Source organism: Salvelinus fontinalis, chromosome 42 (assembly GCF_029448725.1).
Source record: "Salvelinus fontinalis isolate EN_2023a chromosome 42, ASM2944872v1, whole genome shotgun sequence".
Classification (NCBI taxonomy): domain Eukaryota; kingdom Metazoa; phylum Chordata; class Actinopteri; order Salmoniformes; family Salmonidae; genus Salvelinus; species Salvelinus fontinalis.
The window spans coordinates 15649828-15721916 of NC_074706.1; the positions used below are offsets into that span (position 1 = coordinate 15649828).

General features: G+C 44.1%; 1 protein-coding gene, 1 long non-coding RNA gene and 1 pseudogene across 2 annotated transcripts; 1 reads left to right on the top strand and 2 right to left on the bottom strand.

The window, feature by feature from the left end:
• Positions 1 to 4281: 4281 nt before the first annotated feature.
• LOC129841295 (G-protein coupled receptor 83-like) lies at positions 4282 to 12271 on the bottom strand. Its single transcript, XM_055909497.1, has 4 exons — positions 11698 to 12271; positions 11066 to 11191; positions 10197 to 10330; positions 4282 to 9869 (listed from the first exon to the last, which is right to left on the bottom strand). The coding sequence occupies exons 1-4, from the start codon at positions 12133 to 12135 to the stop codon at positions 9167 to 9169; spliced, it is 1401 nt and encodes a 466-aa protein (XP_055765472.1). The 5' UTR covers positions 12136 to 12271; the 3' UTR covers positions 4282 to 9166.
• Positions 12272 to 14298: 2027 nt separating this feature from the next.
• Positions 14299 to 36389, bottom strand: LOC129841355 (uncharacterized). Its single transcript, XR_008757309.1, has 6 exons — positions 36068 to 36389; positions 15582 to 15730; positions 15361 to 15466; positions 15075 to 15181; positions 14789 to 14854; positions 14299 to 14617 (listed from the first exon to the last, which is right to left on the bottom strand). It is a non-coding gene; the product is annotated as an uncharacterized LOC129841355 (long non-coding RNA).
• Positions 36390 to 43146: 6757 nt separating this feature from the next.
• On the top strand, positions 43147 to 48401 carry LOC129841082 (ankyrin repeat domain-containing protein 49-like; annotated as a pseudogene).
• The last annotated feature ends 23688 nt before the right edge of the window (positions 48402 to 72089 follow it).

The following is a 72089-nucleotide window of genomic DNA, read 5'->3' on the forward strand; positions in this document are numbered from 1 at the left end:
GCACCCTCAGCACCCACACCCCCGTGGCTACGATGGGACAAGCTAATCACTGGTCTCGCTCTCTCCGTGGCAGTAGATCTTACAGAGCAGCACAACAAAAGTCCCCCAAATCACTATGTTTGTCAATCTTTGTCGCCACATTTCCATTGACATCTTTCAGTGCTGTACATTAATTACATTTCCTGTGCTCAATCATGTATTACTGACCTTGGACCTCTTGCTCACTGGGCAAAATAACTCCCACTCGCATGAATAGTAGCAGAGTGGGAGTTTAGAAAAATAGACTGACACACACAGAGACTTAATGGAGGATGTGCAGAAAACCATATCATCATCTAGGAATCACACCAGCCCATCCTTGTCACATGGCTTTTGAAAAGATAAATAGTTCCAACCATCAATGGGTTGGATAATGAACATATTGACCAATTACTCTATTAACAATCAGCCAGTCGTAAGCCAATACCAACCCACACATACAAGCAGGTGCAAACACACATACACAAGCACACACACTCTCTGGCTAGTGCAGGGCTGACCATATGAAGCTAAAAAACATGTACACTATGAGAGAGAGAGAGAGACCGAGAGAGAGACCGAGAAAGAGAGAGACCAAGAGACAGAGAGACAGAGAGACAGAGAGACAGAGAGAGAGACAATAATTTTATCAATGCCCCAGGCGGATCCCACATCAAATTAACATCACAAAACCGTAATATTACAGATGGTCATGCCTGATGTTACCATCAACTCACAGTAAACCAAAGCGTCAACATTTAAAACATTCATCAGGTATAAACCCCCATTATTATCATCTTTACAAATGTGGCCATCATGTTACAGGTGCTCACATTCTTCATCCAATCCGCTCAACAATCAAATCAATAAAGAACTCAACATTAACACAAACATGTAAAAATCAGTTGTTAAAATGACACTCTTAGATAGAACGGTTCCAAAAGAGTCCTTCGGCAGTCCCCATAGGAGAACCCTTTTCGGTTCCATGCCGTTAAAACCCTTTTTGGTTCCAGGTAGAACCATTCTGGGTTGCACGTAGAACCCTCTGTGGAAAGGGTTCTACATGGAACACAAAACGGTTCTACTTGGAACCAAAATGGTTCTAGCTGGAACCAAGAGTTATTCAAATGGTTCTCCTAATGGGACAGCTAAAGAATCCTTTTAGGTTCTAGGTAGCACCTTTTTTTCTAAGAGTGTACCATCAGATCTGAGTCAAAGCAGTACTTGTTTTTTCCCCAAATAGTATAGGTGCACTTGATTTCAATAGAACCAGTAGAACCGCCCCATATTTACAAACCCCTCCCCCCTGGCACGCCGGGTAAGCTAAATCAAACGGATAAAGTATTTTAAAGAAAACAAATACAATTATATCCAGGTCTGGTTACCAGTACCATCAACAGTATCAGAACCCTTTGACTCTGAGTGTGTAATGGTCCTGTGTGTAGCTGTGGTAGAGAGTCAGGCGCAGGACAGCAGATGAGTAATCAACGTACTTTACTCAAAATATACAAAGCAATATAGCGAGCCCACAAATACGGACCGATGTACAACCAACAATCACTCACAAACAAACATGGGGAACAGAGGGTTAAATAATAAACAAGTAGTTGGGTGAGTGAAGCCAGGCGTGTAAGACAAAGACAAAACAAATGGAAAATGAAAAGTGGATCGGCGGTGGCTAGAAGGCCGGTGACGGTGACGTCGACCGCCGAACGCCGCCCGAACAAGGAGAGGGACCGACTTCAGCGGAAGTCGTGACAGAGTGCCTCATCTTGACCACCAGCCGGCTCTCTCTGTAATTTAGTCTGATGACAAGAGGTTACTGAGTGCTTAATTTCCAACAAGCTAATGCATAATGTAGCATGTAATGAGTAGCCTCATCAAATTTTCCCAAACAGCTCCCTATTCCCCTTTCGTGCACTATTTTTGACCAGGTCTATAGGGTACCTTCCATCCAGTATAGTTTACCACTTTCTTTTTTCCCATGGACTTGAACTCAATCAGTTCTTAACAGTTCTGTCTGTTACTTTTGTTAACATTCAATGTTTAGAAATGGTGCCCCTGCACTCAAATGCCATCTTTCACAATAACAAATGCCCAAATGGACAAAACAAAGCAACAAATCAAGGGGTAAGAAGAAGTGGTTTGATCTTTGACCAGTCACATACACACACCACAGCACAGTACAGCAACCAAATGAATGTTTGAGATTGTATTTGGAGAAGCAGCTGAACATGTCCGTGTGTGATCTCTACAAATTTAAGATCTCTACAAATTTGATGCAGACACTGCATGGTGTTAATGTGCCGGGATCATGATATTCTTCTACTAGACAACATTATGTCCAACCTGAGGTACATAAACCTCACACTTGAATTGCAATTAAACTGCAGCATAAATAGAGGTGAGAAGTCTGTCAAGAAAAAAACTAATCTATACATGATGTAAGGGAGAGAAAAATGATATTCTCTGGCTGAGAAGTTTTGGAAAGGCAGAAAAGGTGTTGTAATTCTTTTGACCTTTCATGAAATACAGTTGCTTGCGAAAGTATTTTTATACCACTTTCACAGTCTCCACAAAAAGGGATTGAATTAGAATTATTTTCCAAGCGATCTTCATAACCTACTCCACATTTTGAAAGTGATGTCATTTTTTGGGAACATTTTCCAATTTACTAAGAAATGCAAAATGAGGATGCATTGATTGAGAATGTCTTCACACCCCAGAGTTAATACTTGCTGAAAGCACCCTCGGCTGCGATTGCAGCTGTCAATCATTTTGAATATGATACTACCAACCTTACACAAATTTTAGGGCAACATATATTCATCATTTTTGTCAAAATTGCTCAAGCTCAGTAAATTTGGTTGGGAATCATTGATGTACACTACAGCAATATTCAATATTTTTTTCTTGCATATTTAGGTCAGGATGGAGACTGGACTATTCAGGAACACTCAACACCTCCTGGAGAGCCATTCTGGCGTGTCTTTGGAATTAACGTTTATGTAATTGTCCCACAGAAAAATGATTATATCCCAGGGTAAGATTTTCAGAAGACTGAGGCGGGTTTTCCTCTAAAGTTTAACCGGGCTCTGCGACAAAGTTTTATTATTGCTGTCCATCAATGATTCCCAAGCAAATTTACTGAGCCTGAACAATTTTGTAAAAAATAAATTGACATATGTTGCCCTACGAATTGTGCAATGTTGGTAGAATATTATTCAAAATGATTCACAGTGCTTCCGCAATGGCAACCAAATGTGCTTCCACACTCTGGGGTGTGAAGACATGCAATCAACACATCAACACAATGGCAACCAAATGTGCTTCCACACTCTGGGGTGTGAAGACATGCAATCAACACATCTTAGTTATTTCTTTCACCTTAAATATGTGGAGTAGGTTGTGTAAAAAAAACTAAGCAATGTAATCCCTTTTAGATTTTTTTTTTTTTAAGGCAACAAAATGTGAACACTGTGCAAGGTGTTTGTAGACTTTCACTACCCAGCTAGTACCCTATGGGACTCCCAATCACAGCCGTTTGTGATACAGCCTGTAATCAAACCAGGGTCTGTAGTGATGCCTCGAGCACTGAGATGCAGTGCCTTAGACCGCTGCTCCACTCAGGAGCACTGTAACTGCATTTCTATGAGGACTTGTTCAGAATACAAGTCAAACAGAAACTGAAATTGACTCCCACAACCACAATGTGTGAATCCAAAATTGGAAAAGATTGTGTATAGCTGCCTAGCAGGCATTGTAAATGTCAACACACTTGTTCGTCACGGCAGGACTGAAATTGAATTTTTCGTAAATACCTCTGTATCTTGAAAGTGTACTTTGATTACAAAGGGGCAGAGAAGGTTAAATCAACATTCATTTGCTTGAGGTCATCAGACAGATGTCACCCAATTTGTGCTTCTTCGATGCTACATTTCCATCTTTCAGGGGTTTCGTGTGCCGTACATGAAATGCCCTGCACTCATTTATGTAACTGACCTTGGACCTCACGTTCCCTCGACAGAATCACTCCCACTCTCATGAATAGTAACAGAGTGGGAGATCAGAAAGATTGACCACACACACACACACACACACACACACACACACACACACACACACACACACACACACACACACACACACACACACACACACACACACACACACACACACACACCTACCTAATGGAAGAAGATAGGGAGTTCAGAAATGATAGTGCACAAAACCATACCGTTATCTATGAATCACACCAACCCATCGTTGTCACATGGCATACTTTAATGGCTTTTGTAAAGAGAAAAAGTTCAAACCAACAAGGGGGTTGGATAATGAACATATTGACCAATTGCTCCGCCAGTCATAATCCACTACTAAAGAGCTAGACCAGAACAGAAACTTTATTCAAACCCTTTGGCAATACCGACCCACACATGCAAGCATCTACACACACACACTCACGCACGCAGAAGCATGCGCACACACACACACACACGCACACAATCTGGCTGGTGCAGGGCTGACCATGTAAAGCAAAAATATACATTTTACACCTTGAGTCACTTATATGTAATATTACAAACACAGACACATCTATAACACAATCATTGGTGGATCATCATAATTCATTAACAAATTGATAATAATATCTCAAAGGGAAAGTGTAGTGTTATGAGAAAGGCATGTACACAACAAAAAGAAACTCAGCAAAAAAAGAAACGTCTCTTTTTCAGGACCCTGTCTTTCAAAGATAATTCGTAAAAATCCCAAAACTTCACAGATCTTCATTGTAAAGGGTTTAAACACTGTTTCCCATGCTTTCCATTAGAACCAAAAACAATTAATGGACACGCACCTGTGGAACGGTCGTTAAGACACTAACAGCTTACAGACGGTAGACAATTAAGGTCACATTTATGAAAACTTAAGACACTAAAGAGGCCTTTCTACTGACTCTGAAAAACACAAAAGAAAGATGGCCAGGGTCCCTGCTCATCTGCGTGAACGTGCCTTAGGCATGCTGCAAGGTGGCATGAGGACAGCAGATGTGGCCAGGGCAATAAATTGCAATGTCCGTGCCGTGAGACGCTTAAGACAGCGCTACAGGGAGACAGGATGGACAGCTGATCGTCCTCGCAGTGGCAGACAACGTGTAACACCGTGTAACACCTGCACAGGATCGGTGCATCCGAACATCACACCTGTGAGACAGGTACAGGATGGCAACAACAACTGGCCGAGTTACACCAGGAACACACAATCCCTCCATCAGTGCTAGCTGTCTGCAATAGGCTGAGAGATGCTGGACTGAGGGCTTATAGGCCTGCTGTAAGGAAGGTCCTTACCAGACATCACCAGCATCAACGTCGCCTATGGGCACAAACCCACCGTCGCTGGACCAGACAGGACTGGCAAAAAGTGCTCTTCACTGACGAGTCGCGGTTTTGTCTCACCAGGGGTGATGGTCGGATTCGCGTTTATCATCGAAAGAATGAGCATAACACCGAGGCCTGTAATCTGGAGCGGGATCAATTTGGAGGTGGAGGGTCCGTCATGGTCTGGGGTGGTGTGTCACAGCATCATCGGACTGAGCTTGTTGTCATTGCAGGTATTCTCAATACTGTGCGTTACAGGGAATATATCCTCCTCCCTCATGTGGTACCCTTCCTGCTGGCTCATTCTGACATGACCCTCCCGCATGACAATGCCACCAGCCATACTGCTCGTTCTGTGCGTGATTTCCTGCAAGACAGGAATGTCAGTGTTCTGTCATGGCCAGCGAAGAGCCCGGATCTCAATCCCATTGAGCACGTCTGGGACCTGTTGGATCAGAGGGTGAGGGCTAGGGCCATTCCCCCCAGGAATGTCCGGGAACTTGCAGGTGCCTTGGTGGAAGAGTGGTGTAACATCTCACAGCAAGAACTGGCAAATCTGGTGCAGTCTATGAGGAGATGCACTGCAATACTTAATGCAGCTGTTGGCCACACCAGATACTGACCCGCCCTTTGTTCAGGGACACATTATTCCATTTCTGTTAGTCACATGTCTGTGGAACTTGTTCAGTTTATGTCTCAGTTGTTGAATCTTGTTATGTTCATACAAATATTGACACATGTTAAGTTGGCTGAAAATAAACGCGGTTGACAGTGAGAGGACGTTTCTTTTTTTGCTGAGTCGATGTGCACTATGAGTTAAGGCAATGCATCTCAGAAAGCACAGATAGAGTGAGAGGGAGAATTCACAGTTAAGATCCCACATCACATTTACATCACATAACCATAATATTACAGATGCTCATGCCTGTTGTTACCACCATCTGACATTTGACCCTGGCATCAACATTCAAAACATTCAAAACAAGAACAACTTTAATGAAACCAAGCATAAACACAAGCATGTTCAAATGTCAGGTTTAAACCACCATCATTATCGTCTGTACAGGTGAACATTAGGTCACAGATACTCACACTCGTCACCTGGTCCGCTCACCAGTCAAATGAATTAAGAGGAAAACATTAACACACACAGACATGTACAAATCTGTCGTTCAAATCACCATCAGGTCTTGGTGAAAGAGGAACTTGTTTAATTTCACATACTTTAAGTGCGCTTGATTTAGCTTGCCCTACAATAGAATAGTCCCAAAGGTGCAAACCCCACCCACCTGGCGCTCTTGGTCAGCTAAATAAAATGGATATAAAGTGTTTGAAAGAAAACAAATAAAATTGTATCCAAGGTCTGGTTAACAGTACCACCAACAGCAGAACAGAACCCGTTGACTCTGAGTGCCTCATCTTGTCCACCAGCCGGCTCACTCTGTAATTGTGCCTGCGGGCGAGGTTACCGAGGTTACTGAGTGCCTAATTTCCAACACGCTAATGCATAACGTAGCATTCAAGCAGTAGCCTTCTCATTATAGGAAGTATCCCAAATGGCACCCTATTCCCCTTTCGTGCACTATTTTTGACCAGGCCTATAGGATTCCTTCCGTCAAGTATAGTGTACCACTTTCTTATTTCACCCAGTCCTGAACTCAATCAGTTCTTAAAAGGTCTGGTCTGGTACTTTAATTTATTTATCCAACTGAAAGCATATTTATGCTCTGGAACTTTGGCAACTAGTATTTTTAAGTATTTTTTTAACCTCCCGCTTTGGGCTGGATGTGTCAATATGTATATATACAGTACATAAATAATCTATGAGCAGAATTACTATTTTATGTCAATTAGCCACAAAATCCCGAGGTTGAAAGGGACTGTTTTCAGGAAGCTGTGCAAGCGGCATTCGCCTTACATTTACCCCCACGTGGGCCAGCCCCCTAGCAATTAGAGTTTTAGCCAATGAGCTTCAGCCCCTCGCCATTTGAGTGACAGCTAGCAAGAATCACACACAGCAGAGCGAGAGACCGCAATGACGTGGCACACATTTTCGGGGACCACAAAAGTACCGGAGAATATCTTTAATAGCCATCACCACGTGTGTAGTCAGGTGTCCATGTTTCAACCTGTATCTTATACAGAGACTGCCAGCAGATGTAGGGAGGAAACATCTGGAGCAAAAAATCTTCACCCCACCTCCATAACATTCTTCTTTCCCATGGACCTGAACTAAATCAGTTCTTAAAGATTCAATCTACTTCTTTCATTTACAGTTAGCGGTTAAAAATGTTTCCCCCCGCACTTGTTTGTAAACTTTAGGAGTGGATCTTGGCAAATGTACAGAACCTGCTACAGAGTTACTTCAATTCTGTGGGTAACCGTCAGTTACATTTGCCAAGCGAGACCCGCCCCCACAGTATACAAGAGTGCAGGGATAGCACATTCGACTGGAAGTGAAAGTCACAGATTGTTCCTTCAAACTCTAGCTCCATCAGCGCCCCTCTCCTTCCTGCAACTCCCCGGCAGCAGCAGTGAAACTCAGGGAGCAGAATACCGCGCTCACAGTCAAGATTTCCCACTGGCTAGAAAGTTCTGTCTTCAACAAAAACTCACTAGAAAGCTGGCATGGATCCACAACACATAACAATTTGTGTGCAGTGGGCGAGACATGGTCAATCAGTGGGAATGAAGACAATATTACTTTTTTTGTAGGAACGGGATATGGAATAAACCGCGACTGTTGAAACGGCAAAACTCCACGTTGGCCGTCTCTGCCTTTTTAAGTCCAATGATGGCTATAATTCTCTGTGAATGATTTGAAAAGCGAGACAGAAGAACTGGCCAGAGACAGAACAAACAGATGTCTTGCAACGCGGTCCCGAGGAAAAGTAGAACTATCTATGCCGCGACAATACCGTTCTGCTAATATACACCGAGTGTACAATACATTAAGGACACCTGCTCTTTCCATGGCATAGACTGACCGGCTGAATCCAGGTGAGGGCTACGATGCCTTATTGATGTCACTTCGTTAAATCCACTTCAATCGGTGTAGATGAAGGGGAGGAGACAGGTTAAAGAAGGATTTTTATGCCTTGAGACAATTGAGACATGGATTGTGTATGTGTGCAATTCAGAGGGTATATGGGCAAGACAAAAGACAAGTGCCTTTGAACGGGGTATGTGGCAGGCGCACCGGTTTGTATCAAGAACTGCAATGATGCTGGGTTTTTCATGCTCAATAGTTTCCCGCCTGTATCAAGAATGTTCCACCACAGAAAGGACATACAGCCAACTTGACAGCCAACTTGACACAACTGTGGGAAGCGTTAGAGTCAACATGGGCCAGTATCCCTGTGGAATGCTTTCGACACCTTGTAGAGTCCATGCCCTGACAAATTGAGGCTGTTCTGAGGGCAAAAAGGGGAGATGCAACTCAATATTAGGAAGGTGTCCTTAATGTTTTGTACACTCAGTGTATACAATATGTGCTAACAGAGTAGTTGTTCGTTTGGATGTTGCATTTGTTGCCAGACCTCACCACACCCTGTTCCCATCCATGTGAGACCTTTCTTCCCGAAGGTGGCGCTGTCATGAAAGTTAAAAGATGATACATTTCCTGTTCTAGAGCCCCAGCTGTCTTTGGCTAACAACGTAGTCCTTCAACAGGACTCACCACCAAATGCAGCAACTTTACATGTCTTTAATTGTCAAATAAACTCAATCATTCACTCAATCCCAACCCAAGTGCATTCTGGTAGTTGTAGTTAACTGACAGCTACTATAGGCTCCACTGATAGGATGTCTGTTTTTTTGGCATGTCTAGCAGAGAAAAAGACATGCCTGTCTTTAGGAGGCTGGTGAGAGGACGAGGAGTGGCTTGGCCGAGAGGAGGCGCGGCCTGGGTGTGAAGAGGCGTGAAGAGGCCGAGAACAGGTGCGGCTCTCTGGCCAGGCGGCTCTGTGGCAGAGTGCGCAGGAGGGTGGAGCCACCAGCACCGGCCCCAACCCTCCACGCCCCCTCCTCCGGCACATGCCCAATAGCAGCCTTAGCTCCTGGCGGAAGGCGGGGTTCAGACAACAGTAGATGAAGGGATTGTAACACGTCGAGCTCATCGCCAGCCAATGAAAACAGAAATACAAGGCATTGGATGACTGAATGGCCTGGCTGGAGAGAAGCACCACGTAGCAGTTCAGAGGGAACCAGCATACCGCGAACACCCCAACAACCGCCAGCAACATAGCCAGGGTGCGCCGCCGCTTCCGCCGCTGCACGGCGAACTGCGCAGTGGTGGTGTCCCCGATAGCGTTACGGCGCCACAGGCGGCGTGCCACGGTTGAGTAGGCGGCGGTGATGATGAGGAGGGGTAGGACGTAGAGGAGGATGAAGGTGAGGAGGTCAATGCACTGCCAGTAGACGTCAGAGGGCTCGGGGAAGTCGGGGACACAAAGGCTGCGCACCTTCTCCTTACTGAGAGAGAAAATGGAGAGGGAGTGAGAAGGAGGGGAAGATAGGGGAGAGTGAGAAGGAGATTGGAGGACGATAGAGAGAGCACATAACCAGCTATGAGTATAGCACAGAGAAGAATACAGTCATGAAAAGTCAACAAGAGAAACAGCAACAACATTCGAAACCCCTAAACAAAACATCTAATGATAAATGTAGGGAGAGGGAGAGGGAGAGAGACTGGAGGGAAGAGAGAACTGTGAGAAAAGAACAACTGGTGGTTATTGTGTACACAAATGTGAAGTGTTTGTTCTATCAATTTCAATCAATTTATTGTGTGTGTGTGGGTACCTGTACACGAAGGTTAGGAGCTTCTGGTAGATGGCATGAGGCAAGGAGAAGCAGCTGGCCATGACCCAGATAAGAATCACACACACAACACCGCGAGCCGGGGACATGCGAGGCCTCAGAGGGTGGAGAATAACCTGTGCACACACACACACACACACGCACACACAGTGTTTTTATCAGGCCACATTATACACACCAGGCCGCACACATTCTCCATGACACACACTCCATTACACACACCTGCTGCTGTTCTCTGTTCCACACTCCTCCCTTACAAACCACACTTTTAGTTTGAGATAAAAATGGGTACTCAAACTCAGCTTGAGCTCTGTAGCACATAAATACAAAGTAGAATGATATCCACTCATATCCATGACAACTCTATGAAAATCAACTGAATGTGAAAACCGTCAAATATTATTTCTATTGAAAGGGTAGACTACAGCAGATGCCAGAAAATAAAATACTTGTCCCTATAGCTTGGAAGCTGCCTTGTCCCTCAAACTGTGGCAATAAACCAATAATTGACTGTCACGCTCCATTGAAATAGACCTATACCCAAAAATATATTTCTAAGAGGACAAAATAGCAGAATAGTTGCTTTTGTTGCCTGTATCAAACTGTCAGCCTGGTGATTGGTGATTCACTGGTTACAAGCTGACAATTTGCGAGTCTATTTGAGAAACCTCTTGAGCTAAGGCACCTTCAGCACTGCCGCTTGGACAGCTCCCCCTCGCGCTTTCGAGTGCTGACGCTTTCCTTACAGCTTTTATTTTACTAGGCCAAGCAAACTGCAACCCTTTAATTAGAAGAAGCGCACACACCACATTCACGATATTCACCGATTTCATGCATGACCGTTAGCCTACCTGGCGTCTGTCCAGCGCGATTGCCGTGAGCGTGAGTGTGGATACGTGCAGGGAGCAATACTGGACGAACCGGCTGATGTGGCACATTCCCTTCCCGAACCACCAGCTGCTATTCACAAAACGGATCTGAGGGAGACCACACAGGCATGTTGACAAGGCTGTTTTCTACTGGCATGATTGCGTGATGAAAAGCTGGAGCCTTCCTATCCATACGCGCTTAATAGATCGATTTAACACAGACATACCCCCCTCACTGCAAGGACTCTCATCATTCAAACCACCTGTGGAAAATTGGTTCAAATTGATTTAAAATCCCACACGTTCTTCCACTTTCCGGAGATAATCACTGATCTACCATGATGAAAAATGTAAAAATAATAGATATCATTTCTATACCGCAAGAATTTCAAAGACGCTCTTGTGTGTGTGTGTGTGTGTGTGTGTGTGTGTGTGTGTGTGTGTGTGTGTGTGTGTGTGTGTGTGTGTGTGTGTGTGTGTGTGTGTGTGTGTGTGTGTGTGTGTGTGTGTGTGTGTGTGTGTGTGTGTGTGTGGTCATTTGTGTACAGTGATATTTGTGGTGCCTATGCCCATAGACAGTAGCGAGGTTGTCATGTCCCCGGTCCGTATCGCACCAAAGTAAAGGGCATGTTGAGCAGCGTGATGAGAATGTCTGCCACCGCGAGGTTAATGATGAACAGGCTCGTGGCGGAGTGCATCCGCTTGTTCTGGATCACCACGTGGCACACCAGCGTGTTTCCGAACAGCGAGATGACAATGATGAACGAGTAAGCCAGGACCAGCAGGGATTTCACTGTCCGGTCATGGGACTCTCCACCGTAGCAATTTTTAACTGCCATGGAGCGCCAGTCCGCGAGCGTGCCCTCGTCCAGGTCAAGCGAGAAGACATTTGTCCGGTTGGGCGTGTACGGGTCTGACACGTTCAGCAGCCCTTCTGCATCCACAAAGAGACCCCCGCCGAAAATGGTTGTGTTGTTGTATTCCCGTGCCCCCAACCCGTCGAGGCTGGTGGCCAAATAGGTGAGGGAGAGCCACAGACACGCAACTCGCATGTCTGCTGGGGACGGTTATAAAGATAAACACCGGACGTCCAATCATCAGTCTCCCTCTCGCGTATCAGTGGCGGCGTGAGCAGAGGGGGACATTGCTTTCTCTGCGCAGACACTTGAGAAGATGTGATGCGCACGATGTGTTGGCAGCACTTTTAAACCCATGCGTGCATGCGCGCGCAGTGTGTGTGTGTCTGTCAGATATTGGCGGCTCAATGCTTATTTGTTCACGCTGAGAGAGAAGAGGAGCGAAGCATGGAGATAGAGAGAGGTGGAGGGAAGTGGGACAGAAGGGAGAGAGAGAAATCAAAGTATGAATTTTTAAATGTTTACTTTTACAATGATCAATGAGGTACAGCAAGCAGTATGTGAAACTCTTTGTTGTATATAGCTGTTGATTTGAGGGTTACTGTATCTTATTTGTAGCCTACCATAAATGGCATTAATCGTATTTGTATTGTATGCACGGTCATTTATGGCGCTACCCCTTGGTGCAGAGACCCTTTGCATCTTTCGTTAATTAAATCTCAATGGGACACATGGAAAGGATGACGAGAGTAAGACAGACAGACATGAAACCGGTATCTAATATAACCAACAGAGAGAAAGACGGACGGTGAGAGAGAAAGAGAGATATCCATGCATTTAAGACTGAGATAGTCAGCTCATTATACAATGTTTATTTGCCCATGCATACAGTATTTTGAAACGATACGGCAAGAGGGACTTGCGCCATCAAATGATGGATCTGATTATGGAAATTCAGGGACAGTTTGTTCTTTAATTCCCAAATTTGCAAGTAAACGTGTACTCCATCAAGTTTGATTAATATTTATGAGAGTGCACGCACGCACACACACACACACACGCACACACACACACACACACACACGCACACACGCGTGCGCGCGCACGCACACGCACACACACGCACACGCACACACACACACGCACACACACACACACGCACACACACACACACTCAAAATAGAACATGAAGCACACTGCCAGATAATTCCCATGTGTGTTTGTTTTAGAAATGTTTCGCATTATAGGATATTGCACTGAGTGGAACCTTCTGTTTTGATTGTGAATATTTTTGACACTTTGATTTGCCTATGTTTTAGCCTGACATCTAATTACATTCGCTTACAGTTTCACTTTGATGTATTGAATAAAAGCTATCTCGTCCAAGGCTGTTATATAACTGAGATATGGTATATCACTTACTTAGATGTCTGAAATAACTGAGGTATCTGATATAACTAACTGAAGTATGTGATATAACGGAACTGTGATAGCTAACTGATCTGGTACAATAAGGGAAGTGTCTGATACAACTAGCTGCTCATGAAAAGCCCAGCCATTTGACTCAACCCTTAGTCTGTCACTGAGCCATTAACACTTACATCACACCAACACATGCATGCACACGCTGAAGCAGTTTGAGAAGTGCGGGAACTTGTACCACATGAGACCCATACAGACACATTGTTTGGACCAGGTGTACTGTCTCGCTCTAAATCTCTCTCCCACACAACTGGATCAGGTGTTGTGCCGAAAAGCTCCCCCCTGCCAGAACCCCCCTCCCCTCCCCCACCACCACACCCCTTCGCGTGAACGCGCACGCACTCAATTCTTCATTGCTGCGACTTGCTTGCTGGTTGAGATTTCTGTTAACATTCGGCTGCGTTTCATTTTATTTCTTATGTCGGTTTCATCGTGGGGGAGGCACTAGTAATGTCTGCAGTTTTCGGTTTGGCTATTTGTTTCAAGTGTATTAGTCTATAAAAAAATCTGCCGAAATTCGTCATCTTCCCCATTCGACTCGTAGTTGTTCTGAAATGTTTTTTGCTTGCCTAGATTTTACTCCCTCTGTTTAATATAACACACATATATTAATTATTAATTTCGGTTGCCTATGCTGAAGTGAAGTTTGTTCTATAGAAAATATTTCGGGCAAGGCTATTTTCTTGCCTGAAGAAATTCTCCCCCTTGTATCTTGGGACTGCAAGTCCTTGCACACTTCAGAATCATTAGTAGCTCATGTTGACCAGTAGAGTGTGCCACAGAAAGCAACATTAGAGTATAAAGAAATAAACTTTTATTTGAGAAACATTTTGTAATGTTTAAGAAAATGATAATACACAAATATTATCACCCAACACAAAAACATCACAGAAAGTTCAGTTTGTTAACAAACATGAAATAAGAAATACACCTTTCGATCTTTGCATAATAAGATGTAAAATGACAATAAATCAAATATAAAAAGACAATATATAACATAAACAAATATTGGAAAGCTGCAACAGCTCGACTGAACATTTAGTCCACTTTTTATGGGAAGTTTTCCAGGTGATACCGTTGCCTGGAACTCAAGCCTAACCTAGTCCGGACAGGCAGCGCAGACATAATCCTCCAATGATGGGATGGATTTCATACAGGTCTGGTTGAACCATCGTGGGCAGCGGTCACAACCAATCTGAAATGTATGATGAAAAACGTTAATATATTTAAAACATGAAATACATTTTCTTGAATTACAATTATTTCATTATCAGACAAAGCAGATGATACTACCTCTAGAAATATTACTGCTTATACAAGTTCGTACTCCTAAAAAATGTGCCTTTAGAAGTGAACAAGCAATTACCCCAATTAGTGTCTTCCTCATTATTGTCCACCTCCCCACAGAAGTGGCACAGTCGGCTCAGGTCATCTAGCAAAACATAATTTTAAGTAGTCTATACATCTTTACATATATTTTTCTGCGCAAACAGGGAACAAGGGAATAGTATAGGATTCTTATAACATAATTATTTAAATACATGTGTTTTAGTAGCCATCTAGTCAGAAGTTGGATCAAAGATAACCTTGAAAGATCAATATAAATGTTTTTTTTTTTATCTACAATTTATGAAATTAGAAATTGAACATACCAGTGTTTTTGGAGGAGAGTGACTGCTATTTCTTCTCTCATGATGTTAACATCTTTGTCCGTATTTGAAAAGACAATCGACTCCTCCTTCAGAACACATTCAGCAAACTGGGGAAAAAATATGATGGGCATTTCAGTTTTCCCCAACCAAATGATGTTACACTTAAGATTCTAATTTGCAAGTATACAACGACACAGCTGTAATATAATTGTACAGTTCTGTTTTGCCTTTTAGTCAGTATACTTTCAGTGGGTTAATTGTACATTACTTATACTCTCATACTTACTTTCAAGGCAAAGACCCCACAAGAAGTAACATCTTGTTGGCATGGCTGAGGAAGGGTACCACACGCCCATCTGGAGATACTACACCCCTTCTCTCTCAGGAATGATCTGAACATGTATGTTAATAAAAGTACAGCATTTTAAAAAACTTTATTGATCACAATGTAGAGATGAATAACAGAGGGGAATCTGAGAATGCAGGGATTCCAGCAAGTAGTCAAACCTGGAGCTGACACGGGCTGGAATGTAAATGACATGTGATCGTCTCGTATTATCTAACATCTGAGAACGGGCAGGCGTTTCCTCGGATGAAGAGCATCTCCGTCTTGCTGATTATATGCCGTCATCCAGGTGGAAACGTCACCTGCACATCTGATGTAGGAAAATAGATAAGAGATACGCTGAGTGTCCTGTGAATATGTGAACATGTATGTGTATATATATATATATATATATATATATATCTTGGTTAATATATTTTTTTTACATTTCTATTATCATTATTGTGTTTTGTGGTTTAGGGGTGGGGAGAGGTTGATGGGGATGGTGGAGGTGCTGGGGATGTCCTATTGAGGGAGAAGGGGCCTGTTGGGGGGGGGGGGGGGACTCTTCATGGAGACACATTCAGTCATAGTTGTGTTTATTATATTATTATAAAAGAAATATTCTATTGTCTTAACAGTTTACTGTGATTATGGATATGCACTCATGTTGACCTATATATTTGAACTTTCTTTTTCGCCCAGAGTACACATTTTTGTTTTATTACTGTTATTATTACTACTGTACCTACATTCTTAAAAACTAAAACAGAAAAAGTGTTTTAAAAAATGTAGGAAAAGCCATAAGAGGGAAAAGCACGATGGGATGGGGGATTGAGGGAAGGGTAGAGAGAACAGTAGAGGGCTCTGAAAACTATTATTGCTGAAATAACCACTTCCTTTTGTGACTAGAGTCGAATACTTCCTGTGGCACACATCAGAGGGCATGATAGGTAACCATAAATGATTCTGAAGTGTGCCAGGCCTTGCAGTCCCAAGATAGAAGGTGGGGAGAATTTCAGCTAGTCTTGCCAAACCCCCCCCCCCCCCCCCCCCCCCCCCCCCCCTTCTAATTTCCAGATTTCCAAATACTTTCTATAAACAAACTTCAGTCAGCATAGGCAACCAAATTAATAATTAATGTATGTGTGCTATATTAAAACAGAGGAGGGAGTAAAATGTAGCCAAGCAATAAACGTTTCAGAACAAGTACTAGTCGAATAAGCCATGGGAGAGATGACGTATTTTGGCAAAGAGATGTATATATAGACTAATACACTTGAAACAAATAGCCAAACCGAAAACGGCAGACACTACTAGTGCCTCCCCCACGATCAAACCGACATACGAAATAAAATGAAACGCAGCCTAACGTGATCAGAAATCCCAACTAGCAAGCAAGTCGCAGCAATGAAGAATTGAGTGCGTGCGTGTTCACGCGAAGGGAGGGGAGGGGGGGGGGGGGGGTGTTCGGCACAACACCGGCTACAATTTTAGCCTAATGACAATTGCAGAATGCCATTACAATACACATAGGTGTTTGGTAACAGATGTCTCTTTCTATTCATCAAATTGCGGATTCACAGTGCAAAAATGATATTTTGTGAGTGGACGAATGTGCGCGGGTAGCCACAGGAGCGCCTTTGTTAAGTAATTGACAATCAGATGAAAATATCATGACTGGTTGTGTTTATGCCACATTAAAAGGCATAGGCGGCGTGTCCATAAGGCTAGGGGTAGCTTTCAGGAAAGTCATTTTAATTAAAATGCCAAAATGATATTACCTACGATCATCTCTAGGAGACTGAATGCGTCTCCTTGCTGAGCGGTTTGACGGCTGGTGGTCCCATGGTGTTTATACTTGCGTACTATTGTTTGTACAGATGCATGTGGTACCTTCAGGCATTTGGAAATTGCTCCCAAGGGTGAACCAGACTTGTGGAGGTCTACAAATGTTTTTCTGAGGTCTTTGTTGATTTCTTTTGATTTTCCCATGATGTCAAGCAAAGAGGCGTTGAGTTTGAAGGTAGGCCTTGAAGTACATCCACAGGTACACCTCCAATTGACTCAAATTATGTCAATTAGCCTATCAGAAGCTTCTCAAGTCATGACATTTTCTGGAATTTTCCAAACTGTTTAAAGGCACAGTCAACTTAATGTATGTGAACTTCTGACCCACTGGAATTGTGATACAGTGAATTATAAGTGAAACACTCTGTCTGTAAACAATTGTTGGAAAAATGACTTGTGTCATGCACAAAGTAGATATCTGACCACTTCTGTATTGAGTGAGTCACGGGTACTTCCTGATTTAGTTTTTGCTGGTAAGCAGGAATCAAGAAGATATAATTATGGTCAGACGGGCGGCTCAGGCGGCGCTGGACAGACGCCATATCAGGCCAAACACATAGAAATAGACAAACTAGACATACAACATAGAATGCCCACTCAGATTACAGGTGGTCTAGATTTTTTTATAACCTTTGGTTGCACATGTGAAATGCTGGTAGAAATTAGGTCAAACAGATTTAAGTTTGCCTGCATTAAAGTCCCCGGGCCACCAGTGGTGGAAAAAGTACTCAATTGTCATACTTGAGTAAAAGTAAAGATACCTTAATTAATAGAAAATGCCTCAAGTAAAAGTGAAAGTCAACCAGTAAAATACTACTTGAGTAAAAGTCTAAAAGTATTTGGTTTTAAATATACTTCATTATCAAAAGTAAACACAATTGCTAAAATGTACTTAAGTATTAAAAGTTCCAAATTCCTTATATTAAGCAAACCAGACGCCACAAATTTCTGATGGATACCCAGGGCACACTCAAACACTCAGACATAATTTACAAAATAAGTATTTGTGTTTAGTGAGTTCGCCAGATCAGAGGCAGTAGGGATGACCAAGTGTGTGAATCGGACCATTTTCCTGTCAAAATGTAACGAGTACTTTTGGGTGTCAGGCAAAACGTGTGGAGTAAAGAGTACATTATTTTCTTTCGGAATGTTGTGAAGTAAAAGTTGGCAAAAATAGTAAAGTAATGGACAGATACCCCCAAAAACCACTTAAGTAGTACTTTCAAGTATTTTTACTTAAGTACTTTACACCATTGCTAGCCACTAGGTGTCGTTTCTGGATGAGTATTTTCTTGTTTGCTTATGGCCTTTTACAGCACGTTGAGTGCAGTCTTAGTGCCAGCATCGGTTTGTGGTGGTAAATAGACAGCTACGAATAATATAGATGTAAACTCTCTTGGTAGATAGTGTGGTCTACAACTTATCATGAGGCATTCTATCTCAGGCGGCCATACCTTGAGACTTCTTTAATATTAGACATTGCGCACCAGCAGTTATTGAGAAACAGACAAATACCCTTGCCCCGCGTCTTACCAGATGTAGCTGCTCGGTCCTGCCGAAAAACTGAGAAGCCAGCCAGCTCTATATAATTACATTTACATTTAAGTCATTTAGCAGACGCTCTTATCCAGAGCGACTTATAATCCGTGTCGTCATTCAGCCAAGTCTCGGTGAAAGACAATATTACAGTTTTTAATGTCCCGTTGGTAGGATATTCTTAATCGTACATTGTCCAATTTGTTTTCCAATGATTGCACGTTGGCAAATAATACAGAGGGTAGTGGTGGTTTACTCACTCGCCGACAAATTCTCACAAGGCACTCAGACCTCCGCCCCATGTATTTCCGTATTTTCTTCACGAGAATGACTGGGATTTGGGCCTGGTCTCCGGGAAGCAGTATATTCGTCGCCTCGGACTCATTAAAGTAAAAATATTCATCCAGTTCGAGGTGAGTACTCACTGTCCTAGAATTTATCTTCGGTCATAAGAGACGGTAGCAGCAACATTGTGTACAAAATTAGTTATAAAAAATGTGCAAAGACAAACAAAATAGCAGAGTTGGGTAGTAGCCAGTAAAACGGCAGCCACTCCCTCCGGCGCCATTATTAATATGTCATGACATGGTTATGACCATGTCATAACGTGTTATGACGCTGGGTGTCAAGTAAAGTGTTACCGGAAACAGGATAGAGCCTATATGTAATTTGGGAGCCTATACTGAATGGTCTGAGCTATAACATGAATGGTCTGAGCTATACTGATGATGGCAGTTTAAAGCTATGTCAGCCTATCTAGAGTGTCATGCTTCATTGCCCCGGGTACGCTCTTCCCTAGCATTATCCTGCCATGACTCAAGCCCACTGTCACTTTACTTCCTGTCTTGTGATAAGTAGACTGATATGCTCTCTATCTCTCTTTTCTTTCTCTTTTTGATGTTCTTCTTCGCAGTTGTACGCCTCCTAAAGACTTTGGGGCGAAAATGGCAGTTGGTTCCCAATCATTTGAACAGGTTCTACTGGTGAGTCATACACTTGTCTTCTTTCATCATCCTTCGCTTCCTCTCGTCCTCTGTTGTCCTTATCTTTTAATTTGTTCACTCAGACTCTCATCAAAAACTGTTTTGGAGCATCACAAGCAGTGTGTGGAACAACGTGTTGTTTGCTTCCTGCAACGCAAGAGTGTGTGAAGGATATTAATAATATGCTTCAACAAGCTATCTGAAAGACTAGTGATGCTGGTGGGAAATTCTATGTACCATTCTGCTCATTTCCAATGTTGACATGATTGAACTGAGATAAATCTACATGGTGCACCCCATACTGAATTGTCAAAAGCCACACACCCTACCCTCATTTTCCAGTTGAGCACACACACAGCATTGCTACCTCATTAATAATATATCTACTCACAAGGGCTTCTGGTTTTCTTTTATATTACAGTATATAGTGACTGTCCCGGTCAGGAAAGTTAAAATTCAAAATTGTATCCATCACCTTTGTTGGTGGCGTATGTAATTAGCACAACAAGCTTTGGCATGCCAAATGTGTGCTCAATGTGTCTGCTTTGGTTCCATCATTACATCAATGTGGGAAGAAAATGTTTTGCCAAAATGACTTCCACCAATCCCTGTGTCCCAGAGAATTATAGTATCTATGGAGATCAAAGTTGCCAAGTGAGGGTACATTAGGACAGTACAACCACGTCAATACTAGGTTTTATTCCTGTCAATGTCCACCCATGCAATCTAAATAAGCAATCGGGCTATAAGAGTCCAAGAAGCTGAACATCAAATAAAATAATAAATACTAATTTGATTAGTCAAATGCACCAGGTACAACAACCTTACAGTGAAATGCTTACTTATGAGCCCCTAACCAACAATACAGTTAAAAAAAATATGAATAAGAATAAGGAATAAAAGGAACAAGTAATGAAAGAACAGCAGTAAAATAAGAATAGCGAGACTATATATAGGGGGTACCGGTACAGAGTCAATGTGCGGGGGCACCGGTTAGTCGAGGTAATTGAGGTAATATGTACATGTAGGTAGAGTTATTAAAGTGACTATGCATAGATAATAACAGAGAGTAGCAGTGGTTTAAAATAGTGGGGGGGGGGGAATGCAAATAGTCTGGGTAGCCATTTGATTAGATGTTCAGGAGTCTTATGGCTTGGGGGTAGAAGCTGTTTAGAGGCCTTTTGGACCTAGACTTGGCGCTCCGGAGAACAGTCTATGACTAGGGTGGCTGTAGTCTTTGACAATTTTTAGGGCCTTCCTCTGACATCGCCTGTTATAGAGGTCCTGGATGGCAGGAAGCTTGGCCCCAGTTATGTACTGTAGTTGCCATACCAGGCAGTGATGCAACCCATCAGGATGCTCTCGATGGTGCAGCTGTAGAACCTTTTGAGGATCTGAGGACCCATGCCAAATATTTTAAGTCTCTTCAGGGGGAATAGGTTTTGTCGTGCCCTCTTCACGACTGTCTTGGTGTGCTTGGACCATGTTAGTTTGTTGGTGATGTGGACACCAAGAAACTTGAAGCGCTCAACCTGTTCCACTACAGCCCCATCGATGAGAATTGGGACATGCTCTGTCCTCCTTTTCCTGTAGTCCACAATCATCTCCTTTGTCTTGATCCCGTTGAGGGAGAGATTGTTGTCCTGGCACCACACGGTTGAAAATGTCCGTGAAGACACTTGCCAGTTGGTCAGCGCATGCTCGAAGTACACGTCCTGGTAATCCGTCTGGCCCTGCGGCCTTGTGAATGTTGACCTGTTTAAAGGTCTTACTCACATCGGGTGCGGAGAGCGTGATCACACAGTCATCCAGAACAGCTGGGGCTCTCATGCATGTTTCAGTGTCATTTGCCTCGAAACGGGTATAGAAGTAGTTTAGCGCGTCTGGTAGGCTCGTGTCACTGGGCAGCTCTCGGCTATGCTTCCCTTTGTCCTCAAGCTGTGTCCTCTGATGCCTGCAAATCGAAGGCAGTTCCGGAATGCCTTGGCTGTGAACAGCATTGCTGAGGATGTGGAGTGATATGGAAGAGCACTGAAGAAGTTTTACATAAAAATTTAATGAAAATTATACTTTTTAGCATTTTATCAATTGTCGCTAAATGTCATTTGTGTCCTCTCATGAATATGAAAAAATAAAAAAATATATACAAATAATTTAATTTGCATCTCATGGTCATTTTCTATATTTAGTATTACCCTATGTCAATCTTCAAGATATGTAATCATTTAATGTCCTTCGAACAATAGCAGTGCTGCTTTTCACATTTATTCTTATAACAAGACATGGGCTACTTGTAAAACACAGTATGTACTGTGACTGACCAGAACCTACATCTCTATGTAAATGCAACTGGTATCTTAGTGGAAGACATAAAAGGTGGCAGTTTCAACTCTGTTACACTGTCAGTAATTACACTGCTCTTGTATTAGTAGCATAAATGAGAAGTATAATAAACTACCAAATGAAAATGGCAGATTCTGCTCTTTCTTTGCTATTACCCTGCAATTTGTAACATATCATGCCAAGAAAGAAGGCAGTAACAGCCGTTTAAGGGTCAAAGGTCATGTCAGAGGTAGGGTCAACATGAATAAAATAATTACTCATAGTAAGACAACAGATCAGTACATCTCCAATGATCTCCCTTGAATTCATATTTTTCCCAGTTCCACGCTATGAGTAGTTACTGCCTCTTTGCTTGGTGGGTCAGAATAGTTCAGAGGCTGCAGGCGATTTTGTGAGAAGGCCGATTTTCGGATGTCTCGAGGGTCTGACAAAACAAGCTCAAGCTCTGTCACCTTTCACCACAGTTGCGGAAGTGTGGCGGACTGAAAGGCAGTCAATGCAAAAAAGGGGAAAATAAATAAACATAAGTATGGGTTGTATTTACAATGGTGTTTGTTCTTCAATGGTTGGCCTTTTCTCGAGGCAACAGGTCACAAATCTTGCTGCTGCGATGGCACACTGTGGTATTTCACCCAATATACACTGCTCAAAAAAATAAAGGGAACACTTAAACAACACAATGTAACTCCAAGTCAATCACACTTCTGTGAAATCAAACTGTCCACTTAGGAAGCAACACTGATTGAAAATAAATTGCACATGCTGTTGTGCAAATGGAATAGACAAAAGGTGGAAATTATAGGCAATTAGCAAGACACCCCCAATAAAGGAGTGATTCTGCAGGTGGTGACCACAGACCACTTCTCAGTTCCTATGCTTCCTGGCTGATGTTTTGGTCACTTTTGAATGCTGGCGGTGCTCTCTCTTTAGTGGTAGCATGAGATGGAGTCTACAACCCACACAAGTGGCACATGATGGCACATCAATGCGAGCTGTGGCAAGAAGGTTTGCTGTGTCTGTCAGCGTAGTGTCCAGAGCATGGAGGCGCTACCAGGAGACAGGCCAGTACATCAGGAGATGTGGAGGAGGCCGTAGGAGGGCAACAACCCAGCAGCAGGACCGCTACCTCCGCCATTGTGCAAGGAGTAGCACTGCCTGAGCCCTGCAAAATGACCCCCAGCGGGCCACAAGCAGGGCACCGCCAGCATTCAAAAGTGACCAAAACATCAGCCAGGAAGCATAGGAACTGAGAAGTGGTCTGTGGTCACCACCTGCAGAATCACTCCTTTATTGGGGGTGTCTTGCTAATTGCCTATAATTTCCACCTTTTGTCTATTCCATTTGCACAACAGCATGTGCAATTTATTGTCAATCAGTGTTGCTTCCTAAGTGGACAGTTTGATTTCACAGAAGTGTGATTGACTTGGAGTTACATTGTGTTGTTAAAGTGTTCCCTTTATTTTTTTGAGCAGTGTATATGGGAGTTTATCAACATTTGACTTGTTTTAAAATTCTTTGTGGGTCTGTGTAATCTGAGGGAAATGTGTCTCTAATATGGTCATACATTTGGCAGGAGGTTGGAAGTCCAGCTCAGTTTCCACCTCTCTCTCTCGCTCGTTAGAAAGATTCTGAATTATTCAAATGCTATTTCATAAAAATTCAAAGATAGTCTCCACCCCTTGGCAGAGGACTTGATAGCTAATCACAATTAAATCTGCAAGATGAATTGGCCACCCATGTATTATGATTGAGACAGCCCACCCACAGACACACGTCAAGTGTTAAATACAGTCTGTCAGAGAGACGGATTCTATTGGGTGAAATACCACAGTGTGCCATTGCAGATGAACAATCCTTCTTTAACCTGTCTCCTCCCCTTCATCTACACTGATTGAAGTGGATTCAACAAGTGACTTCAATGAGGGATCATAGCTTTCACCTGGATTCACCCGGTCAGTCTGATTTGCTGGTGTTTTTAGTCTTTTATGTCCAAAAAAAGGTTCATCATAACTTGTTTATCTGCCCGTAAACTCTGCATGCTTTCTCAAGTCTTGGTGGTAGAAAAACTTTATTAAATCGGGTGACTTCAGGTTAAGTCTACTTCGACATGTTAGTTATTATATCAATATTTGCACATAAATGTATTTCCACTTCAATTGTTGCATAATCTGTTTCACCAACCAGGTTTCCATCCAACCTTTTTAGGCAAGTTAAGTAAATGTCGGATAAAAACTGTCACGACGGGCCTGATGGAAACAGAACATTAAACTTTTCAAATGTCAACAAAACAAAATATGCTAGACAAGGTGGGATCTTTTTGTGTTGCGAAATGTCGTTGGAAACACTTTTATTTGCAAATATTGATATAATAACCATCATATCGAAGTACATTTTGGAGTCACGTGATGACATGTTGTGTGGCCCTCCCACTACGACGTGTCAGGAAAGCATGCAGTTTATTAGTCTACAGATGAAATCAATTAGGATGAACTTCACAGGGTGTTGAAAATGCACGGGATGAGCTTGATGCTCCTTTCCAAAAATATTGAGGGACGTATTCTGGTGACATGATCATCGATGCTTGGCTGCCGTTTGACACGTAAAAATAATCTCACTCTTTAGTCCATAATAATCTCATCATGTAGACCAGGGGTAGAACTACTCAACTCCTACACTAGGTCCGGAACTTGCTGGTTTTCTGTTCTACCTGATAATTAATTGCACACACCTGGTGTCCCTGGTCTAAATCAGCCCCTAATTTGAAGGGAACAATGAAAAATGCAGTGGCATTTTTGCGCTCTAGCCAATAGCACTCTATCTGCACGCTGTTAGCTAGAACGCAAGTGCCAATACCGGAGAGGGCACACTTGCTGAATAACACCCCGAAAAATTGTGAGAAAAGCATTAGTAGAGTTGCAAATATGATGGAAACCCAATTAACTACTTAAAAAGAAAAATAATTACATGGGAATTTAAATACAACATTTCTTTTTATGTGCATGGTCTTTTATCTGTGCACATAAAAAATGATGGTGGGAAAATACAAATATTGTTATTTATGTGGATTTTAGAATATTCGCATGAATATCTGTCGCCATTTTGGATGGAAACCTAGCTACCAACACATTTCCCCCCCCCCCACATTAGCACACTCACAAATACAGTGCAGGTATAGCCTACGTCAGGGATGGGCAACTGGTGGCTCCCCTTTTGAAGTGCCATTTGGGACGTACATATTGACATTAATCAGGGTAAAGGGTAAACACTGTGGAAAATGTCACATAATGTGGGAAAAAGCGGAGGATTTATTAAAACGCCTTCCAAGTATTTGAAAACATGGGAAAAGTAGGCTATGCGAAGGTCTGACACACGACTGCACAGTATCCAAATTACGCTCAGAAAAGCAAAGGCTCAATTAGACCTATAATAAATGTTAACCTAATTTTGTAAATTATACGACCGACAGCAGAAGTCATAATAAGTGTGTGTGTGTGTGTGTGCGTGCGTGCGTGCCTGCGTTCGTTCGTATGCATGTGCGCTAAGAGAGAGTATGTGTGTGTGTGTAAAAGTGTGTGTTTGTTTATCGAGGGGACTGAGGTGAACTGCTTCACTTGCAATTTTCTCCTGCTCTGAGGAATGTAATTTCAGCCAGGGATACTTAATTAGAGGATCAGAGATAAACATAGTAACCACAGCAGGACAGGGTAAATTAAGCCGCCCGGGGGCGGACTCAGACAAACATTCAGCCCTGGCATTTCAGCCACACCAGCATTTTACCAGGTACTGGAGGAATGTGTACCTGGGAGGCAAGGGAGGCTGTGCACTTCAGTTGTGGGTTGAATATGATTTGTTGTGCTTGTTTTGGCTAGCCCGACGTGCTATTTTTTGGACTACTCAGTTTGTTGCATTACACCAGGCGGTCTAAGATAAGGTCGACAAATGTATTTAGAAGAAAGCAAAAACTACTTTCACCCAGGTCTGAGGCACATAGGGACATGATATGGGCCAGAAAATCAACCAGTGATTCCTGTACTTCCTATGTTATTTTTCATTTGTGCAATTGCAGTCTTTTGGCCTCTTGGCCAGGCTAAGAATGGTAAGGGAGAGTTATGCCATGTTTTACATTCAGCATCACTCCATCATAGAGTTTTCTTTCAAAAAATATATATCTACATATATTTCGGGATGTTGTGTATCCCTGGAAATAATCAGAATTCATGTAAACTCTGCAGTTTTGAAAACATAGCTTGTCCTAAGAAAGTGGTCTCTTGGGGTAAGTTGAGCCGCAGCAGTACAGTGTAAGATACTCCGGGCGGACTGGGACAAAAATTCAGCCCTGGCATTTCAATCACACCAGCCTTTTGTCTACCAATGGCATGCCCTACCAATGGCATGCCCATCTTTTTGTGAGAAAGTACACTGGTGACTCAAAACACAAGTGGGAGTAATGATTAATCATTTATACATGTCTTATAAAATGTTTTTTAAGGACCCTTAAAATAAAGTGTTACTCATCCTAGTTGTGAATGAATGAACATATATATATTAAACAAATAAGAAAATTACTGAATAAATGCCTTAAGGTATTATATAAGCCAATGGTAATCTATAACAGTCTAACTACATATTTAAAATAAGTTCATGTCAAGTGTTCCCCCCCCTTGTCCACTTAGCTAAGTGTTTAAATATTAGGCTATTTATAATTCAATAGAAGAAAACAGTGAGAGAGAAGTAGAGAGAGAGACTGCCAGTTCCTTAATGTTTGAGTTACATTAAGGAACTGGCACACTCTCTCTCCCTCTCTCTGTTTTCTTCTATTGAATTCAATATATTTATTTATTTACCGTTATTTTACCAGGTAAGTTGACTGAGAACACGTTCTCATTTGCAGCAACGACCTGGGGAATAGTTACAGGGGAGAGGAGGGGGATGAATGAGCCAATTGTAAACTGGGGATTATTAGGTGACCATGATGGTTTGAGGGTCAGATTGGGAATTTAGCCAGGACACCGGGGTTAACACCCCTACTCTTACGATAAGTGCCATGGGATCTTTAATGACCTCAGAGAGTCAGGACACCCGTTTAACGTCCCATCCGAAAGACGGCACCCTACACAGGGCAGTGTCCCCAATCACTGCCCTGGGGCATTGGGATATTTTTTTAGACCAGAGGAAAGAGTGCCTCCTACTGGCCCTCCAACACCACTTCCAGCAGCATCTGGTCTCCCATCCAGGGACTGACCAGGACCAACCCTGCTTAGCTTTAGAAGCAAGCCAGCAGTGGTATGCAGGCTGGTATGCTGGCTTGCTGTACAACCTTCTGTGTTTGCCAAAGAACGGTGCCAGGACTAGTTTATGTAGATCGGGATAGATTTCCAGCGTAGTGCTTCATTTGACAATGGCACGCATTTCAGCAAATTAAATAAGAGTGAGATAGGTGGGACTTTCCGCCTTCAGTGCTGTGGCTATGTAATGTAATCCGAGTCACTTGTTACTTCAGCTCATAAACACACTCGCTGGGCTAAAGAGACTGATATTCAGAAGCGAATAAACATTGATAAAACAATTAAAATACACAGTGTCCCCGAATTTACCTGTATTATAATACATTCGACTCATCTGTCGTCACAAACGATAGACCTGTATCCTTTCTCTCTTTTCTCTCCAAAACACTTGAGTGCGCTGTCTCTGATCAACTCTCCAGTTATCGCGCTCAGAATGATCTTCTTCACCCTAACCAATCAGGCTTCAAGATGGGTCACTCAACCGAGACTGCTCTTCTGTCACGGAGGCTCTCCTCACTGCCAAAGCTGACTCTCTCTCCTCTGTTCTCCTCTTCCTAGATCTTTCCACTGCCTTTGACACCGTGAACCATCAGATCCTCCTCTCCATCCTCTCAGGGCTGGTGTCTCAGGCTCTGCACACTCTTGGATTGCATCCTACCTGCCAGGCCGCTCCTACCAGGTGACATGGAGAGGATCTGTGTCTGCACCACGTACTCTCACTACTTGGTTCTAGGCCCTCTTCTCTTCTCGCTATACACCAAGTCACTCAGCTCTATCATATCCTCACATGGTCTCTCCTATCATTGCTATGCGGATGACACTCAACAACTTTTCTCCTTCTCCCCTTCTGACACCCTGTTGGCGACACGCAGGATGGATTTCGGCCCACCATCTCAAGTTTAACCTCAACAAGACGGAGCTGCACTTCCTCCCGGGGAAGGCCTGTCCGCTCAAAGACCTCTCCATCACGGTTGACAACTCCACAGTGGCACCACCTTTCCATGACTGACAGAGTCAGAACTGGTCCATCTTGGGAGAGGGGCCTGGCCATTGCCCACTGGTATGGTAAATGCTAAATATAGATGATTATGACAAAGAAAAATAGCACAAAAGTAATTTATTAAACAGGCCCAAGGGCCGCCGGCAGTGTCCATTATTTATATTTATATATATATATATATATATATATAGAGAGAGAAACCCCAATATATATATATATTTTTCTTTTCTTTACCAGCCCACCCAATAATTGCCAGGTTGTCACGCCTTGGCCTTAGTTATCTTTGTTTTCTGTATTATATTAGTTAGGTCAGGGTGTGACATGGGGGATGTTTGTGTGTATTTGTCTCGTCTTGGGTGGTAGTATTGTATAGGGGGTTTTGTAGAGTGTATGGGGTTGTGTTCAGTGTAGGTGTTTAGGTATGTCTATGGTTGCCTGGTTTGGTTCTCAATCAGAGACAGCTGTTTATTGTTGTCTCTGATTGGGAGCCATATTTAAGGCAGCCATAGGCATTAGGCTGTGGTGGGTAATTGTCTATGTCTAAACGTTAGTAGCTTGTGTGTGCACTTTCGTTTTGTAGCTTCACGGTCGTTTGTTGTTTTGTTAGTTTGTAAAGTGTTTCGTTTCGTGTTCATCTTCTTCGTAAATAAAAAGAGGATGTATTCATATCACGCTGCGCCTTGGTCCTCTCTTCCACATCAAGACGATCGTGACACAGGTGGCCAACCTGCCCATGAAGCCGACAACACATTTCTGTAATGAATGAAATGTTACCACTACCTTTTTAAAGCCATGTCTATCTTTATTTCCCAAACACAATTCAACACAATCACAATCGCTTTTTTGTCTTATAATCATTTTACGCATCTTTTTATACACAGGCTTAAAGCCCGCTAGAAAAATCGGTCAATTTAAGCTCAATCCACCACGTCCGCCGTTGTCGCACTTCCACATCTGCAGAGAAAGGTGACAGAGCCAGAGCGGTGTTTGTTCTCCGATTTGCTCTACGAACCCCACAAGCCACATGGGACTCTTATAGAGAAGCTTATACATTTACATTTACATTTAAGTCATTTAGCAGACGCTCTTATCCAGAGCGACTTACAAATTGGTGCATTCACCTTATGACATCCAGTGGAACAGCCACTTTACAATAGTACATCAAGATCTTTTAAGGGGGGGGGGGGGGGGGGGGTCAGAAGGATTGCTTTATCCTATCCTAGGTATTCCTTAAAGAGGTGGGGTTTCAGGTGTCTCCGGAAGGTGGTGATTGACTCCGCTGTCCTGGCGTCGTGAGGGAGTTTGTTCCACCATTGGGGGGCCAGAGCAGCGAACAGTTTTGACTGGGCTGAGCGGGAACTGTACTTCCTCAGTGGTAGGGAGGCGAGCAGGCCAGAGGTGGATGAACGGAGTGCCCTTGTTTGGGTGTAGGGCCTGATCAGAGCCTGGAGGTACTGAGGTGCCGTTCCCCTCACAGCTCCGTAGGCAAGCACCATGGTCTTGTAGCGGATGCGAGCTTCAACTGGAAGCCAGTGGAGAGAGCGGAGGAGCGGGGTGACGTGAGAGAACTTGGGAAGGTTGAACACCAGACGGGCTGCGGCGTTCTGGATGAGTTGTAGGGGTTTAATGGCACAGGCAGGGAGCCCAGCCAACAGCGAGTTGCAGTAATCCAGACGGGAGATGACAAGTGCCTGGATTAGGACCTGCGCCGCTTCCTGTGTGAGGCAGGGTCGTACTCTGCGGATGTTGTAGAGCATGAACCTACAGGAACGGGCCACCGCCTTGATGTTAGTTGAGAACGACAGGGTGTTGTCCAGGATCACGCCAAGGTTCTTAGCGCTCTGGGAGGAGGACACAATGGAGTTGTCAACCGTGATGGCGAGATCATGGAACGGGCAGTCCTTCCCCGGGAGGAAGAGCAGCTCCGTCTTGCTGAGGTTCAGCTTGAGGTGGTGATCCGTCATCCACACTGATATGTCTGCCAGACATGCAGAGATGCGATTCGCCACCTGGTCATCAGAAGGGGGAAAGGAGAAGATTAATTGTGTGTCGTCTGCATAGCAATGATAGGAGAGACCATGTGAGGTTATGACAGAGCCAAGTGACTTGGTGTATAGCGAGAATAGGAGAGGGCCTAGAACAGAGCCCTGGGGGACACCAGTGGTGAGAGCGCGTGGTAGGAGCGACCTGTCAGGTAGGACGCAATCCAAGCGTGGGCCGCGCCGAAGATGCCCAACTCGGAGAGGGTGGAGAGGAGGATCTGATGGTTCACAGTGTCGAAGGCAGCCGATAGGTCTAGAAGGATGAGAGCAGAGGAGAGAGAGTTAGCTTTAGCAGTGCGGAGCGCCTCCGTGAGACAGAGAAGAGCAGTCTCAGTTGAATGACTAGTCTTGAAACCTGACTGATTTGGATCAAGAAGGTCATTCTGAGAGAGATAGCAGGAGAGCTGGCCAAGGACGGCACGTTCAAGAGTTTTGGAGAGAAAAGAAAGAAGGGATACTGGTCTGTAGTTGTTGACATCGGAGGGATCGAGTGTAGGTTTTTTCAGAAGGGGTGCAACTCTCGCTCTCTTGAAGACGGAAGGGACGTAGCCAGCGGTCAGGGATGAGTTGATGAGCGAGGTGAGGTAAGGGAGAAGGTCTCCGGAAATGGTCTGGAGAAGAGAGGAGGGGATAGGGTCAAGCGGGCAGGTTGTTGGGCGGCCGGCCGTCACAAGACGCGAGATTTCATCTGGAGAAAGAGGGGAGAAAGAGGTCAGAGCACAGGGTAGGGCAGTGTGAGCAGAACCAGCGATGTCGTTTGACTTAGCAAACGAGGATCGGATGTCGTCGACCTTCTTTCCAAAATGGTTGACGAAGTCATCTGCAGAGAGGGAGGAGGAGGGGGGAGGGGGAGGAGGATTCAGGAGGGAGGAGAAGGTGGCAAAGAGCTTCCTAGGGTTAGAGGCAGATGCTTGGAATTTAGAGTGGTAGAAAGTGGCTTTAGCAGCAGAGACAGAAGAGGAAAATGTAGAGAGGAGGGAGTGAAAGGATGCCAGGTCCGCAGGGAGGCGAGTTTTCCTCCATTTCCGCTCGGCTGCCCGGAGCCCTGTTCTGTGAGCTCGCAATGAGTCGTCGAGCCACGGAGCGGGAGGGGAGGACCGAGCCGGCCTGGAGGATAGGGGACATAGAGAGTCAAAGGATGCAGAAAGGGAGGAGAGGAGGGTTGAGGAGGCAGAATCAGGAGATAGGTTGGAGAAGGTTTGAGCAGAGGGGAGAGATGATAGGATGGAAGAGGAGAGAGTAGCGGGGGAGAGAGAGCGAAGGTTGGGACGGCGCGATACCATCCGAGTAGGGGCAGTGTGGGAAGTGTTGGATGAGAGCGAGAGGGAAAAGGATACACGGTAGTGGTCGGAGACTTGGAGGGGAGTTGCAATGTGGTTAGTGGAAGAACAGCATCTAGTAAAGATGAGGTCAAGCGTATTGCCTGCCTTGTGAGTAGGGGGGGAAGGTGAGAGGGTGAGGTCAAAAGAGGAGAGGAGTGGAAAGAAGGAGGCAGAGAGGAATGAGTCAAAGGTAGAGTCAAAGGTAGACGTGGGGAGGTTAAAGTCGCCCAGAACTGTGAGAGGTGAGCCGTCCTCAGGAAAGGAGCTTATCATGGCATCAAGCTCATTGATGAACTCTCCGAGGGAACTCTCCGAGGGAACCTGGAGGGCGATAAATGATAAGGATGTTAAGAGACCCCAACTGACCCCAACTGATGCATAGAACAATATTAAAAATGATCTACGTAGGTTTAGATACGTGCATCGTGAAACCTCTGACACAATCAATTCATTTGACTTGGTGGAAAACTGTTTTTTTTGGGACCTAACTTGCTTTACCACTTTGTCCACGTGGTTTCTTCCCTCAAAGACTCCATGAAATGATGACCTCTTCCTAAATATTTGGTCAAATGATTCATTTTGTGTATGGTTTCCTAGAAACAAGGGGCGGCTCAACTTACCCCACTCTCCCCTATAAGAGAAAAGAACAAGACAAAACTATACATATGCACTATGGTGGCAGCTCCTCGTGTCGAGGTGAAGCAGAGGGGTCTGGGCCATTAATTGGAAACTATAGGTGGGAATGGTTGTATAAGGGGACGAGGTTGAGCCAGAACAGCCCTAGTCTTGTAATAAGCGCCTAAGAATTGCTGATGGCTAATGGCAGAGTCAGGCTACATCTGAAGAATGCCAGCCTGACCGCCTTGCCTCCTAGCATCACCATTCTTGCACTCTGTTATTTGAACTATTTGGTTCAATTCATCTTTTGTTTTTATTGTATTGCTGCGTTTTGACCAAGGCTAGCCCCCGTATGAAACCACGGTCACCTATTATCTCTTCCAGCTTGTCCAATTTTTTTATTTTATTTATTTTACCTTTATTTAACCAGGTAGGCAAATTGAGAACACATTCTCATTTACAATTGCGACCTGGCCAAGATAAAGCAAAGCAGTTCGACACATACAACAACACATAGTTACACATGGAGTAAAACAAACATACAGTCAATAATACAGTGAAAAATAAGTCTATATACAATATGAGAAAGTGAGGTGAGATAAGGGAGGTGAAGGCAAACAAAATATATATGTATAAATAAATAAAAATATAAAAAGGCCATGGTGGTGAAGTAAATACAATATAGCAAGTAAAAAAACACTAGAATGGTTGGTTTGCAGTGGAAGAAGGTGCAAAGTAGAGATAGAAATAATGGGGTGCAAAGGAGCAAAATAAATAAATACAGTAGGTAAAGAGGTAGTTGTTTGGGCTAAATTATAGATGGGCTATGTACAGGTGCAGTAATCTATGAGCTGCTCTGACAGCTGGTGCTTAAAGCTAGTGAGGGAGATAAGTGTTTCCAGTTTCAGAGATTTTTGTAGTTCGTTCCAGTCATTGGCAGCAGAGAACTGGAAGGAGAGGCGGCCAAAGGAAGAATTGGTTTTGGGGGTGACCAGAGAGATATACCTGCTGGAGCGCGTGCTACGGGTGGGCGTTGCTATGGTGACCAGCGAGCTGAGATAAGGGGGGACTTTACCTAGCAGGGTCTTGTAGATGACCTGGAGCCAGTGGGTTTGGCGACGAGTGTGAAGCGAGGGCCAGCCAACGAGAGCGTACAGGTCGCAGTGGTGGGTAGTATATGGGGCTTTGGTGACAAAACGGATGGCACTGTGATAGACTGCATCCAATTTATTGCATCCAATTGACACATCTGCCACCTCTACTTCCTGCATCCAATTGACACATCTGCCACCTCTACTTCCTCAAGACTACTATCAATAGGAGCTATTACTAGTGGAACTGGTTCCGAATGGTTCAATGAGTAACGGTTTTAAAGATGAGACAAACTGCAGTACACATAGGCGTACACTCTGGGGCAGCCCCCAAATGATCAGCGGTGTGGGGAAAAGGGGGTGATCCTTTTCTCCAATGTGTAAATTGAAACCAGGATCTCTTTTTGATACTGTAACATACAATATTTGTTCATGGCCACTGACAGTCGGGTTAGCCCTGCGCCCCAATTATCTTCCCTTCAAGGACTTAAAAGGAAAGGACCGGTATAAGAAATAAGGTGGAAACGTGTCTAGCACGTGCTTAGACCACTCTGATGGTTTTAAATACATTGGCACTCTGGGGACAGATTTGAGATTCAGGGATTGCTTCATCTGAAGTATAGGAGGTGTGAAAGGGAGCCCTGTTGCCTTAACCGTGGACAAAATAATTGGTCCAAAATTGATTTATTGACGATATCAATCACAGCCGACTAGTATGCAAATGTTCTGAAAAACAGCTGATTTGAGTGAGGAAGTGAACTTCTGTGCAAAATCCATACTAAGGCTTTGGGTCAGACTGACCTGCTCTGATTTAGTCAGAGCAACGGATTTTAATGGATTTCTTAATCTGGTAAAACGGGCCTAGATCTTGTACAAGGGTATTACCTTTTGGATTTCATTTAACATTGAATTTTTCTGCCTTAAAGGCACAGTCTGGGATCTGGGAATGTGTTCAATGGTCACTTCTTTGTTTACCCATATATTTTTGAACGATTATAACTTCTAAATACCTTGTGAACTTAGCACAACTGTCTTTCTCTATCATAACGCAAAACAAAATGGTTTTATTATTTCATTGTTTTAAAAAATGATTCAAATCATAGCCTACATTGACTCTTTGGGGTTCCCAAAGTCTATCGGGGATGCCATGTTTGCAAGAATGTAGACAAACAATGTATGTCTTCAAAATTGTCTCACTGTATAGGCTACCTTCAAATTATAACACCTGTCCAACTTCACTTGTAATCTTAGGTTGTCATGGCTACTGTGCTTTAAACCTAGGGGGGTAGTGTTTTTTTTGCCTAACATTATTATGTGGAAACGTACATTGATTATATTTTTGTTTTGTGAAGGGGTGATGCAAAACAGCTCCAGACATTCCATGCTTTTCTTAACTCTTGTTCTGAGCACCTGAGATTTACTATGCAATCAGACACACATCAAATCAGTTTCCTTGATCTTTTGATTTAGATTTTTTTTTTTTTTACCTTTATTTAACTAGGCAAGTCAGTTAAGAACAAATTCTTATTTTCAATGATGGCCTAGGAACAGTGGGTTAACTGCCTGTTCAGGGGCAGAACGACAGATTTGTACCTTGTCAGCTCGGGGATTTGAACTTGCAACCTTCCAGTTACTAGTCCAACGCTCTAACCACTAGGCTACGCTGCCGCCCTCATTTTGTGTGAGGATAATGTTCTATATACTGATCTTTACAGGGAACCTACTGATCCTACTGCACCTACTGATCCTAACAGTTTGTTGAGGGCTGATAGCTGTCACTGGCTTCCCTTGAAAAACAGTTTGTCACACAGCCAATTCTGTCGAATTAAACTAGTTGGCAAAAACAATCCGATTTCGACAGAAATATGTTTGAGATGTAAAGAAAATTCAAAGTGAGGGGGTACAAAAATGGTCAGATTAATACAGCCATTAAGAAAATCCTAAACAAATCAAGACGATCTCTTTCAATGACAGTCTCGCAAAAAGAAACATTCTTGTTCAAATTAAGGGATTCGTTCACATTCTAAGATCCGATGACAGGACAGTATCGGTAATGTGTTTTTTCCCTTGGACCCTCCCTTGGTTGCATTCTCGTGGTGCAGAAATCTCAGAGGTCAATTGCTAAACTGATTCACCGCCCTAACCCCCCCCCCCCCATCCCCCCCCCCCCCCCCCCCCTTCGATCTGAAGCCATTCTTATGATTATTGTGATTTTGCTATTCTTTATAAAGGTTTGTAGGCCTATCTAGCCAAATTGTACTTATGTGTCACGCCCTGACCATAGTTTGCTTTGTATGTTTCTATGTTTTGTTTGGTCAGGGTGTGATCTGAGTGGGCATTCTATGTTGTATGTCTAGTTTGTCTATTTCTATGTGTTTGGCCTGATATGGTTCTCAATCAGAGGCAGGTGTTAGTCGTTGTCTCTGATTGGGAACCATATTTAGGTAGCCTGTTTTGTATTGTGGGGTGTGGGTGATTGTTCCTGTTACTGTGTCTTTGTGTATGTAACCATACGGGACTGTTGCGTTTTCGTTCGTTTGTCCGTTTATTGTTTTGTTCTTTGTATTGAAAGTATTCTTATTAAAATGAATACTCACCACGCTGCATCTTGGTCCTCCTCTCTTTCGCCCAACGAAGAACGTGACATCATGATCGTATGTTATCCAGGCATGCTTTTTATATGTTCTATTTATATCTCAAAAACAACCAGTGACATCAAGCCACACCCAGCCATAATTACAGCCACCTGTGTGTCCTTCCAAATTATATAAATGAGTAACCTGCAGTGTTTGTCAATATACCCTGATGAAGACAGCTTGTCTGTCGAAACGTTGGTTATTATTAAATTGTTGCATCTGAGCTCCTAGAGTGTGAGGCTCTCCTTTTCTTTCTCAGGTAGTCATGGTTACCACGAATCTGAAGATGTTCAAGTATGTAAAACATTTGTTCGTCTTCTGACTGTGTGCTGCCTATGCGTGCCCTCATCTGGGGAAAGGGAGTTCAAGTGGAACTGTGTAATTCTATGGGTCGGATGTGAAGTTAGGCTGCAGAACGTTCAGATGGAAATGTGTAGAACAGGCTGTCATGTAGAATAGGGAAAAATGACATTTCTTCCTGTAATATTCTGAACATTTCTCACTGAATACACCCTTTGACTAATAGGTATATCCAGCCTCTGTGCCAGCTTCAGAAGACACGCAGTACAAACACATTGACCCAGCTTTAGCAGATAGACACACAAACCCACCCACGCACTCACATGCAGGCTACTTAGTATTGTTACATGTAATTACTACTTAATATATGAAATATTGCAAAGTATTTTCCATTAAACTGTGAAAATGAATAATGATGTGAAGCATACCACAACAACTTACTCAAAATTAGTCTACATTTCTGATATGCTGATACACTGTTTTGCATTTGGTTGTAGTTTTGTTTTTATGTCGTGTTTTTTTTCATTCATCTCTCGTACATTTAAAAATATTATTACCTATGAATGTCATATTATTGGCGCTTCTCTGAGGCTTTGATAACTTCCGCAGCGCAAATACTCGATAGACGACATGGAACATAACCGCAGTCGTGCTTCTGCTTACTAGCACACGTGCTACGAAGTGGTTATGGGAAACGGGAAATGTAGTTTTATATGTTAAAAATCGTTCTGCACTGCAACGCAAGATGCAACAAATACGGACGACATATCCCAGAGAAACCCGGAAAGCGCTGTTCGAGGAAGGTTTTGTCTGAAGCTATTTAAAAATATATATATTTTATTTAACTAGGCAAGTCAATGAAGAACACGTTTTTATTTACGATGACGGCCTACCAAAAGGCCTTTTGTGGGCTGGGATTAAAAATGTATTAAATTAAAATGTAGGAAGACACACACACATCACGACAAGAGAGACAACACAACACTACATAAAGAGAGACCTAAGACGACAACATAGCAACAACATGGTAGCAACACAACATGGCAGCAACACATGACAACACAGCATGGTAGCAACACAACATGACAACAACATAGCGGCAGCACAACATGGTAGCAGCAGAAAAAAGGGTACAAACATTGTTGGGCACAGACAACAGCACAAAGGGCAAGAAGGTAGAGACAGCAATACATCACGCAAAACAGCCACAACTGTCAGTAAGAGTGTCCATGATTGAGTCTTTGAATGAAGAGATTGAGATAAAACTGTCCAGTTTGAGTGTTTGTTGCAGCTCATTCCAGTCGCTAGCTGCAGCGAACTGAAAAGAGGAGCGACCCAGGGATGTGTGTGCTTTGGGGACCTTTAACAGAATGTGACTGGCAGAACGGGTGTTGTATGTGGAGGATGAGGGCTGCAGGAGATATCTCAGATACGGGGGAGTGACGCCTAAGAGGGTTTTATAAATAACCAACAACCAGTGGGTCTTGCGACAGGTATACAGAGATGACCAGTTTACAAAAAAGTATAGAGTGCAGTGATGTATATGTCCCATAAGGAACATTGGTGGCAAATCTGATGGCCGAATGGAAAAGAACATTGAGCCGCTCGAGAGCACCCTTACCTGCTGATCTATAAATTATGTCTCCGTAATCTAGTATGGGTAGGATGGTCATCTGAATCAGGGATAATTTGGCAGCTGGGGTGAAAGAGAAGCGATTACGATAGAGGAAACCAAGTCTAGATTTAACTTCAGCCTGCAGCTTTGATATGTGCTGCGAGAAGGACAGTGTACCGTCTAGCCATACTCCCAAGTACTTGCATGAGGTGACTGCTTCAAGCTCTAAACCCTCAGAGGTAGTAATCACACCGGTGAGAAGAGGGGCATTCTTCTTACTTGACCACGTAACCTTTGTTTTTAGCGCAGTAAGTCAAGTCGCATGTGTAGGGTATTAAGCCGTATTGTTTTTGCTTTAGAAACTTTACAATATCAGAGTAGTCATCTACAAGATGGCACTGTCCATAGGAGGCTCTAAATGTTGTACCTCTATGTTTCATTGTCATGCTTTCTTCTCGACTGCTAACGTTGACGTTAGTGGTCTTGCTCTCTCTCTCTCTGCCAGTCATTCTATTAGAGACGAATTTCAACTAACAGGGAATGATACTTACTGTTATTATTACGCACATGCATTGAATTAACATCCTAATCATTGGGTGTGTTCGTAAATTCACTCTGGAGTGCCAGAGTGCACTCTGGCTGTTTGTAAATTTAGAGCTTTGTCAGATTGTCCTTTGGAGCGGGCCCACTGGACGCTCTGGCTGAGGAGTAGAGTTGATCCGAGCATTCTGACCTCACAACCTCAGTCAAGCGCCCAAGCTAACTGGCTAACGTTGGCTAGCTTTCTAGCTACAGTACTTCCAGACCCAAATAAGAGAACACCTCACTCTGACCATTTTACTTGACCAAGCAGAGCTGGTTAGGCTGTGTTCATATTATCTAGAGCGTTGGTGGCTGTAACTGTGCTGCTGGCAACAACCGAGTTACGTTTTTTTTGCCGTGTTCGTAAATTCATTAGTTATTCTACGCTCTGGCACACTCAGATGCACTGTTGCCAGGTGTAACTGAAATCTGTAGCGCAATGACTACTCAAAACCCGCCCAAAAGGCGAGATGGCGCTAACAGACATGGCAGCTCTGCTTCTAGCTCCTAAGCAACTTTGCAGTATTTCGTTTTTTTGGGGTGTTATTTCTTACATTATTAACCCAGAATGTTTTTTGTGTTATTACATACAGCCGGAAAACATTTTTGGATATCAGAGCGGCGATAACTCACCAGCATTATGACCAGGAATACAACTTTCCCAAATTGGATCCTTCGTTCGCACCCCCCAGTGCAATTGAACTTATCCCAGAGGCTGCTCCAAGATGCCGCCAGCAGAGAAGAGGTATTCGGAGTGGACTTGTAGTCCAACTCAGGAGGCGTGCACACCATCCACTGCTTCTGAGTATATTACTTGCTAATGTTCAGTCTCTGGATAATAAAGTAGACGAGGTCAGGGCGAGGATCTCCTTCCAGAGAGACATCAGGGACTATAACATACTCTCTCGGGATATACTGTCCCCATCCATACAACCAGCTGGGTTCTCAGTTCATCGCACAGACAGAAATAAAGAACTCTACGGGAAGGTGTGATGTATGTTTCATGATTAACTACTCATGGTGTGATTGTGATAACATACAGAAACTCAAGTCCTTTTGTTCACACGACCTAGAATGCCTCACAATCAAATGCCGACCGTATTACCTCCCAAGAGAATTCTCTTCGGTTATAGTCACAGCCGTGTATATTCCCCCTCAAGCCGATACCAAGACTGCCCTCAAGGAACTACACTGGAATTTATGCAAACTGGAAAACACATATCCTGAGGCTGCATTTATTGTAGCTGGGGATTTTAACAAAGCAAATTTGGGGAAAACAATACCAAAGTGCTATCAACACATTGACTGTAGTACTCGCTCTGGTGAAACATTCAATCACCGCGGACACCGACGTCTTGCTCCCGGACAAGCTAAACACCTTCTTCGCCCACTTTGAAAATAACACAGTGCCACCGATGCGGCCCACTCCCAAGGACTGTGGGCTCTCGTTCTCAGTGGCCGACATGAGTAAGACATTTAAGCATGTTAACCTTCCCACGGCTGTTGGCCCAGACGGCATCCCTACCCACGTCCTCAGAGCACGCGCAGACCAGCTGGCTGGAGTGTTTACGGACATATTCAATCTCTCTGTATCCCAGTCTGCTGTCCCCACTTTCTTCAAGATGTCCATCAAAGGTAATTGAATTAAATGACTATCGCCCCTTAGCACGTCTGTCATCATGAAGTGCTTTGAGAGGCTAGTTAAGGATCACATCACTTCTACCTTACCTGACACCCTAGACCCACTTCAATTAGCTTACCGCCCCAATAGATCCACAGACGATACCATCGCACTGCACACTGCCCTATCACGCACGCCTCCAAATCTATCATCAAGTTGGCAGACAACATAACACTAGTAGTCCTGATTACCAACAATGACGAGACAGCGTACAAGGAGGAGGTGAGGGCCCTGGCGGAGTGGTGCCAGGAAAATAACCTCTCCCTCAACGTCAACAAAACGAAGGAGCTGATCATGGACTTCAGGAAACAGCAGAGGGAGCACACACCTATCCACACCGACAGGACCGCAGTGGAGAAGGTGGAAGGCTTCATGTTCCTCAGGGGGAAAACACATCACTGACAATCTGAAATGGTCCACCCACACAGACAGTGTAGTGAAGAAGGCGCAACAGTGCCTGGTCAACTTCAGGAGGCTGAAGAAATTCGACTTGGCCCCTAAGACCCTCAAACTTTTACAGATGCACAATTGAGAGCATCCTGTTGAGCTGTATCACTTCCTGGTACGGCAAAATGCACCGCTCGCAACTGCAGGGCTCTCCAGAGGGTGGTGAGGTCTGCCCAACGCATCACCAGGGGCACACTGCCTGCCGTCCAGGACACCTACAGCACCCGATGTCACAGGAAGGCCAAAAATATCAAGGACATCAATCATCCGAGCCACGGCCTGTTCACCTTGCTATCATCCAGAAGGCAAGGTCATTACAGGTGCATCAAAAGCTAGGACCGAGAGACTGAAAAACAGCTTCTATCTCAAGGCCATCAGACTGTTAAATAGCCATCACTAGCCGGCTACCACCCGGTTACTCAACCCTGCACGTTAGAGGCCGCTGCCCCATATACATAGGCATGGAACCACTGGACACTTTAATAATGGAACACTAGTAACTTTAATAATGTTTACATACTGCGTTACTCATCTCATATGTATATACTGTATTCTATTCTACTGTATTTTAGTCAATGCCACTCTGACATTGCTCGTCCTAACATTTATATATTTCTTAATTACATTATTTTACTTTTAGATGTGTTATTGTGAATTGATAGATACTAAGTATTTCTCTACACCCGTAATAACATCTGCTAAAAATGTGTATGTGACCAATAAATTTGATTTGATAGGAATGAAAAAAAACTTTTTTTTTTGTGCTCCCAAAGTCTTTATCCAGTGCTTTTTGTCGACATTTCTTGAAGCACATCAGTTCTAGCGTGTTAAAATGTTTTATGGAAAGAAAATAGGTGTTTCCATAATGACAACAGGTAAAAAGTTGTCACGACATGCGCGCATGCTGCTCTGTCTCCTCTCACTCGAGTGACTCAGCCAATAGTGGACTAAGCTGACTGCTGCAGTGCTCTCTCAACACACACACCCCCCTCCGGCCCTCCCCACCACTCACTCACTCAGCAACAGCCTGCCTCACTGCCTGATCGTTAGCAGCAGCAGTTCACAGGGAAATATCTACATATTTAAATAAAAATATACATATTTGAAGAGAAATGCCATATCGGCTGCACTGCATCTTAGACGTAACCCAAAAACCTGCACCCGCCACATCGTTTTCAAAGTAGCCCAAATATGGGATAACCTGGATGTGGCTACCCTGCTCAGATGAGAGTGCTCTGAAAACAGAGTAGATAGCTAGAGTGACTTTACGAACGCACCCAGTATTGTGTGGCTCATCCTTATTGTGGCTAGCTTCGAATGGGAATTCATTAGACACTAAAACAACCTCATCAGACAGGCTTTTTGACATAATGTGCTTTTATTTCCATTTGTGTAGTGCCTTTCATTTGGGTAAAAACGCATATATTAGGCTAGACTACACTGATTATGTAATTGGAACATTTTCATGATAACACCATATTGGGACAAATGGCCCAAATAGGCCAAGGCTATATCTTTAGTGTCTCTCTCAGTAATTAAGTTGTTCATGCTTAGTACAGTCATTATCTTTTCTCTCTGCTTCTCATCTCTCGATGTAACATTTCCATGACTACAGGGGGCCTTTCTCTAACATCAAAAGGGGACAAATTACTTTGAATGAACAGGGCGATTTCACACCAGCATAGTATGAAAATATAATATGTGTCTCAAATTGTTCTGGCAATTCTCACATAGTAACTTCATTAGGAGGATGTTTTTTACATTTGTACCACAAACAACTTTTTGGGGAGAATCATGATGAAAGTGGCCATTTTAGGCCGTTTTTGGACCTATGTCTCCTGTAAGACTCTATGACAGCGCTCCCCAAACTCTGTCCTCGGGACTTCAAGCGGTGCACGTTGTGGTTTTTTAATTAGTTGATTATTTGAAATCAGCTGTGATGTGCTAGGGCAAAAAGCAAAACGTGCGCCTTTTGAGGACCCGAGGACCGAAATGGGAAACCCTGCTACATGATCTGTGAACCATGCACGATACAGACAACATTATGCTGTCAATATACTCCTTATAATGTTCTCTCAAATATGGAGTATCTTGATTTTGAAATACAAATGTTCATCACTTTATTTAGCATTATAAATATTCATATCTTAAAACGACCCTAATTTGATTTAGCTTATTTTTCGACATTATTTGTAATAATATACTCTTCCTTGCCTTCTCTCTTTCTCTCACACACACAGCTTCAGTGATCTTAGTTTAAAATCATCATTATTATGTCAAGCACAGAATTCTCTCTCTAAGTTGTTGTTGCTTCTCTTCTCTGTTTCTCTTTCCTCTCTCTCTTGATCTTTCTGTCTCTCTGCACGCTCTCTACGTTCTCTCTACAGCAGGTATTCCCCAACTGGGGTGCGCACAATGCCGTCGGGGGTAAGCCAAAAATGCATTCGGGGGAACGCCAAAACATTTATATACATATTTTTATAACTATATTTATATATATATATATATATTTTGAAAGTCTTCACATTTTCAAACAGTACATTTATATTTTCCGACGGGGCTATACATTTGGGTGAGGTTTTTGTCTCGCCTGAGTAGCCTCGTTTCACTGCCAAAAATAAAATTAAACCATCCAGTGTTCAGCAAAATAACAACACAATGTCAAATACAGGTAGCCTAGTCAAATAATTAACATCCGACCACATTAACCGTTACTGTCTTGTGGGAAACCTTCACTATTGCGCTGTCATTTATAAATGAAGTATTACAATTTGAAAAATAAGCCACGGGAGTTTTTTGCGCTAGATTAAAGACGACTTTCGAGTAGTAAGACATGTATAAAAGCAGCAGATACCATTAATAAGAAGGGGCTGATATGGTCTGATATGGTGAGCTACCGAGTGGCTAGGACAGGCAAGCCCCATACTATTGTGGAGGACTTAATTCCTCCTGCTGACGCGGATATGGCTGGGACAATGCTGGGGGGAAAGGCCAAAAAAACTATACAGACAATGACTTCATCAAACAACACTGTTTCACGACGCATCAGTGACATGGCAGGAGATGTTTTGAAACAAGCCAGTGAATTATATGCGTTACAGCTGGATGAGTCAACAGACGTGGCGGGCCTGGCACAGCTCCTTGTATATGTCCGTTACGTTTATGGGGGTTCAATTAAGGAAGACATCCTCTTCTGCAAACCACTGTAAACCAGGACAACATGAGAGGATATTTTTAAAGTACTGGACAGCTTTGTGACATCAAATGGACTTTGGTGGTCAAGATGTGTTGGCTTTTGCGCCATCAGTGCAGATATCATAACAGGGAGACATAGTGGAGTGGTAACGTAGGTGTAAGCAGTTGCTCCCGACACCACTTGGGTACACTGCAGAATCCACCTAGAGGCTCTTGCTGCCAAGGGAATGCCTGACAGCTTGAAAGACATTTTGGACACTACAGTGAAATGGTTAACTTTGTTAAAGCAAGGCCCCTGAACTCTCTTGTATTTTCTGCATTATGCAATGATATTGGCAGCGACCATGAAAAGCTTTCACAGCATACAGAAGTGCACTGGTTATCAAGGGGCAAAGTATTGACACGTTTCATTGAATTGAGAGACGAGCTTAAAGTTCCTCACTGACCATACTTTTCACTTGTCTGACCGCTTGCATGATGACAAGTTTCTCACACGACTGTCTATCTGGGTGATATTTCTTCTCGCCTGAATGATCTGAATCTAGGATTTCAGGAACTCTCCACAACTACAATCAATGTGCGGGACAAAATTAAGGCTATGATTAAGAAGTTAGAGCTCTTCTCTGTCTCTATTAACAAGGACAACACACAGGTCTTTCCATCATTGTATGATTTTTTTTGTGTGCAAATGAACTCAAGCTTACGGACAACGTAAAATGTGATATAGTGAAGCAGCTGAGTGAGCTAGGTGCGCAATTACGCAGGTACTTTCCCGAAATGGACTACACAAACACCTGGATTCGTTATCCCATTCATGCCCGGCCTCCAGTCCACTCACCGATATCTGAACAAGAGAGCCTCATCGAAATTGCAACAAGTGGTTCTGTGAAAATTTAATTTAATCAGAAACCACTGCCATATTTCTGGATAGGGAGCGCTCTGAGTTTCTTGCCTTGGCAAATCGCGCTGTTAAGACACTGATGCCCTTTGCAACCACTTACCTATGTGAGAGTGGATTCTCGTCCCTCACTAGCATGAATACTAAATACAGGCACAGACTGTGTGGAAAATTATTTAAGACAGACGCTCTCCAATACAACCCAACATTGCAGAGTTATGTGCATCCTTTCAAGCACACCCTTCTCATTAACCTGTGGTGAGTTATTCACCATTTTTTATGAACAAGTAAGGTTTTATATGTAAGATGGTGAAATAAAGAGCAAAATTATTTATTATTATTTGTGCCCTGGTCCTATACGAGCTCTTTGTCACTTCCCACGAGTCGGGTTGTGACAAACTCACACTCATTCTTATGTTTAATAAATGTATCATATAGTGTGTGTGTGTGTGTGTGGCAAGCTTCAATGATGGCAAAAAAAAAAACATTTGAGAGTGAGCTGACCCCAGTAGTGGAGGAGGTACGCAGCTGGAGGTTGAATGTTTGAAAGGGTAAGGGACTATAAAAAGTTTGGGAACCACTGCTCTACACTTAGTGTAGTCATTAAGCATGAACAACTTGATATCTTTTCTCTGCGCTTCCCAACTCTCAATGCAACATTTCCATGACTACAGGGACCTATCCCTAACATCAAAGGAGGACAAAATACTTTCAATGAATTGGGTGAATTCGTGCAGCAGTGTAGCCTAGTGGTTAGAGCGTTGGACTAGTAACCAAAAGGTTTCAAGATCGAATCCCCGAGCTGACAAGGTACAAATCTGTCGTTCAACCCCTGAACAAGACAGATCCTGACAATTCACTGTTCCTAGGCCGTCATTGAAAATAAGAATTTGTTCGTAACTGACTTGCCTAGTTAAATAACAGGTAAAATAAAAATTACACACCAGCATAGTCCAAAAATATATTTGGTAAGTCATTGTTCTGGCAATTCTCACATAGTAACTTCATTGGCAGGAAGGATGTTTGATATGTTTATTACATTTGTATCACAAATCATTTTGGGGGGAAAATCATGATGGAAAGTGGCAATTTAGGCCCTTTTTAGACCTATACATTCCTCCTCTAAGACCCTATGACCTGTGAACTGTACATGATACAGACAACATTGGTGTCATTATACTTTTGTGTTCTGTCAAATATGGTGAATATCTAGATTCAGAGGTAAAAATGTTCACATTCCTTTACTCAACGTGAAATCTCTGATCTTTTATTTCAGCTCATGAAACAGGGGACCAACACTTTACGTGTTACATTTTATATTTTCGTTCAGAATCGTTTTGATCAGTCAAATTGGATCCCTTACGAAATAGTAGCTGTCGGTCTTTCTCACAGTAGCCTAATTAAGTTGTTGATAAATATTGATGTGTTGCGCTCTCTCGCTCTCTCTCTCTCTCTCTCTCTCTCTCTCTCTACAGTTAATTAAGTAGTTCATAATTAATAAAAATGACCTGTTATCTCCTCTCTATATCAGTTGACTGTGAGTGTGCATGGGCAGTTAGTGCAGTGTGGAGGAGACCCACGGCCACCTGATCGCCCGCGGAGCATGCAGCCTCTGGCTGGGAGACGAAGAAGAGGAGGGGGGGAAAGGAGTGAAGAGTGGTATCAGCAGAAGGAGGAGAAGCTGAAAGACAGACCGGAGGAGCTGAGGCTGTGGGCGGCGGAGAATAGCAGAGAGAGTGTGACACACTAGGGCTGGGAATTGCCAGGGACCTCACGATACAATGTTTTCTCACGATTCTGTGTTGTGATTCGATACTGTGATTTAATTGGGATTTGATGTTCCAAACATATTGCTCGCCATATGTCTGCTGCAGAGGGACAAGAGAGAGCCATGAGAAAACAAGTTTTGATCAGTCATGGAAATAAAAGTGCTGAAAACAAGTATGAATGAATTTTTACTTAATGATTTGCAATTTACCCAGAGAAACTTGTGACCGTGAAAAGCTTTATTAAAGTGCACAACAAATTTTGGCATTGACCCTGCAATCCTGGACCTGGTCATCAGGTGCTCAAAGTTGACCTGTTTTGCATACCACAGCCTACCATGAGACATCCATGTCTTCGTCACTGGAAGAGTTTGATGTCATGGGCCAGTATGTATAGAAAGGTTTGTTCAGATCCAAAATGGTTGCGGTGAATGAGCATGAGCTGTGAGATCACTGCGTAAGATTGGAACAGAACAGCACGGTAAGCCTCTGATTACTGTGTGCGTGTCATGGTGTGTCTCACTGGTATCGCCCACAGCCAGAGAGGTGGTGAGATTTTAACAAATAGAAGGGGGGGGGGGGGGGGGAGAGAAATATAATCCTCTAGAGCTCTTGTTTGTTCCCCCTGTCAAAACTGTGCAGAAATAACTTTAAATCTCCATCTCTCTCAGTGAATCCAGAGGCAAAAACAGGTTTTTGTTGGCGGCTTGATTTTTGCATAGAACAAGCTGAATAATAGTTGTGAGTTGATTGTCATTTGTAGGAAACTGTTGGGTGGTTTCAACTATTTTAAGCTCCGGCCTTGTTTTTCGATTTTTATGAAATGCATCTGCCTTTCGGCTGTTTCATGATATCTTGAAGAGTTCGATAAAGGTCAGTTAAAATGCAAATATTCTCTCTCTCTGTCTCTTTAAGCTGCCGACCCCTTGCTTGCCAGGACCTGGACGGCTATACTTCGTTGCACCATGCGGCCTACGGAGGCCACGCCGCCACGGCCTCTGCCCTGCTGCCAGCGGGCACCGAAGTTAACTCCCGCACTGCCGACGGCTCGACGCCCCCTACAGAGCGCCTGTCGCTGGGGCCAAGTTGCCACCGCATCCCTCATGTTGCGCCAAGGGGCGAAGCTGGACGCCCAGACCAACGGTGGCCTCACAGCGACCCACCTAGCTGCCTCCCACCCTGGACAGGGCTCCGCCCACGCGCTGGAGTTCCTCCTATCGCAGCGGTACATCATGGCAGAGCTTCAGAGCAAAAGCTAGGAGACAGCGAGTGAAATCGCTAGCCGAAGTGGACCGCATGTCTTCCTGTTTGAGATGGCGGAGGACTGTAACAGCGTGCTGTCTCCCCGGTGACCCCACCCCCCTCACACACACACATACATCAGCCCTCCTTTCCCTCTACCCAGAGGACTTTATGGAAGAGAAGACAGTGTTCCAAGAAGTGTCTTATGAACAGTCGTGTACACCACCACATAGTCTTTCTTTGCAGTCCTGGGAGGAAACATCAATTCTCAGTATGATGACAGTTTCTCTTGTGTCCTCTGCACGCTATATTTGTCTGAGTCCCAAATGCCAACATATTCTGTACATAGTGCACTACTTTTGGGCCCTTCCCTGGTCAAAACTAGTGCACTAGGTAAGGGAATAGGGTGCGAAATTGACCCAAGTTCAGTGTCTAGGGGAAACTTCACCCTACTCTTGAGGGTCAACTTTGAGCCTGACAGTTGAACTGTTAATTTAAAAAAATACCATAATAGGCTACCCACAACTTTTAAGCGCAACTGAATATAATAACCAACTTCTCGCGTTGAAAACGGCCTATGTAGCATCAATTTTAGTCAAACATTTATTCCAGCGCCAAAGTTGACTGTAGTGTAAGTAGGATCATTTTGATCATATAAGTCAGTATATTCCAAAACAGACTTTTGTGAGATTTGTGTAACGGAGTTCGTCGTGACTTACATGAGGGTTGGGTTTGGATTACAATCATTCCCACTGACACAAGATGGTAGAATAGTCATGCACAGAGGAACAGCTGCGCTGACTGCGCTCTATCCAATCATAGCAGCCAGAATCTACAGACAATGGGCTTGTTCGACATTGCAGACGACAGTGCAAGCAACTGCCGACGGACTGATCTACAAATCATTTAGCACCGTAAGTAACTACTCATTATTATTTGTAGATCAGTCAGTCACCACAATGCATCATGGATTTGATGCTCTCGAACACGGCTATTGAGACAGACCTGCCCATTACGCAGCGCCACAGACTTGTTTACATAAGACAACACGGTGCCAGTGTTATGTTGTTGAAAGAACACTTGGCCTCTAAGCCCTTTATGGGGTGGCCAATTGCTAATGTTTTTGATAGTGATCACTCGAGTCTGCCACATTTTTGGGCAAAAGGAGAATTGAGAGTCTGCCACAGGTCCACTAGCAAGTGACTTGATAAGCTGATTTAGCTAACATGGCCTGGCTGCTCAATGTGCCTGCTAGCTTTATTGACCAATAAACTGTATGCAGGGCACTGACTAGTTTTTCATGCACATTTTCTTACTTGAGAAATACTGCACCAAACAACTTAGCTAGATGTAAAATTGTGCTATTAAGACCTTGGCAAAAACATCAAAATGAATGACAGATTTCTTGATTTTCCTCTTTTTAGAGGAAGTGAGTGACTGTTGTTGCTACGATGACTCGGGAGGGACAAAACAACAGTAAGTGCAAGGGTACGATATGCGAACATACCACACCCCCAAGACCCAAATCTCGTTTTTTTAATGAGCACCAGAAAAACACGTGCAGAATAGTTGTGTTCAGTCAGTCCCCCTTTAAGCAGCATATCTTAAAACCCAAAACTTTTCCACTGCTCCATCAATGTCTGTGAGACAGGGCTGCTTTTATTTATGCAAATGTAATTGTTGTTCAATCACAAGATAATTGTCCTGTCTAATTTAAAAAGTTTGGTTACTTTGTGCACGGCGTGTGCAATTACAAGTAAATAAGATCTGAGTGACTTCTACCTGTTGTCATGGGAACTGTGAGAGTCTGCTGTTTGGCGGTACATATGTGGGTGCAGCCATGTTAAAATACTCACACTGTACTGTTTCCTCCCACACACACACACACACACACACACACACACACACACACACACACACACACACACACACACACACACACACACACACACACACACACACACACACACACACACACACACACACACACACACACACACACACACACACACACACACACACACACACACACAACCCTAGCCCTTGAGTATTTATGTAAAAAAGGATTGTTTGTACCTACAGTCCATTAGCCTTTCAAATGCCTGGGCACTAAGGGGATAGGGATTGCAAATGGATTTGGGATCGAGCAGCTGCAGTATAATGGGCCCTGGGTCATACTAATTAGGGCACACTGTACCAAAAACGTTTTGCAACGGAAAACGAAAACAACTGTTTCTTATTGGACAAGTTAAGATAGTACATCCCCATTTTTGTCCGTGTTCTTCCATTTTGGGCCTAGTGTATACAACCCTGCTGCTGTTGAGGTAAGGCCTCTCAGATATGACACAAAATGGCTATTTGACCCCTGTTTGTTTCTGTGTGAGAGCAGAGAAGTGGGGTGAAGTTGTCCCTGGATACTGATCTTCTGTCAGTTTTGCATTTCCCCCACTAATGGTTAAGGTTAGGATTGGGGGGGGGGGGGGGCTGATCCAGATGCAACTGATATTAAACCAGTAGAATCCCTGCGACTTCTTCAAGGTGCTCGTTCAGATAGCAACTACTGAATATGCATGTTAAAACGGCACACTTGAAAAGAAAAGAAATCAAGCTTGATTTTTTTATTGTCTGATGAACATTTTGCTGCTCCTTGACAAGTTGTAAACCACGCTCGCTGTGGAAAGACAAATACACATTTGTTCAAATCTCAGTTTTTCAATCTTCACAGTGCAAAATAGTGCATATAAAAATTGGAACAGGCAACACGTTCCACATCAACCTCGTCTGGTTCCTTTTCCGATTGAGACCGGTATGCTTTGACTGTGGGACGCAACAGATATGCCTCTGTTCTCAAAGCAACAGCACATTAAAACGTGACACATTTCTATCCCTAAAATTGCTTTAGTATACAACTTTATTTTTTAAAGTTCTTCCTTCAGGATACTCTTCTAATGTAGCAGATCCCAAAACTACGCTAGGAGAAAGCTTGTCTGTGTGCCAAATGGCAACTAGTTTTCTTTATAGTGCATTACTTTTGACCAGCCATTATGGGGCTCTGCACTAAAAGGGAATATTGCACAAAAAATAGGGTGCAATTTGGGGCGAAACCTTTGTCACGACTAAGCAGTCAAGCTGCGTTCGTGAAGTCGATCGGAAGATTTCCTAAGTATGGGATCAAAATTTGACTAAACCACAGAGCCTATGGAAGGTTGCAGGATACTAATGGGCACTAGCTAGATCTGTTTGGCATAAATCGTGTCTCGAAATCAAACATGAAAACCCTACACACACAGATTCCTAATGTCCTTGGGGTTCTACATGATGCTTGATCACTCGACTTCAAACAGGCAGAGGTTGGCTTTGAAGAGTAATCGTAGGAGAACCACTAACCGCATAGCGACAGCCACAGCCCAGAGTTGCAAAGAAAAAGCCATATCTCAGACTGGCCAATAAAAAGAAAAGATTAAGATGGGCAAAAGAACACAGACACTGGACAGAGGAACTCTGGCTAGAAGGCCAGTTTCCCGGAGTCGCCTCTTCACTGTTGACATTGAGACTGGTGTTTTGCGGGTACTATTTAATGAAGCTGCCAGTTGAGGACTTGTGAGGCGTCTGTTTCTCAAACTAGACAATCTATTGTACTTGTCCTCTTGCTCAGTTGTGCACCCGGACCTCCCAATCCTCTTTCTATTCTGGTTAGAGCCAGTTTATCCTGTTCTGTGAAGGGAGTAGTACACAGCGTTGTACGAGATCTTCAGTTTCTTGCCAATTTCTCGCATGGAATAGCCTTCATTTCTCAGAACAAGAATTGACTGACGAGTTTCAGAATAAAGTTATTTGTTTCTGGCTATTTTGAGCCTGTAATCGAACCTTGGATAAACTTGGATTAGTTTACACAACATGCCTTTGGAACACAGGAGTGATGGCTGCTGATAATGGGCCTCTGTACGCCTATGAAGATATTCCATAAAAAAATCTGCCGTTTCCAGCTACAATAGTCATTTACAATATTAACAATGTCTACACTGTATTTCCAATCAATTTGATGTTATTTTAATGCCAGGTTATTTTATTGCCAGAACAAAAAATGTTATTTTCTTTCAATAACAAAGACATTTCTAAGTGACCCCAAACATTTGAACAGTAGTGTACATGTTTTTATTTTATGGGGGGGGCCTTATTCTAAAACGTGTTATCTAAAACAATCCTTAATCTACACACAATACCCCATAGAAATGTAAGCAAATCTATTTAAAAAAAGGCTTATTTACATAAGCATTCAAGCCCTTTGCTATGAGACTCAAAATTGAGCTCAGGTGCATCCTGTTTCCATTGATCATCCTTGAGATGTTTCTACAACTTGATTGGAGTCCACCTGTGGTAAATTCAATTGATGGCAATGATTTGGAAAGGCACAACCTGTCTATATAAGGTCCCACAGTTGACAGTGCATATCAGAGCAAAAACTAAACCATGAGGTCGAAGGAATTGTCAAGGCACAGATCTGGGGTTAGGGTACCAAAACATTTCCGCAGCATTGAAAGAGCACAAGAACACAGTGGCCTTTATCATTCTTCAATGGAAGAAGTTTGGAACCACCAAGATTCTTCCTAGAGCTGGCCACCCGGCCAAACTGAGCAATCGGGGAAGAAGGGCCTCGGTCGGGGAGGTGACCAAGAACCCGATGGTCACTCTGACAGAGCTGCAGAGTACCTCTGTGTAGATGGGAGAACCTTCCAGAATGACAACCATCTCTGCAGCACTCCATCAATCAGGCCTTTATGGTAGAGTGGCCAGACGGAAGCCACTCCTCAGTAAAAGGCACATGACAGCCCGCTTGGAGTTTGCCAAAAGGCCGCTAAAGACTCTCAGACCATGAGAAACAAGATTCTCTGGTTTGATGAAACCAAAATGGAACTCTTTGGCCTGAAAGCCAAGCGTCACGTCTGGAGGAAACCTGGCACCATCCCTACGGTGAAGCATGGTGGCGGCAGCATCATGCTGTGTGGATGTTTTTCAGCGGCAGGGACTGGGAGACTAGTCATGATAGAGGGAAAGATGAATGGAGCAAAGTACAGAGATCCTTCATGAATACCTGCTCCAGATATTTTTTTTATTCTTTTTTAAAAATAAATTTGCAAACATCTCTAAAAACCTGTTTTTTCTTTGTCATTATGGGGTATTGTGTGTAGATTGATGAAGGGGGGAAAACTATTTGAACAGTCATCCAACTCGGGAATTTAAACATCGGGAACTCGGGCCTCTTTCTAGAGCTCCGATTTTCTGACCTGAAGATCCCTGACGCACCACAAGATGCTGCAGCAGCATCTCTTGCGCTGTCTGACAGATTTTCTGTTTAAAGGCTCTGTATCTGTATGCTGTGCGCGTGTGAAATAAAATTCATAACAAATACATTGTACACACTCGCCAATTTAATTCCACAAAATTTAGCTAATTAATTAATCTATAGACCGACAAGCATGACCAGTCAAATGTATTTCCATCGACTGGTATTTCCAGAATAGGTTAAAAAACATTTTGCACCTCCCAAGTAGCGCAGTGGTCCTAGGCACTGCATCGCAGTGCTTGAGGCGTCACTACAGACCCAGGTTCAATCCCAAGCTCTGTCACAGCCGGCCGTGACCGGGAGACCCATGAGGTGGCGCATAATTGGCCCAGCGTCGTCTGGCTTAGGGGAGAGTTTGGCCGCATGCTGACTTCGTTCGTCAGGTGTATGGTGTTTACTCCAACACATTGGTAAGGCCGTCTTCCGGGTTAAGCGAGCAGTGTGTCAAGAAGCAGTGCGGCTTGGCAGGGTTGTGTTTCGGGGGACGCGTGGCTCTTGACCTTCGCCTCTCCCGAGTCCGTATGGGAGTTACAGCAATGGGACAAGACCGTGACTACCAATTGGGGAGAAAAAGGGGTAAAAGTTTTATAATTTCTTTAAACGGACAAAAAACAGCTATTACCGGTGTGCTTGTTTGAGAGAGAGTTTTTTTTTTGAACATTTCTGTGTACGCGTGCATGAGAACTAGGATTGGGCAGTATGCAAATTGTCATACCTTCATACCGACCTTGTGCCATCCGTTAATACCGGAGCTGGACACGAGGCGCTATTTTCAAACCCAACTGAGCCTCTTTAATCCGAAGGTTAGCAACGCTACATGTACATGTAAGATCCCATAGAGAATGCTAACTAAATGCTAAGGAGCGCATTGCAAACATTTTAATAGTCTCTGACCTAAACTATTTTCAGGACAGACATCCCAGCTCATAAAGTCATACAAGTAACAAAAGAATCCTACACAGTTTGCTACACAAAACAAACATTAGACAGCAAGGATCTTGATCCAGGAGGGAATTCTCTACTGTTACTAAGTAAAGCTCAGTATCGGAAGCTAACCACTTAGCTAGATAGCTAACTAGCTACTAAATTAGCAAACCAAATGCACAACTGCAGAGTATTTAGCACATTTTTAGACAGTTCATTTAATAGTTATAAGATATATAGCTGGTACACATTTATTTATGAGTTCCATACTGTAACTATATAGATCCCTTGGCATGTGCTGCACAACAGTGAGTGAATCACAAGGCTCCAGTATCTCGTCCTTGTGTGCTTGTTAACAAACACCACGTGACTGGGGACTACCAGAAAGCTTCATAATGAAAAATGATGTGACAGGTGAAATGAACACAATCTTCTTTATCTCTTAACATATTGCACAAGTTGACTGCATGTATTTACTTAAAAAGTAGCTTAAAATAATCAAATGTATTAAAAAACGTCAAATAAATCGTTTAAACGGTATTGACCGTATTGAAGAACGATCCTGTGGCTAGTTCCAAATTCCACGGTATACGGTATACCGCCCAAGCCGAGCGAGAACTTGTATTTCAACATGTGTGTGTGTGTGTGTGTGTGTGTGTGTGCGCCCTTCAGTTGCTGTGGTTTGGATAAGGACTTTGAAGGGTGTCAAGGGACACAGTGCACATGGCATTAACATGGAGACAGATCTTATGAAATTAGAGTTGGGAAAGGTAGAACATGATAGGATCAATGTTCCATTGTGGTCCTCTATTGGTAGGCCAGTGGCTGCAGGGCAAAACACGGGACATGGGCACGCTGTGCCATACATTAAATCATGATGGCGCCGACAGAGATGGTCGCCTCAGGTCCTTAGGAAACTATGCAGTATTTTTTTTAAATGTATTATTTCTTAAATTGTTTGCCCAGAAAATCTTAAATGTTATTACATACAGCCGGGAAGAAATACTGGATATAAAAGCGACGTCAACTTACCAACATCACGACCAGGAATACGACTTTCCCGAAGCGGATCCTTTGTTCGGACCTCCACCCTGGACATTGGATCTAATCCCAGAGGCCGACCCAAAACAACGTCATCACCGCAGGAGAGGCAGAGGCAGACGGAGCGGCCTCCTGGTCAGACTTAGAAGGCGAGCACACCACACACCGTTTCCGAGCATATTACTTGCCAATGTGCAATCCCTTGACAACAGGGTGGACGAAATTAGGGCACGAGTTGCCTTCCAGAGAGACATCAGAGATTGTAACATTCTCTTTTTCACGGAAACATGGCTCACTCGGGATATGTTGTCAGAGTCGGTTTAGACACCTGGTTTTTTCACGCGTTGCACCGACAGACACAAACATCTCTCAGACAAATTAAACAACTTCTCTGCTCGCTTTGAAGACAATACAGTGCCAATGACACGGCCCGCTACCAAAGCCTCCTTCACCGTGGCCAACATGAGTAAAACATTTAAATGTGTTACCCCTCGCAGGGCTGCCGGCCCAGACGGCATCCCTAGCCACGTCCTCAGAGCATGCGCAGACCAGCTGGCTGGTGTTGTGCCCACATGCTTCAAGATGGCCACCATTGTTTCTGTTCCTAAGAAAGCGAAGGTAACTGAACTAAATGACTATCGCCCCGTAGCACTCACTTCCATCATCATGAAGTGCTTTGAGAGACTAGTCAAGGATCATATCACCTCCATCCTACCTGATACCCTAGACCCACTCCAATAGGTCCACAGACGATGCAAACGCCATCACACTGCAGACTCCCCTCCCTGTTCATTGATTACAGCTCAGCATTTAACACCATAGTACCCGCCAAACTCGTCATTAAGCTCGAGACCTGGGTCTCGACCCCGCCCTATGCAACTTGGTCTTGGACTTTCTGACGGGCCGCCTCCAGGTGATGAGGGTAGGAAACATCTTCACCCCACTAATCCTCAACACTGGGGCCCCATAAGCGTGCTCTCTCCGCCCTCTCCTGTACTCCCTGTTCACCCATGACTGCGTGGCCACGCACTCCTCCAACTCAATTATCAAGTTTGCAGACGACACTACAGTGGTAGGATTGATTATCAACAACGACGAAACGGCCTACAGGGAGGAGGGCCCTCGGAGTGTGGTGTCAGGAAAATAACCTCACACTCAACGTCAACAAAACAAAGGAGATGATCGTGGACTTCAGGAAACAGCAGAGAGAGCATCCCCCTATCTACATCGACAGGACAGTAGTGGAGAAGGTGGAAAGTTTTAAGTTCCTCGGCGTACACATCACGGACAAACTGAAATGGTCCACCCACACAGCGTGGTGAAGAAGGCGCAACAGCGCAACAGCACCTCTTCAACCTCAGGAGGCTGAAGAAATTGGGCCTGTCACCTAAAACACTCAGACTTTTACAGATGCACAATCGAGAGCATCCTGTTGGGCTGTAACACCGCCTGGTACGGCAACTGCTACGCCCACAACAGCAAGGCTCTCCAGAGGGTGGTGCGGTCTGCACAACGCATCATGCAAACAAGGGGGACCTGATCCAAGATCCGCACTCTTACTCTGAGACGCTATAATATTATGGGCCCTGATATGAATCTCTGCACTTTCAGCAATGCAATGTCAAATCTGACCTGGGGTCATGTTATACTCTTTTGTACGCGTCATTTCAGCTAGCGATGAATGCCTGATTGTAAGACGCATAATGGGATTTAGCGGCGCACTATGAAAGATGCTCTAGTAGTTGATGCCACTCTATTCACATGAATTCAAGAGCCAGTCATTGAAAGAACTATACGTTCGAACACAGCGTAGTGTGATGCTATTAGGAGAGTGAAGTGAACATAAGTTAGCGAGAATGGTGTACATTAACTGCCCAGTGGTATACAATGGCAGTACGTTTCTTATCAATTGCTTAAAAGCAGCAGGGAACAATGTAGGCGATTTATCAAATGGTTGACTCTGGCAGCCTCATTCTCATCTTTTTTTTTTTAATCGGATCAGCTCTTTTGTCAGTAATTGGGGGAAAATCTCAGAATTGGGCTGCCTGTAGTCAATGCATTTTTAAATGACCATTTTTCCCCCCTTTCAAAACAGCATAGGCCTATTTATTTGAAATACATGATACATCAACATGTCTGGACAAAAATGTACCTCTCTCTCTCGACATGGACAGTAATTTGCCTACCCCCTAGAGCGATAATGGCTGCAAGTGACTGCCTATTAAATGTATTTACCAGGAAAAATATAACTTTACTTACAGATTAAACCAAACAGAATTTGAGATTTCTCGGTTAGAGTGCTGTGCTTAACCTCCCCAGCGCTGATGTCCTCTCCTGTCCCCACACAAACACATTTCACATGCTCCACGCACACCTCTCTGCCATACCGTTCATACACCTGATACACACCTCTCTGCCACACCGTTCATACACCTGATACACACCTCTCTGCCATACTGTTCATACACCCGATACACACCTCTCATTCACCTGATACACACCTCTCTGCCATACCGTTCATACACCCGATACACACCTCTCTGCCATACCGTTCATACACCTGATACACACCTCTCTGCCATACCGTTCATACACCTGATACACACCTCTCTGCCACACCGTTCATACACCTGATACACACCTCTCTGCCATACTGTTCATACACACCTCTCTGCCATACTGTTCATACACCCGATACACACCTCTCTGCCATACCGTTCAAACACCTGATACACACCTCTCTGCCATACTGTTCATACACACCTCTCTGCCATACTGTTCATACACCCGATACACACCTCTCTGCCATACCGTTCATACACCTGATACACACCTCTCTGCCATACCGTTCATACACCTGATACACACCTCTCTGCCATACTGTTCATACACCCGATACACACCTCTCATACACCTGATACACACCTCTCTGCCATACCGTTCATACACCCGATACACACCTCTCATACACCTGATACACACCTCTCTGCCATACTGTTCATACACCCGATACACACCGTTCATACACCTGATACACACCTCTCTGCCATACTGTTCATACACCCGATACACACCTCTCTGCCATACCGTTCATACACCTGATACACACCTCTCTGCCATACCGTTCATACACCTGATACACACCTCTCTGCCATACCGTTCATACACCTGATACACACCTCTCTGCCACACCGTTCATACACCTGATACACACCTCTCTGCCATACCGTTCATACACCTGATACACACCTCTCTGCCATATTGTTTATACACCTGATACACACCTCTCTGCCATACCGTTCATACACCTGATACACACCTCTCTGCCATACCGTTCATACACCTGATACACACCTCTCTGCCATACCGTTCATACACCTGATACACACCTCTCTGCCATACCGTTCATACACCTGATACACACCTCTCTGCCATACCGTTCATACACCTGATACACACCTCTCTGCCATACCGTTCATACACCCGATACACACCTCTCTGCCATACCGTTCATACACCTGATACACACCTCTCTGCCATACCGTTCATACACCTGATACACACCTCTCTGCCATACTGTTCATACACCCGATACACACCTCTCTGCCATACCGTTCATACACCTGATACACACCTCTCTGCCACACCGTTCATACACCTGATACACACCTCTCTGCCATACCGTTCATACACCTGATACACACCTCTCTGCCATATTGTTTATACACCTGATACACACCTCTCTGCCATACCGTTCATACACCTGATACACACCTCTCTGCCATACCGTTCATACACCTGATACACACCTCTCTGCCATACCGTTCATACACCTGATACACACCTCTCTGCCATACCGTTCATACACCCGATACACACCTCTCTGCCATACCGTTCATACACCTGATACACACCTCTCTGCCATACCGTTCATACACCTGATACACACCTCTCTGCCATATTGTTTATACACCTGATACACACCTCTCTGCCATACCGTTCATACACCCGATACACACCTCTCTGCCACACCGTTCATACACACCTCTCTGCCATACCGTTCATACACCTGATACACACCTCTCTGCCATACCGTTCATACACCTGATACACACCTCTCTGCCATACCGTTCATACACCTGATACACACCTCTCTGCCATACCGTTCATACACCTGATACACACCTCTCTGCCATACCGTTCATACACCTGATACACACCTCTCTGCCATACCGTTCATACACCTGATACACACCTCTCTGCCATACCGTTCATACACACCTCTCTGCCATAGGTGTTCCGGAGTTCCAAATTAAGCAGCAGCAGCTGAAAAGATGAGCTCCTACAAATATTGAAATTTAAATGTTTTTTTTAGAGTAAAGTACATCGAAAAAAAATCAAAAGAAAACTGCAAACTGAATAGGAGACCAAACAAGCAGCAAACAAAGAAGAAAGGCTTTTGAAAAAGTAACAATTTTTTTCATAAAATTATACCGTTTTCTTAGCTAGCTAAGTTGTTTACCTGTTGCTAGGCAGTTGCTAGGGACATTCCTGGAAGAAGCTAGCTAGCTAACAAGGAGTGTCTAGTTGGCAGAAGAGAAGAAGGGACAAAGAAGGGACATAGTGGGACAAAATAAGGACAGAAGAAAAGGGAAAGGGGGGAAAGGGGACATTAAGGTGAAGCAGTCCTCTAAAGACACAAAAGACAATAATACAAGAAACAACACTTCTATTGCCTCTCCCTCTACGATACGCACTTCCGGGTTGGAGCGAGTAGTTGCATTCCGCTTTGCTCCACAGGTAGTATTACATTTCATTTCATTACAGTACAACAGTTTGATTTGTTTGATCTTAGCTGGCTACATAGCCGTCTTTGTATCCAAGATAATTGTGTAGTCTAGAGTAATTGTCGAGGTTACCTAGCCAGTTAGAGGTTACCTAGCCAGCTACACTTTCAAACAAAGTCAACAACGCAGCCACTGCTAGCTAGCCTATTTCACCAGCCAGCAGTACTATATCATTTTAGTCAATAAGATTTTTTGCAACGTAAGCTTAACTTTCTGAACATTCGAGACGTGTAGTCCACTTGTCATTCCAATCTCCTTTGCATTAGCGTAGCCTCTTCTGTAGCCTGTCAACTATGTGTCTGTCTATCCCTGTTCTCTCCTCTCTGCACAGACCATACAAACGCTTCACACCGCGTGGCCGCTGCTACTCTAACCTGGTGGTCCCAGCGCGCACGATCCACGTGGAGTTCCAGGTCTCGGGCAGCCTCTGGAACTGCCGATCTGCGGCCAACAAGGCAGAGTTCATCTCAGCCTATGCTTCCCTCCAGTCCCTCGACTTCTTGGCACTGACGGAAACATGGATTACCACTGATAACACTGCTACTCCTACTGCTCTCTCCTCGTCTGCCCACGTGTTCTCGCACACCCCGAGAGCTTCTGGTCAGCGGGGTGGTGGCACTGGGATCCTCATCTCTCCCAAGTGGACATTCTCTCTTTCTCCCCTGACCCATCTGTCTATCGCCTCCTTTGAATTCCGTGCTGTCACAGTTACCAGCCCTTTCAAGCTTAACATCCTTATCATTTATCGCCCTCCAGGTTCCCTTGGAGAGTTCATCAATGAGCTTGACGCCCTGATAAGTTCCTTTCCTGAGGATGGCTCACCTCTCACAGTTCTGGGTGACTTTAACCTCCCCACGTCTACCTTTGACTCATTCCTCTCTGCCTCCTTCTTTCCACTCCTCTCCTCTTTTGACCTCACCCTCTCACCTTCCCCCCCTACTCACAAGGCAGGCAATACGCTTGACCTCATCTTTACTAGATGCTGTTCTTCCACTAATCTCATTGCAACTCCCCTCCAAGTCTCTGACCACTACCTTGTATCCTTTTCCCTCTCGCTCTCATCCAACACTTCCCACACTGCCCCTACTCGGATGGTATCGCGCCGTCCCAACCTTCGCTCTCTCTCCCCCGCTACTCTCTCCTCTTCCATCCTATCATCTCTTCCCTCTGCTCAAACCTTCTCCAACCTATCTCCTGATTCTGCCTCCTCAACCCTCCTCTCCTCCCTTTCTGCATCCTTTGACTCTCTATGTCCCCTATCCTCCAGGCCGGCTCGGTCCTCCCCTCCTGCTCCGTGGCTCGACGACTCATTGCGAGCTCACAGAACAGGGCTCCGGGCAGCCGAGCGGAAATGGAGGAAAACTCGCCTCCCTGCGGACCTGGCATCCTTTCACTCCCTCCTCTCTACATTCTCCTCTTCTGTCTCTGCTGCTAAAGCCAATTTCTACCACTCTAAATTCCAAGCATCTGCCTCTAACCCTAGGAAGCTCTTTGCCACCTTCTCCTCCCTCCTGAATCCTCCTCCCCCTCCTCCCCCCTCCTCCCTCTCTGCTGATGACTTCGTCAACCATTTTGAAAAGAAGGTCGACGACATCCGATCCTCGTTTGCTAAGTCAAACGACACCGCTGGTTCTGCTCACACTGCCCTACCCTGTGCTTTGACCTCTTTCTCCCCTCTCTCTCCAGATGAAATCTCGCGTCTTGTGACGGCCGGCCGCCCAACAACCTGCCCGCTTGACCCTATCCCCTCCTCTCTTCTCCAGACCATTTCCGGAGACCTTCTCCCTTACCTCACCTCGCTCATCAACTCATCCTTGACCGCTGGCTACGTCCCTTCCGTCTTCAAGAGAGCGAGAGTTGCACCCCTTCTGAAAAAACCTACACTCGATCCCTCCGATGTCAACAACTACAGACCAGTATCCCTTCTTTCTTTTCTCTCCAAAACTCTTGAACGTGCCGTCCTTGGCCAGCTCTCCTGCTATCTCTCTCAGAATGACCTTCTTGATCCAAATCAGTCAGGTTTCAAGACTAGTCATTCAACTGAGACTGCTCTTCTCTGTGTCACGGAGGCGCTCCGCACTGCTAAAGCTAACTCTCTCTCCTCTGCTCTCATCCTTCTAGACCTATCGGCTGCCTTTGATACTGTGAACCATCAGATCCTCCTCTCCACCCTCTCCGAGCTGGGCATCTCCGGCGCGGCCCACGCTTGGATTGCGTCCTACCTGACAGGTCGCTCCTACCAGGTGGCGTGGCGAGAATCTGTCTCCGCACCACGTGCTCTCACCACTGGTGTCCCCCAGGGCTCTGTTCTAGGCCCTCTCCTATTCTCGCTATACACCAAGTCACTTGGCTCTGTCATATCCTCACATGGTCTCTCCTATCATTGCTATGCAGACGACACACAATTAATCTTCTCCTTTCCCCCCTCTGATAACCAGGTGGTGAATCGCATCTCTGCATGTCTGGCAGACATATCAGTGTGGATGACGGATCACCACCTCAAGCTGAACCTCGGCAAGACGGAGCTGCTCTTCCTCCCGGGGAAGGACTGCCCGTTCCATGATCTCGCCATCACGGTTGACAACTCCATTGTGTCCTCCTCCCAGAGTGCTAAGAACCTTGGCGTGATCCTGGACAACACCCTGTCGTTCTCAACTAACACCAAGGCGGTGACCCGTTCCTGTAGGTTCATGCTCTACAACATTCGCAGAGTACGACCCTGCCTCACGCAGGAAGCGGCGCAGGTCCTAATCCAGGCACTTGTCATCTCCCGTCTGGATTACTGCAACTCGCTGTTGGCTGGGCTCCCTGCCTGTGCCATTAAACCCCTACAACTCATCCAGAACGCCGCAGCCCGTCTGGTGTTCAACTTTCCCAAGTTCTCTCACGTCACCCCGCTCCTCCGCTCTCTCCACTGGCTTCCAGTTGAAGCTCGCATCCGCTACAAGACCATGGTGCTTGCCTACGGAGCTGTGAGGGGAACGGCACCTCCGTACCTTCAGGCTCTGATCAGGCCCTACACCCAAACAAGGGCACTGCGTTCATCCACCTCTGGCCTGCTCGCCTCCCTACCTCTGAGGAAGTACAGTTCCCGCTCAGCCCAGTCAAAACTGTTCGCTGCTCTGGCACCCCAATGGTGGAACAAACTCCCTCACGACGCCAGGTCAGCGGAGTCAATCACCACCTTCCGGAGACACCTGAAACCCCACCTCTTTAAGCAATACCTAGGATAGGATAAAGTAATCCTTCTAACCCCCCCCCCCCCTTAAAAAAGTTAGATGCACTATTGTAAAGTGGTTGTTCCAATGGATATCATAAGGTGAATGCACCAATTTGTAAGTCGCTCTGGATAAGAGCGTCTGCTAAATGACTTAAATGTAAATGTAAATACCGTTCATACACCTGATACACACCTCTCTGCCATATTGTTTATACACCCGATACACACCTCTCTGCCATACCGTTCATACACCTGATACACACCTCTCTGCCATACCGTTCATACACCTGATACACACCTCTCTGCCATATTGTTTATACACCTGATACACACCTCTCTGCCACACCGTTCATACACCTGATACACACCTCTCTGCCACACCGTTCATACACCTGATACACACCTCTCTGCCATACCGTTCATACACCTGATACACACCTCTCTGCCATATTGTTTATACACCTGATACACACCTCTCTGCCACACCGTTCATACACCTGATACACACCTCTCTGCCATACCGTTCATACACCTGATACACACCTCTCTGCCATATTGTTTATACACCTGATACACACCTCTCTGCCACACCGTTCATACACCTGATACACACCTCTATGCCATACCGTTCATACACCTGATACACACCTCTCTGCCATATTGTTTATACACCTGATACACACCTCTCTGCCACACCGTTCATACACCTGATACACACCTCTCTGCCATACCGTTCATACACCTGATACACACCTCTCTGCCATATTGTTTATACACCTGATACACACCTCTCTGCCACACCGTTCATACACCTGATACACACCTCTCTGCCATACCGTTCATACACCTGATACACACCTCTCTGCCATATTGTTTATACACCCGATACACACCTCTCTGCCATACCGTTCATACACACCTCCCTGCCAGACCGTTCACACACCATTCTGCCAGACCGTTCACACACCATTCTGCCAGACTGTTCACACACCCTTCACCCACATACTCCCACTTCACACACACAATTCCCCCTCCCACTCTATTGTATCACACCCTCCGGACCTACACGTTTCCCTCTCCTCACACGTCCTCCTGCTCCTCCCACATAGCAAAGAGACAGACAGTGCTACTCCGTCCTGCCTCTCACCCCCCGCTTTGTCTCAGCTCAGGGAATACTGATGATGGCATTACCGTTAGTCCTGGTTAGGTTTTTACATGACGTTACAAGACTGGCTTTTCCCCAATTTGAAGTGTGTGTGGAGATTGCAAGTGTGTATGTCTTATTCATTCACTCCCACAAATAAAATATCTTTCCACGCACACATAAAGGCATGCGTGCACACACACACGCACACACAGCAGGAGAGTGTGAGGGTGCATCCAAAATTGCACCCCATCCCCTTTTTAGTACAATAATTTTGACCAGAACCCTATGGGCCCTGGTCAATAGTGCACTATATAAGGAGTAGGGATCCATTTCAGACACAAACACACATAAACATCAGGAGAGTGTGAGAAATGTACCTTTCATATTCACATTAATATGGAAGTGGCAGTGTACACCAACAAGAAAGTCAGAGAACGGTTACATGCACACAATAATACGATCATTGGGGATAGTCAGATTAATATAATAAACTCTCCCGCACCCTCTGATCCAACAGGTCCCAGACGTGCTCAATGAGATTGAGATCCGGGCTCTTCGCTGGCCATGGCAGAACACTGACATTCCTGTCTTGCAGGAAATCACGCACAGAACGAGCAGTATGGCTGGTGGCATTTTCATGCTGGAGGGTCATGTCAGGATGAGCCTGCAGGAAGGGTACCACATGAGGGAGGAGGATGTCTTCCCTGTAACGCACAGCGTTGAGATTGCCTGCAATGACAACAAGCTCAGTCCGATGATGCTGTGACACACCGCACCAGACCATGACGGACCCTCCACCTCCAAATCGATCCCGCTCCAGAGTACAGGCCTCGGTGTAACGCTCATTCCTTTGACGATAAACGCGAATGCGACCTTCACCCCTGGTGAGACAAAACCATGACTTGTCAGTGAAATACATTTTTGCCAGTCCTTATGCCCATAGGCGACGTTGTTGCCGGTGATGTCTGGTGAAGATCTGCCTTACAAAAGGCCTACAAGCACTCAGTCCAGCCTCTCTCAGCCTATTGCGGACAGTCTGAGCACTGATGGAGAGATTGTGCGTTCCTGGTGTAACTCGGGCAGTTGTTGTTGCCATCCTGTACCTGTCCCGCAGGTGTGATGTTCGGATGTCCGATCCTGTGCAGGTGTTACACGTGGTCTGCCACTGTGGGGACGATCATCTGTCCATCCTGTCTACCTGTAGCGCTGTCTTAGCTGTCTCACAGTACGGACATTGCAATTTATTGCCTTGGCCACATGTGCTGTCCTCATGCCTCCTTGCAGCATGCCTAAGGCACGTTCATGCAGATGAGCAGGGACCCTGGGCATCTTTCTTTTGTGTTTTTCAGAGTCAGTAGAAAGGCCTCTTTAGTGTCCTAAGTTTTCATAACTGTGACCTTAATTGCCTAGCGTCTGTAAGCTGTTAGTGTCTTAACGACTGTTCCACAGGTGCATGTTCATTAATTGTTTATGGTTCATTGAACAAGCGTGGGAAACTGTGTTTAAACCCATTACAATGAAGATTTACAAAATTATCTTTGAAAGACAGGGTCCTGAAAAAGGGACGTTTCTTTTTTTGCTGAGTTTAGTTTGTTTTAAAACGTTTACATGCTTCGCAAGAAGAACGATTTCCCCAATAATCCTCTTTACATGGACACATCTGATAAATAAATGCAGTAAATCGGCAATCAAATTAAACGTTCTACCACAGCGCCCATGTTATTTTAGCGAAGTCTATTTGATTCTGAGGGAGACTTGTGCAGATCAAATACACCGCTGGATGCCAATTTAAGCCATTTACACGTCTTAATAATTCGAAAACCTGGTGCTGTAATCGGCGTATGCTCACTTTGATTTTGACATTACGCCGATTTAAGATAAGCAGAGTAAATTGTTTACATGACTTTTGCCATACTCGGCCTACAGCCATAATCAGTTTAATATCTAATTGTTAATGTGCAGGTAAACATACCCACTGAGTAGTCACTTAACATTTTAATCAGTGTGGCAGCAGGTGAAGCATCGCAGACCCATATCCCCACTTCCCCAGCCTCTCAGCCCCCAAGCTCCCCAAATCCCACATCCCAAACCCCGCACCTCGTACTCTCCATACTCCCAGGATGCGTCCCAAATAGCACCCTATTCGTGCACTACTTTTGACCATGGTCCATAGGGGGAACTATATAGAGAATACGGCACCATTTGAGTCACACCCCCAGACTTGAATACAAATCCCCCGCTAGGCTAGACACACACCATAGAAATAGAATCTTGGATTGTATTTCTATGACACACTACCCTCTAGGGGGTAGTACTAGCAGAGCGCTTTAGAGCGGTACTCCACCACTTCACAGTTAAACGGTGCTCAGGTGAATCAGTCTCTCGCAATGAACGTATGTCCCTGAGGTAAATACTGTATGGAAAGATAATCACTTGTCATACATGCAGCAGACCTGAGCTGGAATATATTGTGTCTCTTTAGAGTAGTGCACTGTAAATGGAATAGGGTGCCATTTGGGACACAGCCCAGTCTGACATTTCTTTGGGAAACTATTTACCAATTATGGTAAATGCTTTCCGATACATTCAGAGCACTTTTCTCATCCCGAACTCAACCTCAACAAGTCTCTGGAATCAAATAAAATGTGCTAGGAAATGTTAAACATGCACAGTAGGCTACCACGCACCGACAGCTAAATACATTTTCTTCCTGTGAAATTGATGAGAAACATCACCAGGTTGACCTAGAAGCGACTAGTTTCAGTTGTAAAAAGCAAGAATGGTCATGCTTGTCAGTGATCGCCAATCTTGAAATTGTTAGTGTTTGACAGATATAACATTTCCCTGGATGTTTCATTTGGATGACTCATCTCATGCATATTCTATAATTATTTTCCTCAAGACATTGCCTCAATTATTTCATAGTCGGTACCCAACTTTGATTGTCCATATACACAGTGTACAAAACATTAGGAACATCTGCTCTTTCCATGACATAGACTGACCAGGTGAAGGCTATGATACGTTATTGACTTCACTTGTTAAATCCACTTCAACCAGTGTAGACGAAGAGGAGGAGACAGGTTAATGATTTTTAAGCCTTGAGACAATTGAGACGTGGATTGGTTTCTGTGTGCCATTCAGAGGGTGAATGGACAAGACAAAATATTTAAGTGCCTTTGAACGGTGTATCCTAGGTAGTAGGTGCCAGGCGCACCGGTTTGAGTGCATCAAGAACTGCAACGCAGCTGGGTTTTTCACACTCAACATTTTCCCGTGTGTATCAATAATGGTCCAACTGTTTTGTACACTCAGTGCTAGTCAGGGATGGGCAACTGGCGGTGGCACCCCAAGGCCCTGTAAAACAGCTAATTTTCCTCTGCCATATGGCAAAATGCGTCAATTGCATGAAATGAGTTATAACATTTCTAAATCTTCTCTACGACCACATGGCAAAATGTGTAGAATTGCAACAAAAAAATGTTTATGTGGGTACGCAGACCTGCAAGCAACTGTGGCCCCTCATGAGGAGTTAAAACAAACATCAAAGGTGCCCTTCCCTGGTATAAGTAATCCAGGGACAAACCTTGAAGTTAGTGTCACCTTAAGTGCGATACATCGGATTCTTGTTAATTCAATGTTTAAATTGTGTCTATCACTACTTAAATAACGGATTACCTAAATAAATTCATAGAACTGTGAGCCAGAACTGACAAGATAGTGCTACACCCTTGCTCGCCCCCCTAGACCCCATTATCTACACATCCCCAGACTGAGACCATAGCTCTCTACCCCTCATTCCTCCAGCCATCCAGCACCCACCCAGCCTCCCAGTCTTCTAGCAGAGGGGCCAAAGATATTAGACCACCCCTCCCCCCTAGACCCTCACTCCTCAGCCCCCAGCCTTCCATCTACCCCGCCTCCCAACTATCCATCAATCTATGTTGCCACCCAGCCTCCAAACATCCATCCACCAGCCTTCCATTCCCTAACCACCCAGCCTCCCATTCATGTTGCTACCCAGCCTCCCAAACATTCAGCCTTTCATTCTCAAGCCACTCGTCCTCATCCACCCAACCATGTTGCCTCAAGACATCCATTTACCCTTCCACCCATCAATTCATACTCCCACCCACCCATTCATCAGTCTTCCTGCCCACCCAGCTGTCATCCCTAGATAAATAAGGCTGTAACTTCAGCATTTCTCTTCAAACTCACATCAACAGGCACTCATTGCTGATGCGTAGTGCTTTGTAGTTTGACAAGTGTGTGATTATATCCAACTGAACCATGCTCACTATGAGAAGGGAGGCATATGTTTTGAAAGTGCTGCCATCACGCACACATTTCTGAGTTCTCACTGCCCACTAGTGGGAAAGTTCCGATAGGAAGTCTCACATGGGGCACATCTCAATACTTTCAAGTAGCTTCTTCTCCTTCCATGTATATACCAAGGTAGACACACACCCTCACGTAACATACTATAACTAGCTTTGGGAAACAACATTGGGAGTCTGTGTATTGTTTGGACTCCCTGAGTTGTGCGTTGTTCTAGTAGTGGCGACAGAAAATGAACCTAACCCAATAGGGGAGAGTGTGGTAAGCCGTGTTTTACATCCAGCATCACTGAGTCAAGGGAAATATAGTATTCTTTCTAACAAAGATATCTACATATATATTTCAGGATGTTGTGTATCCCTGGAAATAAGCAGAATTCATGTAAACATAATTGTTTTAAAAACATAGCTTGTCCAAAAAAAGTGGTCTCTTGCCACAATTTACCCCGGGTATGGGGTAAGTTGAGCCTCCTTGGGGCATGTGGGTGATGGTGTCCCGTGATGGTGCTGGTAGGTCGAAGTTTAATTTATGGAATGGGGGTGTGGTATATTGTACAGTGGGGTCTGAAATTGACCACCTTGATAAAGATGAGCAATAATGACTGTATAAAATAAGTCATTAAAGTACTGAGCTATAGTGTATGCTCCAAAAATGTGGCTATTATTATTTTATACTAATACAATTGCTCAGAGAAAGAGGTTTATTATTTATTGTTAAACATCTCAAAAAGGTAGGGGTCCAAATTGACACCCCTAAATATTTTTTATTAATAAAGTCTATATTCCTACTGTAGCACGCAATGACTACATCAAGCTACAACCTTATTGGATGCATTTTCTGTTTGTTTTGGTTGTGTTTCTGAATATTTTGTGCCCAATAGAAATGAATGGTAAATAATGTATTGTGTCATTTTGGAGTCCCTTTTATTGTAAATAATGTAGATGCTACCATGATTACAGATAATCCTAAATGAATCGTGAAGAATAAGGAGTGAGAAAATGAGATGGTCAAATGTCATAAAAGTGGCTCCAAAATGACACTACATCATTTACCATTTATTTATATTGGGCACAAAATAATCTGAAACGCAACCTAAACTGCAAATCCATCCAACAAGTTTGTATAAAATAATATAATTTCCCCAGAAATGTAGAATACAACATAGCTCAGTATCAATCATTTATTTTATACAGTCATTGTTGCTCATCTTTAGCAAGGGCGTCAATAATTTCAGACCCTACTGTATATCTTAAATATACCTACATTCAGATATAGATCTCTCTGTTCAATATCACTTACACTTACATTTCTTGACCAGTTGTCTATGACAGCGATGCTGTTTTGATGTGCCAGTTTGTAGGCAAGTTCTCTGCATTTGAGCCTACTAAGCCCATGAAACTGCTCCTCAAGTTTCTTGATATGTTTACCAAGCCCAGACTTCATGTCATCAGATAAGATCTTCTGTGCCTCTGCTACCCTATCATAGCCTCTCTTTCACACAGGTGCATGTTTGTTTTTGTTTTCAGTCAATGTACCCCTTCAGTGTAATTCAGTCAAAATAAAAAAATACATCCTATGCCGCTGCTCAAATGGACTTCTTGCCTTCTCCTACTTCCTTGGCTGCTCTCTCAAGAACCTCAAGGGTGGCTAGACCCCTGCTTGTTTTAAGCTTGTATATGATGTCTGCTCTGTAACAATAAAAATGGACTAGCTTGAATTCATATGCACGATACATTGCATAAAACTGACAAAATGTAATCATCATTTGAATGGTGGTCATTGGCTCAACTTACCCCAAGGCAAACATGTTTACTATATTACCACACACAGCTACAACGATGCACTTTCATGCCAGGTTTAGGACCTCATATTGTAGCTTACAGAGACCCTAACTGGTGTATAAAACAATCTACACTGAACAAAAATATAAACGGTACAAGTAAAGTTTTGGTCCCATGTTTCATGAGCTGAAATAGAAGATCCCAGGATTTTTTCATTCTCACAAAAAGCTTATTTCTCTCAAATGTTGTGCACAAAGTTGTTTACATCCCTGTTAGTGAGCATTTCTCCTTTGCCAAGATAATCCATCCACCTGACAGGTGTGGCATATCAAGAAGCTGATGATCATTACACTCTAAAATGTGCAGTTTTGTCACACAACACAATGCCACAGAAGTCTTTAGTATTGAGGGAGCATGCCGACTGCAGTAATGTCCACCAGAGCTATTGTCAGAGATTTTAATGTTAATTTCTCTACCCTAAGCCGCCTCCAATGTCATTTTAGAGAATTTGGCATTACATCCAACCGGCCTGACAACTGCAAACCACGTGTACGGCATTGTGTGGGCCAGCGGTTTGCTGATGTCAACATTGTGAATCGAGTGCCCCGTCGTGAAGGTGGGGTTATGGTATGGGCAGGCATAAGATACGGAAGCTATGAACACAATTGCATTTTATCAATGGCAATTTGAATTGTTGTGCTATTCATGCGACGCCAAAACCTGATGTTTCAGCATAATAATGCATGCCCCATGTCGTAAGGATCTGTACATAATTCCTGGAAGTTGAAAATGTCCCAGTTCTTCCATGGTCTGCATACTCACGAGACATTGAGCATGTTTGGGATGCTCTGGATCGACGTGTACGACAGCCTGTTCCAGTTCCCACCAATATCCAGCAACTTCACATAGCCATTGAAGAGGAGTGGGACAACATTCCACAGGCCACAATCAACAGCCTGATCAACTCTATGCAAAGGAGATGTGTGTCACCGCATGAGGCAAATGGTGGTCACACCAGATACTGACTGGTTTTCTGATCCATGCCCCTACCTATTATTTTGAAGTTAGCTGTGATCATCATGCATGTCTGTATTCCCAGTCATGTGAAATCCATAGATTAGGGCCTAATGAATTTATTTCAATTGACTGATTACCATAAATGAACTGTAACTCAGTAAAATCTTTGAAATTGTTGCATATTGTGTTTATATTTTTGTTCAGTATACTTCGGCTTAGATCAGGGATTCGCAAACTCGGTCTTCACGGACCCCAATGGGCTAATGGAAGGATGTTCGACTGGCACTATATGGTTATGTTGTAGTCATTTTAAGTGGACTAGGAGAGTGGTAGTTCACTAGGCTAATCTATTGTTAAATGCAGTAAATTGTTACATTTACATTTAAGTCATTTAGCAGACACTCTTATCCAGAGCGACTTACAAATTGGAAAGTTCATACATATTCATCCTGGTCCCCCTGTGGGAATTGAACCCTGGTCACCCCATGGGAATTGAACCCACAACCCTGGCGTTGCAAGCACCATGCTCTACCAACTGAGCCACACGGGACCATTGTTACAGATAGACATGGGTTGTGTGCTACTTTGAGTGTAGTAA

What these genes read in the sequence shown, in the direction of transcription:
- LOC129841295 (XM_055909497.1), bottom strand. Translation starts at nt 12,135, where the DNA reads ATGCGAGTTGCGTGTCTGTGGCTCTCCCTCACCTATTTGGCCACCAGC. An exon ending in TCGCGCTGGACAGACGCCAG is followed by an intron (nt 10,331 to 11,065) that starts GTAGGCTAACGG and finishes GTGTGTGCACAG; the next exon opens with GTTATTCTCCACCCTCTGAG. An exon ending in CTCCTAACCTTCGTGTACAG is followed by an intron (nt 9,870 to 10,196) that starts GTACCCACACAC and finishes TTTCTCTCTCAG; the next exon opens with TAAGGAGAAGGTGCGCAGCC.